This window comes from Lycium barbarum, chromosome 4 (assembly GCF_019175385.1).
Source record: "Lycium barbarum isolate Lr01 chromosome 4, ASM1917538v2, whole genome shotgun sequence".
Taxonomy (NCBI): Eukaryota; Viridiplantae; Streptophyta; class Magnoliopsida; order Solanales; family Solanaceae; genus Lycium; species Lycium barbarum.
In genome coordinates, this window is record NC_083340.1 from 139,284,594 (window position 1) to 139,356,682 (window position 72,089).

The window sequence follows — 72,089 nt, forward strand, 5'->3', positions numbered from 1 at the left end:
CTATAGCTGTATTTTAATATATATTTTTTGTTAGATTTAATTAATTACTTTATTATTTTTCATATTTTATGGTATAATATTTTTGTTAATATTATTTTTTTTAAAATATTAAGATTACTAAAAAGTACTCAAAGGCATTTTTGATAACTATCACATTTTTACATTATCAAATCAGAATAAAATAAATGCACATTACTAATTAAACTCAACTAGAACTATTAACAAGTTCAATTGAAATTTTCAACTCTTATTCTAAATTAAGGGTGAAAGATAACTTGTAGTACAAAAGAAGAGAAGAACAAGAGGAAAAATAACATTATGGGAAAAAATAAAAAGAATAATGTAAATGAATAAAAATGTAAACAAAATAAAAATAAAAATAAAAGTTTGAAGGAGTGAGAGGGTAGAAAGCCTGATACTTTCTAAACAAAAGTTTAAATTTGGATCTCGCTAGTGGAGAGACACTTTTTTTTAAATTTTAGGCATCGGTAGTCCCTCACAGTTACTCGTGAGTCCGTCTTTGTGTTAACAACGCTTAGTTTAGCTATCTTATTTTCTGGAATATTTTCTAAGATTTGATTTATATTTTTTAAGATAAATAAATTTGCATATATGGCAATAACAGAATAGCAAGAAACTTACTTTTTTTTTTTCAATCTGTAGTATTCAAATTAAAAAATGTAACTCTACTTAATTTATGTATTATCTAGATCGAATACTTAATTTTAAACAAAACGATGAGTCTTTTTTATGTTTTTTCCTCTATTTCTTCTTAAAATTTTGAGTTGTTAATCTTGTTGCAAAACTTTAAGCTTTGGTGAGTGATAGACTTGCCAACATTTGAAGTGCGAAAGAAAAAATAATCATAATGTTCTAATTTGGCTATCTGATGCTTTGCTAGTTGAATTACATATTTAAATTCATTTTTCAAGACATGTTCAATATTTTTGTAAATATATTAAATTAATTTTTGTTTTGATAAATTATTTTATACGTATTCAGTAGATTTTGTAATACACATATAATGAAAGAATTGTTGTGTTGCGGCAAATAATCCTTCTTTATACAAATTCTCGAATAAAGTTTTTACGCAAAACTTCAATTGGCGAGATGTGATATTGACCAAAACTATATATTAACTTCTGCCCGAATTTATAGTTAAACTCTAGTTCCGCTTTTTGCCAAGAAAATATTGGTGGAGTAATAATTGTTTTCCTTGACGGGAGGGCTAGAAGTAATTTTGAACGACGAAAATAATAATAATATAATTAATCATTTTTTCATAATTTTTTAATATAATTCTTTTAATATTAGTTAGTCTTACAAGATAATTATTACCGTCATAATTAATAAAGGAAATAAAATAAATTGCAAACAAACATTGGGATATAACATTTTAAAGTATACTTTTTTTTCTTCCATTATGTATGCCAAAAAAATCTAGTAAAAGTTCGTAGAATGTTTATAAAGTATCTGATTTCGTTATAAAATTATATAAAATTTTGGACCATTCATGTTTTCATATTACCTCCAATTATTTTAATAATGATGATTTTTCTTTTATTACAGTTGGCGAAAAGGATCAAGCAAGAAGAACATTCAACACATTATGTTATTTGAAAATTTTCTATTTATTTCTCCTTGAAATTTTCAAGTTGAAATCTACAAAATATTTTGACTTGAATAAGCATAAGTTAGTGTATTTAATAATGTGTTTTGGAGGGAAAATTGTTGGTAGCAAAACTTATAGAAGTAAAGGTTATGGTGGTCTTTTTATAGGTGTGGCCAAATTTGAAAATTAGTGTGGTAGTTAGTTCTCTCTCTCTCTCTCTCTCTCTCTATATATATATATATATATATATATATTAAAAGTGAGAAGAATCTAAGGCCAAAGTTGAATTACTAAAATGTCATTAAAAAAATTGAAAGACCATTTTATCCTTTCATTGAAAAATTAATTATACGTATGCATATTTTGGTACTAAAACGTAAATGTGCCTTTCAATAAATGATAAAGTAAATAGTAAACTGTAAAAGATGAATCCATCCATTGCATACGTGGGAACATGTTCCAAAAGGTAATGCTTTTATTTTTCAATGAGCTATTCTACTTGTTTTGTACTTAGTCTTGGAAAGAATTTGGTGTGTTTTAAAGTGAAGCAGATGGAGAGCCATTGGACAGATCCTCCTTGGACATTATTGTGGTATGAATTTTTCCAAGGGTGAATTTTTACAAGCTTTGAATGACTCTCACAATGAAGAAAAACTTGACAAGATGGAAGTTTTGAGCCAAGATTGGCTAATGAATCAAGCTCAACAACTTCAAGCCTATGGGGATCACCGTGAAGGCATTTCACGGATGATGGAAGGATCTCTAAAAATTCATGTTGAGCAAAGTCAAGGAGTAGAGCTACTTGAAATTGCGATCCAAAAATTGGAGGCCGAATTGAATGCAAAGATTGAGGCATGTGATGCTCAATATCAAAGGGCCATGGATTGTAGTTTTGAGTTGGTTTCCAATGAAGAAGAGGTCAAGATTGATTTTCATGAGCTAATGGTAAATTGCCAGCCTACCAAACCAAAAATAGTGAATGATGCCGAAGTTGAAGAAATGATACTAGAGTTGCATAAAAATGTTCATACAATAATTTTTGAAGACTCTAGTTCATTTTTGGGTGAGGATGCCAAAAATGAAGTGAATTTGAAATTGAAGCGCATTGGACCACATTCCAACAATTTTTCAACATTGTGCTTGGTTGATGATATGCAAGTTGAACTAACCGAGCCTATGGAGAATTTTGGAGATGAAGAAGAAGCGTTTTCATTTTGAAGTTTGCTATGCCAAGAAGACAAAATGGCATGCCTCACTTAAGGGCCAAGAAGTGCAAAATGCGATACCCGAGAGTTGGCCTCTTTGCTTTTCTACCACCGCCCCATGAGCAACACCGGAATCTTGATTCAAAGTTGGGGCGCAAATTCATATCTTCCAAATGGAAGGAAAAGTGGTAAAGGTAACCGTCGTGCCGCGACGTTAAATCAAGCGCTTGGTGGGAGGTAACCCATCGTTTTAAAAGTTTTAAATCGTTTTTGAAATTTTATTTTTTAGAATAGTTTAGTTTATGGTTTTTGACTAATCTGCAAAGTTTCAGAATTTTTGGAGTTGTTTTGAGCATGTCGGATACCCGGACAGCCCCCAAAACCAGTAAAAGCTGCGATTGTTTTTTCTGGTGTCATAACCTGCGATTCGCAGGTCATACCTGCGAATCGCAGGTCGCGTCGCATGTGGTGACCGAGAAAAAAAAATTCTTTTTTTTTCTTTTTTCCTTTCTATTTTTATGTTTTGTTTTGATTATGTGCAGCGAGGACACTGCAATGTTTATAGTTGGGGGTGGTACGTGGTAGCACATTATATTTATATTTTGAAACTTGCTCAAAATTTTTGAAAATTTTGTTCTTTTGACATGTTGTGGATTAGTCCCTCTTATTATTTTATTCTCTTTGAGGAACAATATGAAAACTCTTGGCTTGTTTGGTACTAATAGAGTTAGTCTCTTGCATGTGAAATTGAAATGTGAATACCCCTCTAAATTGTTTTGTGAAAGTTAAAAAGCAAGGTGCATAGGAAAGAATGATCTTTGTGACAACTTTTTGGCTCATTTGGTGACTATTTACCTACTAGTTGTGTTTACTTTGGATTATGAGATATTGCACTAGTTGTTCTTGCTTGGGAAGTGAAATTGATCCATCTTGACTAGTTCATATGCCATGTGTGTGAGTGTTTGTTGAATAATTCTTGTGTTTACTTTTATCATCTAGAACTTGCCCGGTTAGTCGTTCAATGCTAATTTTGATTATGTTGGTTGGAGAGATGACCTTGGGCTATCTTTGTGATTTTTGAAAAAGCTTCTTTAGCCTTTCTAGCCTACCATTGCATAAATAATATCACTAGTAACCCCATTTGAGCCTACGACCTTTTCTTTTATTGCCACATTACAAACCTTTACCTTTTTTGATGAAAAGTCTCTCTTTTGAACCTTTCCCTCCTTGAACATGAAATTGTGAATTTGAGGCCAAAAGCCTAAGTTGGGGGTGTTAGTGTTGGTTGAGAGTCGTGAAGGTTGGTGTTGTGGAAAAGTCAAAAGAAAGGAAGAAAATTTGAAAAATACAAAAAGGTTGCAAACTCTTTGTGCAAAAAATAAATAAATAAATAAATAAATAATTTTTTTTTTTTTTGAATAATTGGGAAAACTAGTATGCAAAGGAAGGAGTGATGTTTTGAAATGAATAGGAAAGTGGACAAAAGGTACGTGTAGTGCTCAAGGAGAGCGTAGTCACTTGTATCCCACATACTTATTCTACCCTTCCCTAAGCCTACATTACAAGCTTAAAAAGTCCCTATGTGATCTCCAACTGAATGTTCTTGAGTTAGTGATGATTGAAAATAAGGGCAAGCTTATGGTGTGATATTTGTTAGCACTAGAATTTCTTTGTTGAGTGTGAGTGACTTTGTGTATTTATCCCTTGTGTTGTCGTTGTGAATATAGTGATTTTGAGACTTTCTTTCTTGTGAGGGCATATGGATTACGATAGATTGGTGATGTTGAAAAATCCAAAGTTGAGTCAACTGAGCATATTTAGTAAACTAGTGGTTTTGAGTCACTTATTGAGGCTTGAGTGTTGTTGCTTGATGGTTTTAAATCTCTATTGCATTCTTGAAATTGTATTTTGAAATGGGGGAGTTATTTGGTTGAAGCTTCACATGCTTGTAGCCTAAATGTAAATTAATTTCCTTCTTGAATGTTTCCAAAGGGATTAGCTAACCCTAGGACTCACCCATTTACTTAGATTGAGCTCGGAAGAGGAAATCTAGGTTGGGAAAGATTAATTAACAAGAATTTGGGTCATTAAACTCATCTAATAACTTGAGCTCGGAAGAGGATAGTTACTTGAGGTTAAATTGATGTGCCTAATATCACACTCTAAGGCTTGGAAAAGCTTAGAGTGAAATTCATTGATTTGGTTGGAAGACTTTCAATGAGATTTTAGATATCATTATCTATCAACACAAACCCGCTCTTAGTTGTAAAATCGTAAAATACGTTGGATCGTTACTTGAGTGTAATCTCCTATTATCCATGCTTGTGGCCATTGATCATTTTACTTGCTTTCTAGGCTAGTTTACATTTCCGCATTAGTTATAATTCTCTCAAAAACCCAAAATATTATCCATCGTTTGGCTTTAGCGTAGTTGGTGAAAGTTCCTTACTTTCTTAATCGCCTAGCATATTGTTCCCTGTGCGATCGACCCCGACTCATAGTTGGGTAAATATATTGCATACGACCGTGTACACTTTCTCTTTGAAGAGTGTATTTGGACGTTATCAACGACTTGCAGACTCCATGAGGACGGTAAGTTTTCTTCGCTTGTGCTTCTTCTTGGACTGTCTAAAGTCGTGATGGTAAACTCTACCACCTTCGGGTAGTTTTGTAGCACTCCGACACTATATCATGGTTATGTTCTTGTGAGGCTAATTAGTTATTGCCTCAATGAGACTTGGAAGTTATATATACTCATTATAGTCCATGTGTTGCTGATAACGTCCAAATCCACTCCTCAAAGATAAAGTATACACGGTCGTATGCAATATAATTTACCCAACTATGAGTCGGGGTCGATCCCACAGAGAACAATATGCTAGGCGATTAAGAAAGTAAGGAACTTTCACCAACTAAGCTAAAGCCAAACGATAGATAATATTTTGGTTTTTGGAGAAAATTATAACTAATGCAAAAATATAAACTAACCTAGAAAGCGAGTAAAATGATCAATGGCCACAAGCATGGATACAAAGGAAATTACACTCAAATAACGATCCAATGTATTTCACGATTTTACAACTAAGAGCGGGTTTATGTTAATAGATAATGATTTCTAAAATCTCATTGAAAGTCTTCCAACCAAATCAATGAATTTCACTCTAAGCTTTTCCAAGCCTTAGAGTGTGATATTGGGCACAATCAATTTAACATCAAGTAACTATCCTCTTCCGAGCTCAAGTTATTAGATGGGTTTAATTACCCAAATTCTTGTTAATTAATCTTTCCCAACTTAGATTTCCTCTTCCGAGCTCAATCTAAGTAAATGGGTGAGTCATAGGGTTAGCTAATCCCTTTGGAAACATTCAAGAACGAGATTAATTAAATTAACAAAGACCCACTTCAATAGCAATAAAAATCATTCAATACATAAGCATAACAAGAGTTTCAAACCAAACTTTAATCAAGAATATTTCCAAACTTTAATCAAGAATATTTTAATAAACAAGATTCAAGTAATGGAATAGAAAGCTACACACTTAGATAATCAATACAAAGCAAGGAATTGAAGAAATGAATTAAAGGTTTAAGAAATCCTCAACCAAATCTTCAAATCTTCAACCCCAAAGTGTGGTGTAGAAACCTAGTCTCCAAACTTGATGAAAAACTGTCAAAGATGAATATTACAAACCCTAAAAGAGTATTTATATCATTCCAAAAACGGGAACAAAATCTGGACAACAATACCCTCGTGCACAACATGCTAATCACATGTTGTGTCGTAGGTGCAACATGCTAGTCGCATGTTGTGCCAAAACCGTAGCAGGTTATGCCAATTTCTCTGTTACCATGTGCTGCACAACCTGCTACTCGCAGGTTCAACATGCTAATCGCAGGTTGTGCCAATTTCTCTGTCACCATGTGCTGCACCAAGTGCTACTCGCGGGTTCAACATGCTGCAGCATATGCTATTAGCAGATGCTGCCAGAAAGTGTAGATTGTTCTATTTTTGCTCTATTTTGGTCCGTTTTGCTCTCCGGGCATCTAATCCTACAAAACAACATAAATATACAAAAAAGTAACAACAAAAGTGCTTAAAGAGTCACAAAAGCTTAAGGAATTAGCATCGAATATCCCGTAATTTCACGACTCATCAACACCCCCAACTTAAAGCCTTTGCTTGTCCTCAAGCAAATCAAAACAAAAATCTCAATGAGGATCCACTTTTAAGCACAAAAACATGACTTTGGTTGGTACCAACAATTAGGCTACAAGCATGTGAAGCTTCAACAAAATAACTCCCTCATTTCAAAATACAATTTCACGAATGCAATAGAGATTTAAAACCATCAAGCAACAACACTCAAGCCTCAATAAGTGACTCAAAACCACTAGCTTACTAGATATGCTCAATTGACTCAACTTTGAATTTTTCTACATCACCAATCTATCGTAATCCATATGCCTTCACAAGAAACAAAGTCCCAAAATCACTATATTCACAACAACAACGCAAGGGACAAATACACAAAAGTCGCTCACACTCAACAAAGAAGTTCTAGTGCTAACAAATATCACACCATGAGCTTGCCTTTATTTTCGTTCATCACTAACTCAAAAACATTCGGTTGGAGATCACATAGGGACTTTTTAAGCTTGTAATGTAGGCTTAGGGAAGGGTAGGCTAAGTATTTGGGATACAAGTGACTACGCCCTCCTTGAACACTACACAATACCTTTTGTCCACTTTCCTCTTCATTTCAAAATATCACTCCTTCCTTTGCATACTAGTTTCCCCAATTATTCCACTTTTTTTTTTTTTGCACAAAAAGTTTGCAACCTTTTTGTATTTTTCAAATTTTCTTCCTTTCTTTTGACTTTTCCACAACACCAACCTTCACCACTCTCCAACAACACTAACACCCCCAACTTAGGCTTTTGGCCTCAAATTCACAATTTCATGTTCAAGGAGGGAAAGGTTCAAAACAGAGACTTCTCATAAAAAAGGGTAAAGGCTTGTAATGTGGCAATCAAAGAAAAGGTCCTAGGCTCAAATGGGGTTACTAGCGATATTTTTTATGCAATGGTAGGCTAGAAAGGCTAAAGAGGATTTTTCAAAAATCACAAAGATAGCCCAAGGTCATCTCTCCAACCAACATAATCAAAATTAGCATTGAACGACTAACCGGGCAAGTTCTAGATGATAAAAGTAAACACAAGAATTATTCAACAAACACTCACCACACATGGCATATGAACTAGTCAAGATGGATCAATTCCACTTCCTAAGCAAGAACAACTAGTGCAATATCTCATAATCCCAAATAAAACTCATCTAGTAGGTAAAGAGTCACAAAATGAGCGAAAAATTTATCACAAAATCATTCCTTCTATGCATCTTGGTTCTCTTTTCACTTAAAATTCCACTTGGAGGGGCATGCTCAATTAAACGCTTCACATGCAAGAGACTAATTCTATTAGTACCAAACAAGCCAAGAGTTTCCACAATTTTTCCTCAAAGGAGCACCTACACCTAAACTACAAGACTAATGAAAGAAGCTAATAAAGAAAATAAAATAATAAAAGTGACTAATCCACAACACGCCAACAAAACAAAATCTTCAAAAGTTTGAGCAAGTTCCATTTGCAACAACGTCTATCCACAGCCACACCAACAGTCACAAAACAAACCCGGCAAGGGCACACAATAGACATATATAAGACAAAAGCCCGGCAAGGGCACAATTTATGCATAACCAAAATAAAATGTGCTACCACATGCCACCCCCAACTACAAACATTGCAGTGTCCTCTCTGCACATAATCAAAACAAAACATAAAATAGTTTGATGGCAATTAAATTTTATTTTTTTTAGCAATTGCGACTTGCAGGCATGACCTGCGACTCGCAGACATGACATGCGGTTCGCAGGTGATGTCAACTGATTTTTTTTTTACTGTCAGTACCTGCGACTCGCAGGCATGACCTGCGATTCGCATGTGATGTCACCTGAAACCATCTGTGGCTGCTCTGAAAACTCGACCTGCTCAAAACAACTCCAAAAATTCTAAAACTTTGTGGATTAGTCAAAAATAATCTACTAAGTTATTCTAAAAACGAAAATTTCAAAAACGATTTAAGATTTTAAAAACGATGGGTTGCCTCCCACCAAACGCTTAAGTTAACGTCGCGGCACGACAATTACCAACTTTACCGCTTTTCTCTCCATTTGGAGCTTATGAATTGGGCACCCAACTTGGACTCAAGTTTGTGACCACGAGCGGTGGGGGGTGGTAAGTAGATGAACAAGCCAAACGTTAATTTTTTCATTTTGCACTTCTTGGCTTTCAAATGAGGAATGTCATTTTGCCTTCTTACTCTTTCGAATTGCAAGATGTAAGGCACTTGTCTTTCTTCTTCACCATCCAACATGGATGTATGTGGCTCAATTCCCATATCACCATACAAATCCAATGTTGAAAAATGCTTGGAGTGAGACTTCAACCTCCCAATTTGCAAATTTTTCCGGATTTTGACATTCTCATTTTCCCCCAAACTAGAGTCAACTTTCGCCATTTTTCTCAAGACAACTGTTGACTCTAATTTCTTTTCTTCTTTGGCATCTCTAATGAAAATGGATTCGTTTGGAGGATTTTCAATTCTTGATTCCTCTTTTTCATGATTGGCCTCCAACATGGGCATTCTTTCCTCATATTGAGCATTTGAGAATTCTTCTTGATTTTTTTCAAATGCCCACGGAAGATTTTTGTATTCATTCATCAAGCCATTTTGGAGACTAGTTTCCAAGTACTCCTCCAAGGCTTTTTGCTTTTCATTTCCTCCTTCAAGTAGGCATTCCATCATGAGCTTGAACTCTCCATTTTGTCCATTCTCAACTTCTTCCACGTCCATTTCCCTATCATTGTCACAACAAAAAGTAGAATCGTCATAGTGGGGGTTCGGGGAAGGGAAGGACACATAAGCACAATTAGCCCAATGGCCATTTTGACTACCACATCTATCACATATGCTCCACTCATGGGTTCGAGATTGTGCGCACAATCCTCCCCCGGGAGACTTTAAACAATTTTGCCAAGAGTGGGGTCCTCCACAATAGGGACAAGGGTCATCAAAGTATGAACAACTTCTATCCGACCCATTTTTATGGAATGATGCCATTTTTTTTTTAATTTTTTTTTATATATATAAGAATCAAATAAAACAATGAAACAACAACACAAATATTCACAAGTTTGGACCAAAGCAAGCAAGCTTAAGATCCCAAACTAACCTAAATACGCCAAATTGTTCCCCGGCAGCGGCGCCATTTTTTATAACGTCCAAATCCACTCCTCAAAGAGAAAGTGTACACGGTCGTATGCAATATAATTTACCCAACTATGAGTCGGGGTCGATCCCACAGAGAACAATATGCTAGGCGATTAAGAAAGTAAGGAACTTTCACCAACTAAGCTAAAGCCAAACGATAGATAATATTTTGGTTTTTGGAGAAAATTATAACTAATGCAAAAATATAAACTAACCTAGAAAGCGAGTAAAATGATCAATGGCCACAAGCATGGATACAAAGGAAATTACACTCAAGTAACGATCCAATGTATATCACGATTTTACAACTAAGAGCGGGTTTATGTTAATAGATAATGATTTCTAAAATCTCATTGAAAGTCTTCTAACCAAATCAATGAATTTCACTCTAAGCTTTTCCAAGCCTTAGAGTGTGATATTGGGCACAATCAATTTAACCTCAAGTAACTATCCTCTTCTGAGCTCAAGTTATTAGATGGGTTCAATGACCCAAATTCTTGTTAATTAATCTTTCCCAACTTAGATTTCCTCTTCCGAGCTCAATCTAAGTAAATGGGTGAGTCCTAGGGTTAGCTAATCCCTTTGGAAACATTCAAGAAGGAAATTAATTAAATCAACAAAGACCCACTTCAATAGCAATAAAAATCATTCAATACATAAGCATAACAAGAGTTTCAAACCAAACTTTAATCAAGAATATTTTCATAAACAAGATTCAAGTAATGGAATAGAAAGCTACACACTTAGATAATCAATACAAAGCAAGGAATTGAAGAAATGAATTAAAGGTTTAAGAAATGCTCAACCAAATCTTCAAATCTTCAACCCCAAAGTGTGGTGTAGAAACCTAGTCTCCAAACTTGATGAAAAACTGCCAAAGATGAATATTACAAACCCTAAAAGAATATTTATATCATTCCAAAAACGGGAACAAAATCTGGACAACAATACCCTCGTGCACAACATGCTAATCGCATGTTGTGTCGCAGGTGCAACATGCTAGTCGCATGTTGTGCCAAAACCGTAGCAGGTTGTGCCAATTTCTCTGTCACCATGTGCTGCACAACCTGCTACTCGCAGGTTCAACATGCTAATCGCAGGTTGTGCCAAAGCCGTAGCAGGTTGTGCCAATTTCTCTGTCACCATGTGCTGCACCAAGTGCTACTCGCGGGTTCAACATGCTGCAGCATGTGCTATTAGCAGATGCTGCCAGAAAGTGTAGATTGTTCTATTTTTGCTTTATTTTGGTCTGTTTTGCTCCGTTATGCTCTCCGGGCATCTAATCCTACAAAACAACATAAATACACAAAAAAGTAACAACAAAAGTGCTTAAAGAGTCACAAAAGCTTAAGGAATTAGCATCGAATATCCCGTAATTTCACGACTCATCAGTTGCACGAATCGAATTCGAGGATGAATTCTTTCCAAGAGAGAGAGGATGATATAGTTCGAGTAGCCATGATGATGATGATCCATAGAGCCATGTTGATGATGATCTATATATGCCATGATAATGCGGTCGAGGATGATGATGATGCAATTTCGAGGACGAAATCCTTCCAAGAAGGGAAGGATGATGCAAGCCTAACTGGCCATCATACATTCCAGCCGTCCGGCCCGGGTTCTACACGACATCCATCTAGGCTTTGGAGAAGGAGTCTTCATTTCAGGATCTGTGTACACTTCCGAGCCCAGGAGAAGAGCCCATAATCACTTTATGATAGCCCATGGTCTAGCCTTAAGTGGACATGAATATGGCTTATACTTAGGCTAAGTTTCATTTGCTTTACAAGCCATGTAGGTTATTTCTTAAAAGCCGTAGTGGCTATGTTTTAAAGACCAGTGTGTGGGTTTTATATATAAGCTACACTTAGACTCATTTTAGAAAAGACTGCTTATGATATATGAATGAAACCCTTATCTTGTTTAAGACTGATTTGTAACTATTTGGTGGAATCCAAATTATACAACTCCCGTTTGATCATTCAATTTGCAAGGGATTTTATTCTCTTGAGGATTGTTTCATAAGGTAGGCGCTTTTGATCCATTTGGAAGGTAACTAGGACTAGTTCTTTTAGTTATTGTCCAATTGTTTATCAATTGTGTCTTTGTTTTCTATCTTGTCGTTATTTTCTTGCATTAGGTCAGGTTGGGAGTTGGGGGTAGTGGATGTGAGGTGGTCCGGGGGTGACATGAATAGGGGTGGGTTGTTGGGGATAGAGAGAAGATAACAGTTCGAAATGCCACATATCAAACTTATTTTTCTATTTTTATTAAAAATATCATTTTTAAGAAACTTTTTTCTTAAAATATATTTTTCAAAATATTGGCACCTCAAATGGTCTTGTCAATGGTTTTTGGTCATACCAACGGGCTACTTTGCTCCCATTCAATTCATTCATTTGTTTCTTTTGAAATGACCCTTTCTCAATAACTAGCAATACATGCCCGTGCGATGCACCGACCGAACATGTCTATTCACTTTAATTAGCCAGTTTTTAAGATTAGTATTTTGAAAATAACTTTTAAAAACATTCTAATTGTTATTATATATAGCAACATATACAAAATGTATTTGATGTACCATCACTTTAGTTATAATTAAAAAATGGAGTTTAAAAATTAAAAACATATGATGGAACTAAGTCTTTGAGATGGAAAGAGTCCGACTTTTTTCTCATTGTCATGACAATGAAAGTTGTTCATCGATGTGAAAAAGAAAATTAGTAAGAATATGAGGGAAAATTAATATTTTGATTCTAGATTTTTTCTTTTTTAAATTCTTTAATATCTTATATGTATGCTAACAGGTTGATATCCATTTCAATTAACTAATTGTTCAGATCCAAACGTAAGAACCATTGTTTTATATATTGGATTTTTTAAAAGCAAAACTAATAAAAAGAATTGTTAGAAATAAATCAAAACTAGAAAGATATATGTTATATCGTAAATCACCAAATTTTAATTCAAAAAAAAGATATAAAGTAATAAATTTTATAAACGTAAAGAAACAATAATCAGAGAATGCAAAGGAGAGTAAAATAAGTAAAATATTGACAAAGAAGGAAAACGGGGATAAAAATCACTCCCTCCTTTCACTTCTACTTGTCCACGTTAACATATCAAGAAAAAGAAATTTTTCTTCTTCTTATTTTACCCTTCAGATTAATTACTCATATTCAAATCATTTTCTGAGGCTATTTAGACTATACACCAATAAATACGGATATTATGATAAAATATATACTTCATTTATTAATTCTTAAAGAACGTGAAAAGTCAAAAGTGGACAAGTGAAAGTGCAGGGAGGGAATAAATATGTGTATGAGAATTAAAATTGAAGTGTATATGTGTATACATGAGAAGGGAATAAATACTCAGTACTATGACATATGTCCAAGTGGGATAAAAAAGTAGTTGGTTAAAGTATACAATTTATATAACTTTTGGTACAAATTTGCATTGCTATTGTTCGTCCATTCTTCAAGTTTAAAGTATTGACAAAAAAGAAAAACAAGGATAAAATTCACTCCTTCTGTTTACTTTTACTTGTCCACGTTAACATATCAAGAGAAAGAAATTTTTGTTCCTATTTATTTATTTTACCCTTCACATTAATTACTCATTTTCAAATCATTTCGAAGGCTATTGAGACTTATACCAATAAATATGAATATTATGGTAAAATATATACTCCTTCCGTCCCATATTACTTGTCAGTTTCTCTTTTGCACGCCTCTTAAGAAATCATAAATAAAAAATATTTTTTACTATCTTAGCCCTATCTCTCTCCAATAAATACATTCAAAATTGACTATTTTCAAGAACATTTATTACTAAGGGTAAGATGGGAAAGATTTAATTAATTTTATCTTGATTTTGTAAAAGTAGTTAGTTAAATTGTACAATTTATATATCTTGTGGTACAAATTTGTATTGTCGTATTAGGCCTCTCTTCACACTTATATAATATAAAACTAGATGGACACTTTAGATTATAGTGTATCTATATATATGTACTTGTGTTTGGGTAATGATAATATATATATTTTATATTACTAATAAACATAATATTAATCTTGTATATATATATATATATATTATGATCAAAACATGATTAATATAACATTGTAGTTTGTGCTCTGTATCCAAAACTTTATTATATTAGTGTTTGCTACGAATACAAAGTTGGCAAAAATTTATTAATACTTTTTAAAAGAGAAAACTTGTTTAAAAAAAAATTATTTTCCTCTCTTTGAGATAAAACAATAGCAATATTCAAGCATCAATTGATACTTCAAATTTTAATTCGATTAATTTAAAGGTGTAAAATATTCTATTGTTAATGTATGTAGATTGGACTTAAACAATACTTATTATTTTTTATCAAATTTTGATTTGGATAATTCTAATTCAAATTATTAAATTAATTTTACATGTTTAAAATGAAATAAAGTAGAAATTTGATTTTCTATTTAAACGAAGAACTACTATTTTTTAATTTTTGGTAAATATTCTTGGTTTAGCTCATTTTACTTGTCATGTTGTCTTTTCCACGGTTTTTTATGGAAACGTCAATTAGAATTAGAATTTGACTAATTTACCTTATCAATTATTTGATCTCCATTTAATATTATTTTTTCTTTTACGACATTAATCTCTTTTCACATTTATTAGAGTAAGAAAAAAATGAAAAAGTAATTAAATTCTATCTTATTTTAAAATATAAATATTTTAAGTATATTTATTTTAGTAAACATAACAAATAAATGACATGGCGGAATAGCAAATACAACAGTTAAATATCTAGATTAGATCTCATGCTAATATAAGAAAAGAAAGGAAATTATATGGTTTGGTTACTTAACTTTTTGAAGAAAAGCAATAATATGAGGAACATGTTTTTTGCTGTACAATAATTTTATTTGCTCCCACTAATGGGTTGATACGCATGTGACAATGAATCCACCGTTATTGACTTAATGTGGATACTTTGGGAATTACATGAATATTGTATTTTTTAATATGGGGTCTATTTTTATTTTTTACATGAGTTTGGAGATGGTGGGGTCCACTTTTTTTTAAAAAAAATATTGCTTGGTGTTTTTGGTATGGAGCACATCTTTTTTTTTATTATTTTTTTTTAAAGAGTGACTGACAACAAAGAATGGGTAAACCCATGCTTACACCCATGCTGCGCACGGGTCCAACACTTTGGATTATAGTGTATTATCACTTTGGGTAGTGATAACATATATATTTTATATTGCAAAGAAAGGAAATTGTATGGTTTGGCTACTTAACCTTTTGAAGAAAAGCAATAATATGGGGTCATATACACACACACACACACACACACACTATGTTCAAAACACGGTTAATATAAGAAAAGAAAGAAAATTGTATGGTTTGGCTACTTAACCTTTTGAAGAAAAGCAATAATATGGGGTCTATGTTTTTTGTTGTACAATAATTTCATTTGCTCCTACTAATGGGTTGATACGCATGTGGCAATGAATCCACCATTATTGACTTAATGGGGATACTTTGGGAATTACATGAATATTGTTTGATTTTTTAGTATGGGGTACACGTTTTTTTTTTTTACATTGCTTGTTTTAATATGGGATCCACCTTTTTTTTTTTTTATATGGGGTCCACTTTTTTTTTCATGAGTTTGGAGATGGTGGGGTCCACTTTTTTTCCTTTTGTTTTTTAATATTGATTGGTGTTTTTAGTATGGGACCCACCTTGTTTTTTTAAAGGGAGACAGACGACGAAGCATGGGTATAAACCCATGCTTCTATATAGCAGTAAAGTAAAGTAATAATGTTGAGTACTTCATTTATGAACAAGTGAAAGTGCAGGAAGGGAATAAATATGTGTATGAGAATTAAAATTGAAGTGTATATGTGTATACATGAGAAGGGAATAAATACTCAGTATTATGACATATGTCCAAGTGGGATAAAAAAGTAGTTGGTTAAAGTATACAATTTATATAACTTTTGGTACAAATTTGCATTGCTACTGTTCGTCCATTCTTCAAGTTTAAAGTATTGACAAAAAAGAAAAACGGGGATAAAATTCACTCCATCTGTTTACTTTTACTTGTCCACGTTAACATATCAAGAGAAAGAAATTTTTGTGCTTATTTATTTATAAATTTTTGTTCTTATTTATTTATTTATTTATTTATTTTACCTTTCACATTAATTACTCATTTTCAAATCATTTCGAAGGCTATTCAGACTTATACCAATAAATATGAATATTATGGTAAAATATATACTCCTTCCGTCCCATATTACTTGTCAGTTTTCCTTTTGCACGCCCCTTAAGAAATCATAAATAAAAGATATTTTTTACTATCTTAGCCCTATCTCTCTCCAAAATATTATCTATCGTTTGGCTTTAGCTTAGTTGGTGAAAGTTCCTTACTTTCTTAATCGCCTAGCATATTGTTCCCTGTGGGATCGACCCCGACTCATAGTTGGGTAAATATATTGCATACGACCGTGTACACTTTCTCTTTGAGGAGTGTATTTGGACGTTATCAATGGCCTATCCCAACACTTTAGATTATAGTGTATCTATATGTATGTACTTATGTTTGGGTAGTGATAATATATATACACGATTAATATAACATTGTAGTTTGTATTAAAACACAATTAATATAACATTGTAGTTTGTGCTCTGTATCCAAAAATTTTTTACTATCTTAGCCCTAAAGAGAGGCTTAGGGCAACAAAACATTGGCATCTTTTGCCATTTTGCAAGCTTGGAGTCTAGGGTTCATCTACACCACATTTTGGGGTTGAAGATTTGAAGATTTGGTTGAGCATTTCTTAAACCTTTAATTCATTTCTTCAATCTCTTGCTTTGTATTGTATATCTAAGTGTGTAATGTTTATTTTCTTCACTTGAATCTTGTTTATGGAAATATTCTAGGATTAAAGTGTTGGATGAAACTCTTGTTTTGCTTATGTATTGAATGATTTTTATTGCTATTGAAGTGGGTCTTTGTTGATTTAATTAATCTCGTTCTTGAATGTTTCCAAAGGGATTAGCTAAGCCTGGGACTCACCCATTTACTTAGATTGAGCTTGGAAGAGGAAATCTAGGTTGGGAAAGATTAATTAACAAGAATTTGGGTCATTAAACTCATCTAATAACTTGAGCTCGGAAGAGGATAGTTACTTGAGGTTAAATTGATTGTGCATAATATCACACTCTAAGGCTTGGAAAAGCTTAGAGTGAAATTCATTAATTTGGTTGGAAGACTTTCAATGAGATTTTAGAAATCATTATCTGTTGACATAAACTCGTTCTTAGTTGTAAAATCGTGAAATACATTGGATCGTTACTTGAGTGTAATTTCCTTTGTATCCAAACTTGTGGCCATTGATCATTTTACTCGCTTTCTAGGTTAGTTTATATTTTTGCACTAGTTATAATCTTTTCCAAAAACCCAAAATATCATTTATCGTTTGGCTTTAGCTTAGTTGGTGAAAGTTCCTTACTTTCTTAATCGCCTAGCATATTGTTCCCTGTGGGATCGACCCCGACTCATAGTTGGGTAAATATATTGCATACGACCGTGTACACTTTCTCTTTGAGGAGTATCTTTGGACGTTATCAAAAATGGCGCCGCTGCCGGGGAACAATTTGGCGTATTTGGGTTAGTTTGGGATTTAAGCTAACTTGCTTTGGTCCAAACTTTCTTTGCTTAAAAAAAAAAAAAAAAAAAAAAAACCAGTTTGTGCTAAACTGCACAGTTTCTGCAGAACTGTCCAGTTTTTGCTTCTGCAGAACTGTCCAGTTTTTGCAGAACTGTCCAGTTTTCTTCTGCAAAACTGTCCAGTTTTTGTTTTATTAAAAAAAAAAAAAAAACAATGGCATCATATAATGAAAATTGGCCGGATGGTAGTTATGCCTACTTTGATGACCCTTGTCTTTATTGTGGAGGACCACACTCATGGCAAAATTGTTTGAATTCTCCCGGGGGCGAATTGTGCGCACAATGCCAAACCCATGAGTGGAGTATATGTGATAGGTGTGGTGGTCAAAATGGTCATTAGGATAATTGTGATTATTTGTCCTTCCCTTCCCCGAACCCCCACTATGACTATTCTAGTTTTGATTTTGATGATAGTAGGGATATGGAAATGGAAGAAGCCTCAAATGCTCAAAATGAGAGGATAATGCTCATGTTAGAGACCATCCTTGAAAAAGTTGAAAAACAGGACTTAGCGGTTAAGGACTTGAGGCAACCACTTGATGACTTGAGGCAAGCAATTAATTGCAATGACAAAGCTATTCACACCTTGGAGGATCAAATGAAATTATTGGCTCAGATTCATAATGCTCAACAACTTGAGGATGTTGAAAGTAGACAAGAAAGTGGTCAAAACATGAATTTCTCCAAGGGTGGATTTTTACAAGCTTTGAATGACCCTCAACTTGAAGAAAGTCTTGACAAAGTGGAAGTTGTGAGCCAAAATTGGCTTATGACTCAAGCTCAACAACTTGGAGCCTATGGAGATCATCGTGAAGGCATTTCAAGGATGATGGAAGATTTTTTAAAAATCCATGTTGAGCAAAGTCAAGAGTTGAAGGAACTTGAAATTGCTATCCGTGACTTGAAAGCCGAATTGAATGCAAAAGTTGAGGTATGCAATACTCAACATCAAATAGTCATGGATAGTAGTTTTAAGTTAGTTTCCAATGAAAAAGTGGTTAACATTGATTTTTAAGAGCTAATGATGAATTGCCAACCGACCAATCCAAAAATAATGCAAGATGCCAAGATTGAAAAAATGATACTAGAGTTGCATAAAAAAGTTCATGAAATGGTTTTTGAAGACTCTAGTTCATTTTTGGGTGAGGATGTCAAAAATGAAGCGAATTTGAAAATGGAGCGCCTTAGACCACATTCCAACCATTTTTCAACATTATGCTTGGTTAGTGAAATGGAAGTTGAACTAACCGAGCCTATGGAGAATTTTGGAGATGAAGAAGAAAGTGTTTTCATTTTGAAGTTTGTTATGTCAAGAAGACAAAATGGCATGCCTCACTTAAGGGCGACACCCGAGAGTTGGCCTCCTTATTTTTCTACCACCGCCCCATGAGCGTCATCATGATCTTGATTCAAAGTTGGGGCGCAAATTCATATCTTCCAAATGGAAGGAAAAGTGGTAAAGGTAACCGTCGTGCAGCGACGTTAAATCAAGCGCTTGGTGGGAGGTAACCCGTCGTTTTAAAAGTTTTAAATCTTTTTTGAAATTTTATTTTTTAGAATAGTTTAGTTTATGGTTTTTGACTAATCTGCAAAGTTTCAGAAATTTTGGAGTTATTTTGAGCATATCGGATACCCGGACAGCCCCCAAAACCAGTAAAAACTGCAAAAAAATGTTTTCTGGTGTCATAACATGCGATTCGCATGTCATACATGCGAATCGCATGTCTCGTCGCATGTCATGACAGAGAACAAAAAAAAAATATCGATGACATCACATGCGACTCGCATGTCGCGTCGCATGTGGTGACAGCGAGTAAAAAAAAATCCTTTCTATTTTTATGTTTTATTTTGATTATGTGCAGCGAGGACGCTGCAATGTTTACAGTTGGGGGTGGCACGTGGTAGCGCATTATATTTTGAAACTTGCTCAAAATTTCTGAAACTTTTGTTCTTTTGACATGTTGTGGATTAGTCACTCTTATTATTTTATTTTCTTTGAGGAAAAATGTGGAAACTCTTGGCTTGTTTGGTACTAATAGAGTTAGTCTCTTGCATGTGAAATTGAAATGTGAATACCCCTCCAAATTGTTTTGTGAAAGTTAAAAAGCAAGGTGCATAGGAAAGAATGATCTTTGTGACAACTTTTTGGCTCATTTTGTGACTCTTTACCTACTAGTGTGTTGACTTTGGATTATGAGCTATTGCACTAGTTGTTCTTGCTTGGGAAGTGAAATTGATCCATCTTGACTAGTTCATATGCCATGTGTGTGAGTGTTTGTTGAATAAATCTTGTGTTTACTTTTATCATCTAGAACTTGCCCGGTTAGTCGTTCAATGCTAATTTTGATTATGTTGGTTGGAGAGATGACCTTGGGCTATCTTTGTGAAAAAAAAACCTCTTTAGCCTTTCTAGCCTACCATTGCATAAACAATATCGCTAGTAACCCCAATTGAGCGCATGACCTTTTCTTTGATTGCCACATTACAAGCCTTTACCCTTTTTTGATGAAAAGTCTTTTTTTTTTAACCTTTCCCTCCTTGAACATGAAATTATGAATTTGAGGCCAAAAGCCTAAGTTGGGGGTGTTAGTGTTGCTTGAGAGTGGTGAAGGTTGGTGTTGTGAAAAAGTCAAAAGAAAGGAAGAAAATTTGAAAAATACAAAAAGGTTACAAACTTTTTGTGCAAAAAAAATGTATCTTTGTAAAAAAAAAAAAAAAAAAAAAAAAAAAATATTGGCAGGTGACATCACCTGCGACTCGCAGGTCAGACCTGCGATTCGCATGTGGGGTTGCAGGTCGTGTCAGTGAGAAAAAAAAAATTTGTTCTATTTTTATGTTTTGTTTTGATTATGTGCAGCGAGGACACTGCAACATTTATAGTTGGGGGTGGCATGTGCTAGCACATTATATTTTGGAACTTACAAAGGAAGTTGGAATAATTGGGGAAACTAGTATGCAAAGGAAGGAGTGTTGTTTTGAAATGAAGAGGAAAGTGGACGAAAGGTTTTGTGTAGTGTTCAAGGAGGGCGTAGTCACTTGTATCCCAAATACTTATCCTACCCTTCCCTAAGCCTACATTACAAGCTTAAAAAGTCCCTATGTGATCTCCAACTGAATGTTCTTGAGTTAGTGATGATTGAAAATAAGGGCAAGCTTATGGTGTGATATTTGTTAGCACTAGAAATTCTTTGTTGAGTGTGAGTGACTTTGTGTATTTGTCCCTTGTGTTGTTGTTGTGAATACAGTGATTTTGGGATTTTCTTTCTTGTGAGGGCATATGGATTACGATAGATTGGTGATGTTGAAAAATCCAAAGTTGAGTCAACTGAGCATATCTAGTAAGCTAGTAGTTTTGAGTCACTTATTGAAACTTGAGTGTTGTTGCTTGATAGTTTTAAATCTCTATTGCATTCTTGAAATTGTATTTTGAAATGAGGGAGTTATTTGGTTGAAGCTTCACATGCTTGTAGCCTAATTGTTGGTACCAACCAAAGTCATGTTTTTGTGCTTAAAGTGGTTCCTCATTGAGATTTTTGTTTTGATTTGCTTGAGGACAAGCAAAGACTTTAAGTTGGGGATAGTTGATGAGTCGTGACATTACGCGATATTCGATGCTAATTCCTTAAGTTTTTGTGACTCTTTAAGCACTTTTGTTGTTACTTTTTGTGTGTTTTATGTTGTTTCGTAGGAAAAGATGCCCGAAGAGCATAACGGAGCAAAATGGACTAAAATGGAGCAAAATAGAGCAAAACATACGAAGATAGAAGAAGCGTGACCTGCGAGTCTGATAAGTTGATTTTATATGATTTAGAAGTGATCAAAAGAAACCAAGTGAAAATAAAGTCAAAAAGAGGCCAAATGGGACAGTTTTGCAAAACTGTCAAAAGTGGACAGTTTTGCAAAAACGGGACAGATTTGCAATTCCGAAAATCAGTGGCTATTTTGTTCTAATTTTGATTAGGGAAATTGTGGGACTATAAAAGGAACATAAGAGGCAAAACATTGTCATCTTTGGTCATTTTGCAAGTTTTGGAGGCTAGGGTTTCACCTACACAATTGGAGGAGAAGATTGGAGCACTTTAATGAGATAATTCTTAAACCTTTCTTCAATTCCTTGTTTTGTATTGAATATTTTAGTGTGTAGTATTTCATTTCTATACTTGAACCTTGTTTATGGAAGTAGACATTGTTAAAGTTTGGATTGAAACTCTTGTTTTGCTTATGTATTGAATGATTCTTATTGCTATTGAAGTGGGTCTTTGTTGATTTAATTAATCTCGTTCTTGAATGTTTCCAAAGGGATTAGCTAACCCTAGGACTCACCCATTTACTTAGATTGAGCTTGGAAAAGGAAATCTAGGTTGGAAAGATTAATTAACAAGAATTTGGGTCATTAAACTCATCTAATAACTTGAGCTCGGAAGAGGATAGTTACTTGAGGTTAAATTGATTGTGCCTAATATCACACTCTAAGGCTTGGAAAAGCTTAGAGTGAAATTCATTGATTTGGTTGGAAGACTTTCAATGAGATTTTAGAAATCATTATCTATTGACATAAACCCGTTCTTAGTTGTAAAATCGTGAAATACATTGGATCGTTACTTGAGTGTAATCTCCTATTATCCATGCTTGTGGCCATTGATCATTTTACTCGCTTTCTAGGTAATTTTACATTTCCGCATTAGTTATAATTCTCAAACAAAAACCAAAATACCATTTATCGTTTGGCTTTAGCTTAGTTGGTGAAAGTTCCTTACTTTCTTAATCGCCTAGCATATTGTTCCCTGTGGGATCGACCTCGACTCATAGTTGGGTAAATATATTGCATACGACCGTGTACACTTTCTCTTTGAGGAGTGTATTTGGACGTTATCAATGGCCTATCCCAACACTTTAGATTATAGTGTATCTATATGTATGTACTTATGTTTGGGTAGTGATAATATATATACACGATTAATATAACATTGTAGTTTGTATTAAAACACGATTAATATAATATTGTAGTTTGTGCTCTGTATCCAAAACTTTATTATATTAGTGCTTGCTACGAATACAAAGTTGGCAAAATTTTATTAATACTTTTTAAAAGAGAAAACTTGTTTAAAAGAAAACTATTTTCCTCTCTTTGAGATAAAACAATAGCAATATTTAAGCATCAGTTGATACTTTGAATTTTAATTCGATTAATTTAAAGGTGTAAAATATTCTATTGTTAATGTATGTAGATTGGACCTAAACAATACTTATTATTTTTTATCAAATTTCGATTTGGATAATTCTAATTCAAATTATTAAATTAATTTTACATGTTTAAAATGAAATAAAGTATAAATTTGATTTTCTATTTAAACGAAGAACTACTATTTTTTAATTTTTGGTAAATATTCTTGGTTTAGCTCATTTTACTTATCATGTTGTCTTTTGCACGATTTTTTATGAAAATGTCAATTAGAATTAGAATTTAACTAATTTACCTTATTAATTATTTGATCCCCATTTAATATTATTTTTTCTTTTATGACATTAATCTCTTTTCACATTTATTAGAGTAAGAAAAAAATGAAAAAGTAATTAAATTCTATCTTATTTTAAAATATAAATATTTTAAGTATATTTATTTTAGTAAACATAACAAATAAATGACATGGCGGAATAGCAAATACAACAGTTAAATATCTAAATTAGATCTCAGGCTAATAAGAAAAGAAAGTAAATTATATGGTTTGGTTACTTAACTTTTTGAAGAAAAGCAATAATATGAGGTCCATGTTTTTTGCTGTACAATAATTTTATTTGCTCCCACTAATGGGTTGATACGCATGTGACAATGAATCCACCGTTATTGACTTAATGTGGATACTTTGGGAATTACATGAATATTTTTTTTTTTTAATATGGGGTTTATTTTTATTTTTTTACATGAGTTTCGAGATGGTGGGGTCCACTTTTAAAAAACAATATTGCTTGGTGTTTTTGGTAGGGGGACCATCTTATTTTTTTTAATTTTTTTTTTTAAGAGTGACTGACGACGAAGCATGGGTAAACCCATGCTTACACCCGTGCACTTTGGAGTATAGTGTATTAGCACTTTGGGTAGTGATAATATATATATTTTATATTGCAAAGAAAGGAAATTGTATGGTTTGGCTACTTAACTTTTTGAAAGAAAAAAAAGCAATAATATGGGGTCATATATATATATATATACACACACACACACACACTATGTTCAAAACACGATTAATATAAGAAAAGAAAGGAAATTGTATGGTTTGGCTACTTAACCTTTTGAAGAAAAACAATAATATGGGGTCGATGTTTTTTGCTAACAATAATTTCATTTGCTCCTACTAATGGATTGATACGCATGTGGCAATGAATCCACCATTATTGACTTAATGGGGATACTTTGGGAATTACATGAATATTGTTTGATTTTTTAATATGGGGTGCAGGTTTTTTTTTTTTACATTGCTTGTTTTAATATGGGATCCACTTTTTTTTTTTTTGATATTGCTTTTTTTTTTAATATGGGGTCAACTTTTTTTATAAGTTTGGAGATGGTGGGGTCCACTTTTTTCCCTTTTTTTAATAGTGATTGGTGTTTTTAGTATGGGGCCCACCTTTTGTTTTTAAAGGGAGACGGACGACAAAGCATGGGTATAAACCCATGCTTCTATATAGTAGTAAAGTAAAGTAATAATGTTGAGTACTTCATTTATGAACAAGTAAAAGTGCATGGAGGAAATAAACATGTGTTAGAGAATTAAAATTGAAGTGCATACGTGTATACATGAGGAGAGAATAAATATTCAGTATTATGACATATGTCCATGTGGGATAAAAAAATAATTTAGTTATGTGGCCAAGTGATATGAGACGGAGGGAGTACTTCATTTATTAGTTCTTAAAGAACTTGAAAAGTCAAAAGTCAACAAGTATAAGTGCACGGAGGAAATAAATGTGTCGGAGAATTAAATTTGAAGTGCATACGTGTATACATGAGGAGATAAATATTCAGTACTATGACATATGTCCACGTGGAATAAAAAAGTAATTGGTTAAACTGTAAAATTTATGGCCAAGTAATATGGGATAGAGAGGATAAGATGGGAAAAATTTAATTAATTTTATCTTGATTTTGTAAATGAACAAGTAATTTGGACATATTTTGTCACGCCCCAAAACCCCACCCTAGACGTGACCGGCATCCGACGTCATGAACAACATCGGAAGAACCTAAACCGTGCAATAATGACACTTGAACCCGCCAGGTTCAATATTCGCCTCCAACAGTTTATAAAATAAGTATAACAAATCATGAATATATGAATTAAATCAGCGGAAGTCTTTATTCATCCAATACTTATTCAAACGTAATAACGTGCCCGAGAGTTAATCAATAACTCAACAACTACCCACAAGAACGTATACTATGGAGCTCCTAAGATAAAGGAATAGTAGTTTGACTCATTGGGACGCAGCCCGGAAAACTAATAATGAACAAACAAATAAATAGGGTGTCCCACGAATGAACGTGTGGGCTCACCAAATCAGCAGCAACAGTAAGTCCTTCCTAAGCTCCTGAAGTGTTAAGAACCTGCTCTTCTCCGTTACCTAACATACCATAAAAAACAACAATGGTATGCCTGAGTACTTCGTACTCAGTGAGTGTCTAAGGGGCAATAGTTACAACAAGATATGATGAATAAAATTAATAAAATGATATTAATGAAAATCACGATTCAAACCCAGGAATAACGCAAGTCAACAACATTAAAGAGTCATGAAAGAATCCAACAACGAAAGACATATTAACTTAACTCCTTACCATTTACCATGTCAAGCATTTCACTTACGAATTCAATATCACCACAAGCCACTCACAGGCAAACTAATCAATCAATCGATACTCCGGGATAGGAAACCACGGAGGCTAATCGTCCTCTGGACTAGCACAGCAATAGATACTCGGGGATAGGAAGCAACGGAGGCTAATCGTCCTCTGGACTAGCACAGCCATAGATACTCCGGTCTAGGAAGATACGGAGGCTAATCGTCCTCTGGACTAGCACAACAATAGATACTCCGGGCTAGGAAGCAACGGAGGCTAATCGTCCTCTGGACTATCACAACCATAGATACTCCAGTCTAGGAAGATACGAAGGCTAATCGTCCTCTGGACTAGCACAACAATAGATACTCCGCGCTAGAAAGCAACGGAGGTCAATCATCCTCTGGACTGACACACCTCGCCCATACAGGCCCAAACACAAACAAAATACGAATCATGTCATATTACCAAATTATCAATCATGGCTTAGAGCCGAATCTCACTTCTCAAGTCATCATCTCAAAATTGAGGCATTTCAAGTCATAACCGATTTAGAATCTTACTCAAATCTCTTATTCAATTTCAAGTTCAAGAAACCCATTCAACAACAAAACAAGGTTAAGGTCCAACCGAATAAGTTCAATCATCCAATAATGGAAAAAACGAGTTTCACAAAGTAGTATGGTTCATATAAGGTTCGATGCGGGCTTGACCCTACACACGCATGACCTTGTCTAAAAGAAATCATCTTTAATTCCAGAATAAGTTCCACCAAACAAGAGTTATAACTTATACAAACAATCAAGGAAGGATTCTCAAGTACAATTCATGCTTTCACAATTTAAACGTACTTCACAAGTAGACGTAGTGGAAAAGATGAGTTTTGAAATATAGACATACAAATCACCTTTATATTCAAAAAGGATTTTATTTTTAAAGAGTCATACATTAGGGTTTTGTATGAGAAGTTCACCCTTTTTATTCAATAAAGAACTTTTGAGAAAAAGACATATATCCATAATAAGGTTTTTAAAAGAGAGACATACATTAGGGTTTTGTATGAGAAGTTCACCCTTTTTATTCAATAAAGAACTTTCAAGAAAAGAAGTCATGCATTCCAAAATAAGATTTTCAAAAGAGACATACATTAGGGTTTTGTATGAGAAGTTCACCCTTTTTATTCAATAAAGAACTTTTGAGAAAAATACATATATCCATAATAAGATTTTTAAAAGAGAGACATACATTAGGGTTTTGTATGAGAAGTTCACCCTTTTTATTCAATAAAGAACTTTCAAGAAAAGAAGTCATGAATTCCAAAATAAGATTTTCAAAAGATACATACCTTAATTTTTTAAACAAGGTTTAACAAATCACTTTTCTAATGAAGAATACCCAAACCCTAGCTTGAATCACTTTGGTAAGAATTATGTTGCAAACCCTAGGTTTTGATCACACAAATCATGTTAAGAATCATGGGTTTGATGTTAGAATGATTTAGTAATGTTAAAGATGCCCTTACCTTTGATTTGAAGACTTGGGGGAATGATTTTCGTCCTTAGGGTTGTTTAGGAAGTGGAGGAATAAGCAAAACAAGGGTCTTATTTATATTTTTCTGGTGAAAACGGGACAAAGGACGCCTCTGAAGGACGGACCGTCCTTTGTGTTACGGACTGTCCTTTGGACCGTCCCTTAGTGGGAATTTTCAGAGAGTTCTGGAAATTTTTGGGACGTTACGGCTCCACATTACGGCCCGTAACACGTGTTACGGTTCGTAACGTCTCACCGTAACACAGACCAATTTTCCAGCGAAGACAGGCTTCAATAAAACGGGCATAACTTTTTGTATGTAGCTTTGTTTGGGCTGGGCGACCTACCGTTGGAAGGATATTTCAAAGATCTATAACTTTCATCAAGGAAGTTTTTCCAAATTCGCAACATATTTTCATGAAAATCTCCCAGAAGACAGACCTACCAAAACTTAGGCGAATTTAAGAGCCCTTAAGAACTTCACTAGTTGGTTTGACTTCAAAACGACCATCCTCCACCCGAATTCATCAAGAGTGGGTTCATATAGATAAAATATCATTTTAACACTAGATTTTTACAAATTCACACCTAGTTCAAGTTTACGGGGTGTTACATATTTTTATTTTATTATATATAAGTGTGAAGAGAGGACTAACACAACAATATATAAGTAAAAGTGCATGGAGAAAATAAATATGTGTCGAAGAATTAAAATTTAAGTACATACGTGTATACATGAGGAGAGAATAATGACATATGTCCACGTGGGATAAAAAAGTAGTTTAGTAATGTGGCCAAGTAATATGGGATAGAGGGAGTACTTCATTTATTAATTCTTAAACAACTTGAAAAGTCAAAAGTCAACAAGTATAAGTGCACGAAGAAAATAAATGTGTCGGAGAATTAAATTTGAAGTGCTTTCGTGTATACATGAGAAGAGATAAATATTCAGTATTATGACATATGTCCAAATGAGATAAAAAAGTTCTTGGTTAAACTGTACAATTTATATAACTTGTGGTACAAATTTGTATTGCTGTGTTAGTCCTCTCTTCACACTTATGTGAAGAAAGGACTAACACTACAATATATAAGTAAAAGTGCACGGAGAAAATAAATATATCTCGAAAAATTAAAATTTAAGTACATACGTGTATACATGAGGAGAGAATAATGACATATGTCCACGTGGGATAAAAAAGTAGTTTAGTAATGTGGCCAAGTAATATGAGACAGAGGGAGTACTTCATTATTAATTCTTAAAGAACTTGAAAAGTTAAAAGTCAACAAGTATAAGTGCACGGAGAAATAAATGTGTTAGAGAATTAAATTTGAAGTGCATTCGTGTATACATGAGAAGAGATAAATATTTAGAATTATGACATATGTCCATGTGAGATAAAAAAGTAGTTAGTTAAACTGTACAATTTATATAGCTTGTAGTACAAATTTGTATTGCCGTGTTAGTCATCTCTTCACACTTATATATATATATACTAGCAAACTATGCCCGTGCAATACACGGGGCCCAACATGATTAATTTGGTTACTCAATTTAATTAGTCTTTATGGTTTGTATATTTTGCAAAGGATACCGCGATTCTCCTTAGTGAGTCTCCATATTTTTTTTCTTTTCATCTTATTTCCCCCCTTAATTTCTCAATTGTTGTTAAAATTTGTCTCATTTTGGTTATGTCCGCCTCTTTTTATATTTAGTAAGTTGACAATTCAAATATCCTACATGTCAAGTTTATAATCACAAGATTCAAAGGATATCTTATTATATTATACACATTTTTAATTTAGAATCACAATATAGTCTATTTTTATTTCTTAAACTCCGTGTCTAGTCAAACATAGACACTTAAATTGAGACAGAGGGAGTATATGCCGAATGAAGGAAATGAAAGGACAATTGAGACACTGAGGACACGTGGGGACTTAAAAAGTAACACCAAGAGGTAGTATTAATGTTAAACTTCTGAAATGTACACATGTTAGTGCTGGCTTAGAGTACAATTTCAGTTGCTTTTTGTATAACTTATTGGTGTTGTGTTCATCCACTTGGGCGTTTGTTGTTAAAAAATAAAAATAAAATTGTCTTATTTTGGTTATGTACGCCTCTTTTTATATTTAGTAAGTTGACAATTCAAATATCCTACATGTTAAATTTATAATCACAAGATTCAAAGGATATTTTATTATATTATACCCATTTTTAATTTAGAATCACAAGATTTGAAAGTCTATCTTTATTTCTTAAACTCCATGTCTAGTCAAACATAGACACTTAAATTGAGACAGAGAAAGTATATACCAAATGAAGGGAATGAAAGGACAGTTAAGACACTGCAGACTTGTGGGGACTTAAAAAGTAAACACACAAGAGGCAAAATTAATGTTCAACTTCTCAACTGAAAACGCGAATTAAAAAACTGATTTTTCTTTTAAAAAATTTATTTTTAAAACCCGTTTTTAAAAAAAAAAAAACTGAAAACGCGAATTAAAAAACTGAATTTTCTTTAAAAAAATAAATTTAAAACCCTTTTTTTAAAAAAATTGAATTTTTTTTTTTTTTAAAACCCATATGTTTTTTTAAAAAAAAAAAAAAACAAAACTGAAAACATGATTTTTTTTTTAAAATATGGAAAAATGGATTTGTTAAAAATATGGAAAGCTTGATTATTTTTTTCTAAAATGTCTTAAAAGATCTTGATTTTCATGATTTCATTTTCTTAGGACACTTTTATTTTTCAAATAAAATCCGGAAAAAAGTGTTTTTCTTGTCAAAATTTGAAAAAAAAAACTGATTTTTTATAAAATTTTGAAAAAATTAATTATTTTTTAAAATGTGGAAAACTAGATTTATATTCATATTTTAAGAAAATACAGATTTTTAAGAAAAAAATTAAGTTTTCCCGTTTTTTATGTTTCTCACTCTCTTAAGGAGAGTGAAACACACTCTCCTTGCCACGTCAGCATTTAGGGGGTAAAATATTACGATTTTAAATAGTTTAGGGGGGTGATAGGACCAAAAATTAGGTAAGGTGTGTCGTAGCAAAAACGCTACTAGGTGAGGGGGGTAATGATGCCTTATCCCAAAAATAAACATATATTTTTTAGTAATGTTGCCAAGTGATATGGGACGAAGGAGGTACTTCATTTATTAATTTTTAAAGAACGTGAAAAGTCAAAAGTGAACAAGTAAAAGTGCACGGAGGAAATAAATATGTGTCGGAGAATTAAAATTGAAGTGCATACGTGTATACATGAGAAGAGAATAAATATTCAGTACTATGACATATATCAACATGGGATTTATTAATTCTTAAAGAACGTGAAAAGTCAAAAGTGAATAAATAAAAGTGTACGGAGGATATAAATTTGTGTAGTTGAATTAAAATTGAACTGCATACGTCTATACATGAGAAGAGAATAAATATTCAGCAAGAACGTGAAAAGTCAAAAGTGAACAAGTAAAAGTGCACGGAGTAAATAAATGTGTCGGAGAATTAAAATTGAGGTGCATACGTTGTTGACACCCAATTTTGGCTCGACGTGTTTAAAATTAACGTTTTGGGGGGCCCTGATTCGTTAAAGAGTGCAAAATACATTTTTTTTTACATATTTTTTACATTTTTGACAATTTATTGATGATTATCCTTATTTTAGGAATTTTATCAATTTATTGTCATTTTTTCAAGAATCATTATTTTGCACATGTACTGCGTAATACTACCATTTTTTATGCAATTAATAATTGTTTCTTAATTTTTATAGCAATACATGTTTATATCTTACACATTAATATTTTTTTTACTTATGTTATTATTTATTTATGTATTAATTAACTATATTTTAGTACAGTCTGACAGTGCAGAGAAAATTGGAGCAATTAATTTTTAAACGCAGAGTAAAATTCGATCAAGTCAAGGTCTCATCATCTTTTTAAAAAAAAAGATACATTTGAAATGATGGGTTGGAAACAAGAAGGTATGGCTTTTGGACAATACATCACACCACTTTGTTTTATAAAAGAATAGAGGGGGTATTCATATTCGAGACAACACACACAAGCACATATTAGATCTTTCTTTTTTCTCTCTCCTAACAAACCCTAAACACTTCATTTTTTCTCTACTCCCTCTCCTCACTTCTCTCTCAAACAGCCGCCCACGTCCCTACATCGCCCATCTCCCTCTCTTCTCCGCCATTTCGCCGCCGCCGGATTTGATCACCGGACGGACAGAGACAACAAACCACAACCCGCAGCCACACAGCCTACTGCTTCCTTTTAACCTTTTCCCGTTCGTCTTCTTCGCTGCTCCGGCGAGGAGCTCCTAGCTCCGGTGAACCGAAGCAGCCAGCAACTATGACGTCCTTCTACTCTACCCCTCCCTTCTTTTTACTTTTTCTGTTGTTTCCCGGAACTCGGGCGACACCATTGGTTGCTCCAAGAGCGTGCGGATCTGGCCGGAGGAGTTTGAACTCCGGCACATTCTTTTTCTTTCTCTGTTTTCTCCATAGCTGGTCAAGATTTTGTGTTTGTGGCATTGTTATGGTGACGTCGTGCAAGCAACGCCAGTGACCAGCCGCCAACGACGCCACTCTGTTTTTTCTTCTTCTTCTTCTTCGCCGGCCCACTTCCGACGAACGACCATTTAGCTCTTTTTTTGTGTGTTAGTTATGTGTGTGCATTAATTGGCTTGTCTGCACTTTACATGTAGACTATAACACTTAGCATGTTATATAATGGTTGCTACTAAGTACACGTGGAGTACAGATGTGGATGAAGGTTATGCAGGTGTGATGACTACACAAATGATGTATATATGTGCACTGATGTTTAGATATGTTGTGTTTAGATATGGTTAATAGCAGGTAGTGTTGTGTTTTATTAGTTAATACAAAGTGTAGTAGTGTTGTTTGTAATGGTATGGCAGCTGTTATACATGGCGCACTTTATTGTTTTTGCTCCATTCTCACTGCACTGCTGCTCCTCCGCTTCACGATTTTAGATGGTATTTTTGTTTACATTAATTTGATAGTCTCATGTTGGTTTTGTGCCCGGAAAATACTACTCCGGTGGCCATTGGTATTGTGTTTAATCTTTCTCGGCCGACTAGCTACGAGCTCGGTGCCGGGAATGTTGTTGACATTGTTCTTCCTTTTATCGCATTTAGTTAAATTCATTTGGGCGAATACTAAACCCAAATGGCCGATGAAGAAATTTCCGTCGATTTCCAAGGCCTTTCATGTACAAAGACGGGTTTTTATTTTAAGTTTACTCATTACTTTTTTAATTCATCCGATAATTATTTATTCTCTTACTAACATTTTTATTAAGTCTCATGCAGGCATCCAGAGTTACTTTTGAAGATGACACTCAAAAGAAGTTCAAATAGCTTCTTAAATCTTTGTTTATATATTTTTTTTTACATTCTTAAATTATGCAAGCATAAAATATAGTGAAACTTTACTTTTTAGGGTGCAGGTTGGTGGTATTTATTTATGATCTGCTTATGTGATTTAAATTTTATGTGTTTTAGACAAATTAACATTAGACAGTTATTATTTTTCGTAGCTAATATTCTTATAGTTATCACGTTTCGCTAGAGTTTTAATTTAGTAGCTTAGCACACTTAAGTAAATAAATAGGGTGATTTGCCTCAATATTTAGGTTTTAAAATGTACTCTCATAATTAATTGATTAGGTGTACATACTTAGCTAGTTAAATTAGTTAACTCACCTTGCGTGCAGAATAATTTCATGTTCATTCCTTATACCTTTTCACATACTCAAGCTCTTAAGTTGCATATAACCTTTTTAAATAATTGTTTATATCATATATGTTTAAATCTGTTTTTTTTCATTCAAAAGCAAATCGTTCATTGTTAAGTAAATACCTTTATAATATATTCATTTAAAGCTAAAATGTTTAGTCACTGTAATTGAGCACTTTATTTACTTGTAAATTATCACGTAATGCGTATTTTTATACATATGTAAATACTTACACCTTTTACTACATAAACATTCATGTTAATTATTCTTAGTCTAAATCCTATTAATTTTTGTAAATAATAATCAAGCCTTTTACACATCCCTCGTATAGTTAAATTGGTCCAGCCGGGAATCACATTTGTGGATTCTGAAGGATGCCTAACACCTTCCCTTCGGAATAATTTGAACACTTACCTAGAATCTCATTTATTTTCGTAGACCATGTTAAGCTGCATATATTAATAATTTATAGGTACCCTAGTATACCTTAAATGCTAGGTGGCGACTCTGTACATAATTAATTATTTTAGAGTCCCATAAGTTGTGTTTTGTTTAGCCTTTGGTAAAAATAGGGTGCAACATACGTTATACATGAGAAGGGAATAAATATTAAGTACTATGACATACGTCCACGTGAGATAAAAAAATAGTTGGGTAAAGTGCATAAGTCATATAGCTTATGGTACAAACATTCATTGTATGTATAATTTGTAAAGCTTTTAGTACAAGTATTTGATGCTATGTAGGTCCTTCTTAGAGGCTTATATATAATAGAAATATATATATATATATATATATATATATAGAGAGAGAGAGAGAGAGAGAGGGGATCTTACTGGCCATAATGACGTGTAGAGTTGTTGTTGTATAAAAAAACATATCAATATTTTGGTGCTATTTATTAGAATGTTCCAAACACGTGTGCCTAGGAAAGTAGCGCATCGGTGCATGGTGTGGTCCTAAAAATAAAAAGCGACTTTGATTAATCTTGCTGTGTTTGACCCACGCCCCTCGGCCTCTATTTCATTTATGATAAGGCCAAATATATTTAATTTTAATTATTTTAGATATATATTTTTTATTTTTATTAGTACATATTTACAAATTAGCATGATTATTATTGTCTCATCATTTAATTACCAAGAGTACATATTATATTAAGCTTGTATATTACTTTTTATTTAAGGGTACTATACTTCTAAAAATAGTTCCAATATAACATATTTTCTACATAAAGGGACTAAAAAGCATACATTTGAACTTATTGACTGGTACATGTGTTGAGTTACATATCAGATGAATCACAATTAAAATTTATCAATACTGAAGGGACTAAAAATGATGCTATTTAACTAAAAGATTAGAAATAACGTAAAATGATTGAAGATCATGCAAAAAGGACTGAAATTCATCCATGTATGATTGAACTTCATGTAAAAATAGATGAGTTCAGTTATGAATGGTTGAAATTCAGGCATCTAATTTCCATTGCCAATAATTCTACGGTTTCAAGCAAAAATGTTAAAAGTTTTCTGCCAAATTTCAAATACATATTTTTTACAATTTTAATCACGAATGCTTAAAGTTGATTCTGAAGCAACTAAACTTTTAATCACGAATACTCCTTTCATTCACTTTTATTTATCCGCTATACTAAAAATATATTTTCACTTTACTTGTCACTTTTAGCATATCAATAGAAAAAACATACTATATTTTTTTCTTCATCTTTTATCCTTAGCATTACTTATTCGCCAAATTATTTTTCAAGATCTAAGACTAAATATCAATTAATATGGATATTGTGATAAAATACCGATCTCAAAATTTTTTATTTTAAAGAATGTGTAAAGTCAAAATTGGACAAGTAGAAGTGAACAGAGGAGGTGACATTTTATCACTTTTGGTTATGAATTAAATGCATTTTTTTTTGTGCGAAATGCCCTTCAAAAGCACTTGTCTTTAATTTTTACCCCTCAAATTGGTGGTCTTTAATTTTTGCTCTTCGCTAAAAACTCCTTAGTTCCGGGTTCAAACCCCCGCTAAGACAATTTTTTAAAAAAATAAAAAATAGCAAGGTCGAGTTTGGATTCCCCAGACAGAGTTTTGCCTCAAACTTTACCTGATCAGGCAGAGTTTTGCTACCTTCAGGCAAAGTGAATCTCTCCCTTAAGACAGAGTTTTGCCTTATACCTGAAGGCAAAACTCCGCCTTAAGGTAGAAGTTTGCATTAAGGCAATTGCGAAGCGATTTTTTTTTATTGAGCCTAAGTTTGAACCCATAACCTCGGGATGTTAGGAGAAGAGCAAAAATTAAAGATCAGTGCCTTTGAAGGACTATCGTGCAAATGACCCAATTAAACGGAGGACCCTAAAATCGGATATTCGTGCACTTCGTCCTGTCCAGACCGGTCAAGGCCCACGAGGCCCAAACTAAACTTATCTGGTCTATAACAATATCAAATAATCCCTTTTTCCATTTCTCAATTTTAAATTTCTTCTAGGGAAAAGGGTCAAATATGCCCCTCTACTTTATTTTATTAGTTAAATATACCTTTCGTTAGTGAAAGTTGACAAAAATACCCTTGCCGTCTTCAAACTTCACACTTATGCCCCTATTTGGATGGAAATGCCCAAATACTCTCAAATTACTCAATTTCACAAAAATTATTCACTTTTTTTGTTGACCCGCCCTGCCCGACCCGCCTATCATCATCATCAAGCTCTAGCTTCATCTTCTTCCGTGGAGAAAAAAAGAAAAAAGCAAGAACACACCCAAATGATAAAATTTCAAAACTCACCTCAAATTTCATCTTGCCAATACTTGGAGTCAGGGTAATACTTTTATAATAGACTAAGGGTGTGTTCGGTATGGAGAAAAACATTTTCCAGAAAATGTTTTCCAATTTTCTCATGTTCGTTTGGTCAAAAATTTTGGAAAACATATTCCTCAAAATTAGAGAAAATGACTTCCCTAATAAAAGTAGGGAAAACAAGTTCACAAGTTCATTCCACCAACCACCCTACCACCACTCAACCCAATCCCAACCACTCCCAACCCCCCACCCACCCTATCACCCCACCACCCACCCCGCCCAAAAATAATTTTTTTTTGGAAAAAAAGTTTTGACATTATTTTTATTTTTTGCACCCCCACGCAAACCTAGCACCCTACCCCCCCCCCCCCCCCCGGGCAAAAAAAAAGTTTTGGCTTTTTTTTTTGCACCCCGCACCCCCACCCAAACCCCGCACTCTACCCCTCCCCCCAGCAAAAAAATTTTTTTTCCACCCCCCCCCCCCCCCCCCCCCCGCAAAAAAAATTAATATTTTTTTTGGAAAAAAGTTTTAATATTTGTTTTGGTTTTTTGCACCCCACCCCTCCCCCCCTCCTCCAAGAAAAACTGAAAAACAGTTGACAATTATAAAAATTGAATGTTTGCGTGGTTAAAAATTAAAATTTTTGGAAGGAGTGATGTGGGTTTTTTTTTGGGGGGGGGGGGTGGTGAAAAGATTTTTTTTTGGGGTAAGGGGTGTCTGGGGGTGTAGACACTCGCAAAATACAATAAAAAACTTCAAAAAAAAAATGTTGGGGTTGGGGAGGGGGGTGTTGGTGTGGTATGGGTTCCACGCAAGGGGAGGGGGGTGATGGGGGATGTCGTCGTGTAGAAAATTTAGAATTTTTTTTTAAAAACTTCAAAAAAAATGTTGTGGGAGGGGGTGGGTGGGTGGGGGTATGGTGCGATGGGAGGGGTGAGTGTATGGGTTACGGGAGTGGTTGGGGGTGGGGGTGCAAAAAACAAAAAAAATAATAATAATGGAGGGGGTGTGGGGGCATAGGGGTGGGTGAGTAGGAGTGGGGTGTGGGTGGAGGTGGGGGTATGGGATTGGGTTGGAGTTGGTGAGGGTTAGGGTGGGGGTGCAAAAAACAAAAACAAAAAAAAAAAATCAAAAGAAAATTTTTTTTGGAGGGGGGTGGGGGCGTAGATGGGTGGGTGGGGTTGGGGTTGGGGGTATGGGGTTGGGTTGGAGTTGGTGAGACTTGGATGAGTATTTTCCGGAAAACGTTTTCTATCAACCAAAAGAACATGAGAAAATAAATAAGAAATTCACTTATTTTCCACTACCCAAACGAACATGAGAAAATAAGTGGAAATTCACTTATTTTCTAGAAAAACATTTTCCTTGGAAAACATTTTCCTCGGAAAACATTTTCCTCCATACCGAACACACCCTAACTGACATTAACATTTGAGTTTTCTCTTGGGTACCTGCATTTCCATATTAATCATGTTGGTCCTTGGCAGGTTACAATTTTCAAAGGTCTGCTTAGCCAACACTAATGGGTCCAATATCACTTTTGACATCATTTGCATCTATGTTTTCAATTGAAATGCCTTCTGATACCATTGGCTACAATTTCTTTGCAGATGATGTTTGAAGAAAGTGTGCGGGTTAAGCATTTCGGTATTCAGAGGAAGCCTTTACCTCTAGAACCATCCGTACTTTTGCGGGAAGCAAATCGCAGAAGAGCTTCTATTTCTGCTGGGAATGTGTTTGAAATGTTTGATGGACATCCAAATGCAATTTGAGTGAATTGCAGGAGCATATAAAGCTTAATAGACTGTTTTAGTTGATTAGTCAAAGACATCTTCAAGGTTTAATTATAGGGATGCATAGACAAAGACTATGGTATACATAAGAGTGTCAATGTCTTTTATTTGCTCAAGAATTATCTCCTGGATACATCATTTAGAGAAAGCAGGGCACATAAAAAGGGATGACTGGTCTATGTCGTTTTCATGGATTTCTTACCAATCATTTGACTACAGGATGTTTTCGTACCATATGGCCGCACCAAGATTTAGAGTTGAATTTAAAGATTGAAATTTGAGGTGAGTTTTGAAATTTTTTCATTTAGGTTGCTTTTTTCTTTTCTTTTTTTTTCTTCATGGAAAAGGATAAGCTAGAGCTTGATGATGATAGGCGGGTCGGGCGGGGCGGGTCAATAAAAAAAAGTAAATAATTTTTTTTGAAATTGAGTCATTTGAGAGGATTTGAGGATTTCCATCCAAATAGGGGCATCAGTATGAACTTCGAAGACGGCGGGGGTATTTTTATTAACTTTCACTAACGGAGGATATATTTAACTAATAAAATAAAGTAGGGGGTATATTTGACCATTTTCCCTTTCTTCTATCTTCTCTTTCAAATAAAATTCCAGTTCTAACACTTCTTCGCACTCTTTATATTACTCTTTTCTTGTGAATTAAACAAGCTGATTTTTCTCATATACAACAGCAATAGCGGAACCCAAAGTCAAATACGATCGTCAGCTCAGGTGAATTCTTCAGTATACTCTATCTTGATTGAAATGTTTTTTTGTATAATTGATTAACGAAGGGAATTGCTTGTACTTTTTTTTTTTTTGAATATTTTTACATGTGTAAGGTGTTAGTACGGTATAATTGAGACGCTTCTTGAATAGCCGAAGTCATAATTCTCTATTATATGAATATATCTAAGTCGAACAAACCATGATCACTGATTTGCCATACTGCAAAAATACGAAAACCGAACTTAAATATACAAAATTAATTTAATATGATAATGATATAATATTTTTAAAAAACAAAAATCGAAATTTACCTAACCGAAATTTCTAAAACATATATGACTTAAATGGAGGACCCTAAATTAGCTATCGATGCACTTCGTCCTGTCCAGACCCAATAAAGGCCCACGAGGCCCAATTTAAACTAACCCGGTCCATCACAATGTCAAATAAATAAATTCCCTTTTTCCCATTTTCTAAATTTAAAGTTGTTTTATTCTTCTCTTTCAAAAAAAATCCCAGTTCTAACACTTACTTACTTCACGCACTCTTTTCTTACGTATAAAATAAGCTGAGTAATGGCAGAACCCAAAGTTAAATACGATCGTCAACTCAGGTGAATTCTTCACTATACTTTTTTTCCTTTTTTTTTTTCTTTATGATCTCTATACACATATATTCTGAAATTTGACCGTCATTACTAGTCCATATAACTGAACTTGTAGCTCTTATATTCTTGCAAATAATATCAAAAGTCGTAGCAGAAATGAGTAAACGCCTCTCTTATGTTATGTAAGTGATATAGATTGATTATGTACGGAGTTTAAGAAAGAAAGCAAAGACTTTTGAAACTTATTATTTAAAACAAGTCATTGATATGTGTGTGACTGTAAATCATTTCATTAAGGGGTAAAAGAGGAAGTTTTAAGTTAAATTATTTCAAAATATAGAAATGTATCATTCGTTTTGGGACAGACTAAAAAGGAAAGTGTATAACATAAATTGGGACAGAGCGAGTATTTATAAATATAGAAATGTATCATTTTTTTTGAGATAAATTAAATAGGAAAGTGTATCACATAAATAGGGATAGAGGGAGTATTTCTAAATATAGAAATGTATCATTCTTTTTGGGACAAATTTAAAAGGAAAGTACAACAACAACAACCCAGTAAAATCCCATCAGGTGAGATATCAGGAGGGTAGAGTGTATGCAGACCTTACCTCTACCCTATGACAGGTAGAGTGGCTGTTACCAATAGACCCCCGACACAAGGAGAGAAGAAAGGAGAGATGAAAAAGCATCATCAGTAATAATAAACAGTAATAATAGGCAGTAATAACAACAAAATAATAAGATAACCGAGTGAAAGAAACAATCTGATAGTACTAGGGATCTAACAATAAGACAAAACAAAGATACTACTACTCCTAGTACGGGACGAGACTAAAAAGGAAAGTGTATCACATAAATTGGGACAGAGGGAGTAACAGTATGGAATTTGTGTGTTATGGCAAAGTTTGGTTTCTCTTAAGTTTTAAGAGGTGAACCAAGTCTCATATTTAAGTGGAGAAAGGCATGGGATGAGCGAGCCAGGATTTTCATTAAGCGTATTCAAAATGTTAGAAAATAAAGATACGAACAAGCCAAGGGGATTCAACATTTATTATACATATAATAAAAATGATTTTAATTTTATGTATACAGTGTAATTTTTCAGCAAAGGGGTGAACCCCTTGCGGTACTCTAGCTCCGTCCATTAAAAATATTTGGTTCTCATTGCACCTTACTTGGCCAAAGTTGAATGACCTGTAAATTCTGGAAAAGATTAATTCATTTCCATTTGTAATTTCAGTTGTGTGTAGCCTTCAAATAGCTCGCCGTTGTATGTGTCCAGATACGTGTGTTGCTTTTATCCGTGCCTCTTTTTGAATTGGAAAAGTCCAATCAGGAATGATTTAGAGATGTTCATTGCTATCCTAATCTCTGAGTTAGTCTGGAATTAGAGACAATGTTGTTTCTTGGTTCTGGATGACTATTGTAAATTTTCTCGGAATGCCTTATTTGATATCTCATGCAACATTGATACTTTCGTCACAGACTCTACTTATTGGCCCAAGCTAAATTGATCAATTTATGAATTTCAAACACATATGTGACTATAATGTTCACAAATTTCAGATAATACTTACACACAGGCAGAGACAGAGAAAAGTTTTATATCATATGGCTATCATGGGTATTCATGGGTGTTTGCAGATTCCAATTTGAAATACACCATTCCCGCATTGACATGTTTGACAATAATGAAGCTGTTTTGCAGGATATGGGGTGAGCAAGGACAAGCTGCGCTGGAGAAAGCCAGTATCTGCTTACTTAACTGTGGTCCAACTGGTTCTGAAACTTTGAAAAATCTTGTTCTTGGTGGGGTTGGAAGCATCACTGTTGTTGATGGTTCTAAGGTTGAAGTGGGCGATCTTGGAAATAATTTTATGGGTATGTTACGTGGTTGTGCGTATGCATCTACAGTTTTAAAAAGCCTTGGCTTCTCCCATATTCTTATTTTTCTCTTGTATTTCTGATAGTTGATGAATCAAGTGTTGGACAGTCGAAGGCACAGTGTGTGTGTGCATTTCTTCAAGAGTTAAATGATGCTGTTAAAGCCAAGTTTATAGAAGAACATCCGGAGGAACTAATTGAGACGAATCCATCATTCTTTTCTCAGTTTACCTTGGTCATAGCTACACAGGTGTGGAGACGCGAATTATCTTGTACTCTTCATAAAAACATTTGATCTTGGCATGATCCTGCATTCCCACTTTTCTTAACTCAGTTTTTGTTATCATTAAAACCCCCATATCCCTGCCTCCATGCTACACAGTAGATAAAAGTGTGTGTGATTCCTCCAGTCATAAAACTAAGGAGAATACATAAATAGTCAAGCATGAAACTGTATATGTGTGTGTGTATATGGATGTAATTACTATACACACACCCAACTGTATCATTTTTTCTATATTTATTTTGAGAGAACTTTACTTACAGATTCATGCTTGATTATTTATGTATTCTGCCTTATTTTTATGACTGGAGGCATTACATACACTTTTATCTGCTGTGTAGCATGTCAAAATTTGAAGAGTCTCTATGCCTCTTGACTTGTAGTGTACGAGCTACAATCATCAACACGCTTCTTATCTATTGTGTAGAATGTAGATTGGTAAGTGTCTCTCAGAACTATGTTGAATAAATGATAATTGTCTTTTATCTCATTCTCTAAAGAGGTTGATTTGAAAGAGCAAACAATTAGTTTTAGCATCTGCATAATTATGAGTAGCAGCTTATCCACTCTTTGGGGAAGATAGACGGCAATAATAATAAAAATAAATAAATAGAAAAGAACCAAAAAGGTTCAAACAAAAGAACAATCTGTTCCTTTTCCATTTGGGTCAGCTGATTATTTACATGCATAATTTGGCTAATTGTCTATCAGCAGATAGCAGCACAATGGAATTTCTGACAGTTTCGTTTTATGCTCTGTCTGTTCTATTTCAGCTGGTTGAAGATTCCATGGTGAAATTGGATAGAATCTGTCGGGAGGAAAATATTATTTTAATAGTTGCACGATCATATGGCCTCATGGGTCTTGTCAGGATCAGTGTGAAGGTAATATTAATGCTGCTTTGTTGCTATTTCCGGACCGATGTAACTGTGAAATCCCGTATTTATAGAGAACTGTGGGTCCAGACCAGTTAGTACCATTGGCATGGATTTCTTGTGAGGATCTATTTTGATTGTAATATGAGGAACTATTCTTGTAGAAATAGAAAACCATGAAGCGATAGCCACAGAGTGAAACAATGAATGAGCAAAGAAGTTACAATGAGTTTGTTTGATAGAGCTCTTACCGAATGCGATATCATTTGTGTGTTAATAAAAAAGTTCCTCTTCTATCTGCAGGAACATACAGTAATTGAATCAAAGCCTGACCATTTTCTAGATGACCTACGGCTTAATAACCCATGGCCAGAACTGCGGAGGTTGGGTGCTTTCCTCTGTGCTTGATATTTTACAATTCTACAATGAGTCTTTTCCTAGTATGCATATATCTGCTGAGGATTAAGGATTTGGTAATGGTAGAAACTGTAAGATTTGTGAAACATCTCTGCTAGGAGTGGTGCATATAAGTAACAGTAACACAAACTTTGCAAGCTTGGTAAGTTGTTTATGGGTATCAATAATTTTTTTTAAGGCATCTCTTGGTGTAAAGCCGTACCTGTGATGCATTTAGATATAGCTTTGATGGGGATTGGGATTTCACTGATGTGAGCGTCTTTCTGCTGGGATGCGTCCTGCCTTTAGAGCTTTCACCCTTTCTCCTGTTTAACAAGTTCAGTTTCCTCATCAAAAGGAGGAAAATGGATAAAGAAAGGGGCTGATTTTCATACTTATGACAACAGGTTTGCAGAGACAGTTGATTTAAACACAACTGATGCTGTAGAGCATAAACACGTGCCATATATTATTTTGCTTGTTAAGATGGCAGAGGAATGGGCAAATACTCATGGTGGAAAGCTTCCTTCTACCAGAGAAGAGAAAAAGCAATTCAAGGTTGAAAAATATATTTTCAAATGCTTCTTCAGTTTCATCCTTAGTCGTTCCATTTTGGTTCATCTATGGTGATTTGGTCAATTTATTAATTGCCTTAGGATTTGATTAAATCCAAGATGATCATGATGGATGAAGAAAACTATAAAGAAGCCATGGAAGCATCTTTCAAGCTCTTTTCTCCACAAGGGATTAGTAAGTATATATGTGAATTGTGTGCTGTATCAGAAACTCATACTAGTTTTTTCCATCTTGTCTAATAATATTTAGGATCCCTAATATTTATATTTTGTCGAGTCTTTGGGATGGATTCTTAATGGTTCAAACCTTGTTTTTTTTTTTTTTTTTTTTTTTTATTGGTTCAAACCTTGTTTTTTGTGGAGTGCTTAGTCTGGGTAGCGGTTTCTTTTGAACATCATTGCACCTGCATTAAGAACAAGAACTCTCATCATTCCATCTATTAACATCCATAACTGAAATGTCTTCATATGTTGCTTTAAGCAACCTTCAACTTGATGTTCTTGGCACCATCTTAACGCAGCTTCCATGAGATCTCGAAAACTTCATAGTAAAATAAGATTAATTCGAATATTTTCTTCTGTGGGATCTCTAAAATCTGTAGGAAGCTGCATCGAGTTGCCTGCAACATCAAGTTGAGGGTTGCCGAATAACCATTTGAAAATTTCAGTAGATGATGAATTTTCGTTCTTATATGTCAAAAACTCCCAATTTCTAGGGAGCTGCTTCACATCTTTCATCTTCTTTTTAAATAATTGGGATATTTATCTTTGCCTATTGACTGAAGATATTCACCTAATTGTGTGTGCAAGTGTTTGTGTGTAAATCTAGAGTTGCATGTGATATTTGGCAGCAGTTTATTCAGTTATCTGGCTTCTTTCTCGAAAATTGAATAAGTTTCTTGCTTTGCTTTGTTTTCAAAATATTACTTGTCCGTTTCTGGTTGTCTTTTTATTTAGTCAATCAGAATGATTGCCAATAGTTCTCAAGATTGTTGAGGTAAGGACATCTTCAGTTTACTGAGAAACATGCTTTTGGTGTATTGTCAATGCGGCATTTTACATAATCAGTTACTATGTTACTAAATTTGAAAATAAACCTCCTGTCTCTCTACTTAAGGAGGCTTTTCTACGACTCAAAAAGAAAAAATGGGGAGGCTTTGCTAAACACCAATATAAAGGATGTGCTTAGATTTGGCTGCATGGAGATATTTTATGAATACATAATGGTTTTTATGCATTCATCATCTCGTTTCTCTTTATTGCTAACTAGAGGACTAATTAGGCTAACATGCAGTTGCAATTTTATATGCCTTGACGGACATTTTAGTCTTAACTTTTTTTTTCTTCTATTGATTGGTTAAATTGCTTAAATGCAAGAGGATAACTCTGCAGTAAAAGTCTTTGGATTGATAAATATCCTATGGAATAAGTGGGTCTAGAGTTGGGTTAAAGACTTTCTTTACTGAACTTGGAAGGGTATCATAGTAACTGTAGATCTTAGTTCATCAAACAAAAAAAATACTCATGGAGTAAAGAATTCTTTCTAGAAACTTGATACTATATTGGTGTCAATTTTTTTGAGGAAGATATTGGTGTCAGTTTAGTTATGTGGAATCTTAATTTGGAACAGGGACGATGAGATTGGAAATATATAATTGACTTTTCTCTTTCGTATACTAGGCCCAAACTTACAGAAGATTATCGATGACAGTTGTACAGAAGTTGATTCCAATTCATCTGATTTTTGGGTGATGGTAGCAGCCCTGAAGGTACTTGCAGTTTCTTGAAAAAGAACACACGCAGGAAGGAAGTTGGGAAACAATTTCTGGAATTATTGCAGCTTTGTTAGTTGACTTAACCTAATTAAAAGAAGAAATAACGAGTTGTTAGGTCCACTAAAACATGATTTTACATTGTTGATGTTTTGTTATTCTTGCTCATTTCTTTAGCTCTAAATAACAAATAGACATCTTAATTAGTCCATACATTTGGATTTGATGGCTTTTTAGTTGATTGTAAAGGTTGCTTGTACATGTTTTAGTTTCTTCCTTTAGATCTTCCTTGTGTGCCTTCTCCTGTCAAAAGAGCAAGGGGGCAGGGGATGGAGGGAAAAGCCTCTGCCAAGTTCTTCATCTGAGTAATGCGGCAACAAGCTATAGGCCTAAGGCTTGGCTTTTTCCTCTATAGTGCAATGGTCTCTCCGATCGGTGTGTCTTTGTTGCTACTCCCCATTTGCACAAGAAAATTTGAGTTACTAGGTGGATTAGACTAGTGTAGTTTAATTTGGGAGCTAATTTGAGATTGGATGAACGATAATCTTCCCTATGTTCATTTCATTCTTTTAATTGTTTTATATGCTAATTTCAATATGCATTATTCTTTTAGTATCCACAGGAAACTAGCACGTTGTCCTTTTCATCTTGGTTCAAACATTTGTTCCTTTTTCCTTTTTGGCAAATACATTTTCGTTAGTATCCCTTATCAAACAACCTGCTTTAAGTTCCCTAGATTGATATTTCTTTGCATTGGTAGAAGTTGGTGATCATATGATGTATTTTCTTGCACTCTAGGAGTTCATAGCGAGTGAAGGTGGTGGGGAGACACCTCTTGAGGGGTCGATACCAGATATGACATCATCAACTGAGTTAGTGGTTTAAGTTTCTTCGCAACAAATTAAATTTTTATTGAGATGTAATGGGAGTTTGCTTATTGATGCTTGGACTGTTGACTCTATTGCAGATTGTACGTAAACCTGCAAAAGACCTACCAAGCCAAGGCCGAGGCTGATTTTCTTGTTATGGAGCAAAGGGTCAAAAATTTAATTAAGAAAATCAGTAGGGATCCAGCCAGCATCTCGAAGGCGAATATAAAGAGCTTTTGTAAAAATGCAAGGAAGCTTGCTGTAAGGGCATTTCGTCTTTTCTGTTTCTTTAGTTTGAATGTTCATTCATCTAAAATTACCTCTTTGTGCTACTTGAATCTTCTTCCTGTTTGACAAATTTGAAACGCATTGTATTTCTTGCTATAGAAACCATACACTCTCTTGGTGTCATTTTATGCGTCTTAGTTTGATTTAGCACGCGGTTTAAGAATGTAAAAAGGAAATTTTGTGGTCTTTAAACTAAATGTGTACAACATTACCGAAATATCCTTTGAATTTTGTGGTTTTAAAGATGCCACGTGAGGGAGTGGCATTAAGGGTAAAGGCATATTGGAAATAAAAACTAATATATAGAAAAAATGGAATTCTTTTTGAAATAGGAGACACATAAATTGAAACAGAGGGATTGTCTATCTGTTTGACCCTGATTAAAGGGACTCCTCTGCTTTTAAGCTTGATGTTAGCACTAGTTGTAAGCAAACTCCATTTAACATTTGATGTCATTATTTCTGGCTGGATGTTTAAGTTTTTTGCCATTGAAACTTTCTCTTTCGATTATGTTTAGGTTTGCAGATATCGGCTCATTGAGGATGAGTTCAACTCTCCTGTCCAACCAGAGTTACAGAAGTATCTGACAGATGAGGAGCATGGGTATGTAATTGCTTACTGTAGGAATATGGATTGACATGGTCGAATGACCTCGAGTTGGAAACATTATCTGTGATATAGATTGAAGTGCAAGGGCTTTTTGGGATAATTTAAACTCTTCGAACCGACATGATCCTTTCATGATACGTTGATTTTTTGTGATACCAAATAACAGGACTTTGCAAGAAGCCAACTCTCTTAAAGTACTTCCTGAAAAGTAAGTCTATCCTAGCTAAAGCCCCCTACCATTTCATGGTGGATATTCTTTTTCTAAATCCTTTTCCCAAGGGCTTCTAGTGAAGTCACATATGAACTTCCAGATTTTGAAAAATAGATTTCAAAGATATAATTTAGGTTATTAAGACCTTTTCTGTTGAACTAGGAGTATTTCAAGTTCTTTTAATGAAGGATCTCTCTTTTTAAGGTGTCTGCGTGCTTGACTTGATGAAGGCACTATTTAGTCTACATGTCTCTATGTTATCAGCTAACCAGGTTTTGATTGAAAACTACTAACTTTGCAAGTGATGCTCACCTTTTGTTGAACAAGACAAGTGGAGCGTAATGGTAAATAAGAAGTGATGGATTAAATCCTAGTGATGCTAAACAAAGTGTTAGTGGCAGCTTGGTTGGGATAATAGAAGTATTGCTTTGGGAATGAGAAGTTTGTGACTCATACAGCATAAATCTTTTTGATTAGATAGCTACATTTTGTTAACCAATCATTAAGATGGAGTTGCTTCTGGAAATTTACTTGGTTTTGTTTTTTGTGGTTCCCTTACACTTTGTCTTAAATGTCTTTTGAAGATTGTGTATTTTCTAGTTCTTTCAGTAATCATGCGGATAGTGCACCTGTGTGCCATTTCTTAATATTTGCAATGCCATCTTGTACAGAGGAAATGTAAATAGATGGTTAATTGGGAAAAAGGAAAAGAAAAGAAAAGAGGAAGTACTTAAATATTTCTTATGATAGACCTGGAACTGCAGCCATTTAGTCATTCAGAAGGTTTGACGGGAAACAGCACTAAGCGGCGTAATATTGTCCAAGCTTGGGCGAATTGCTTTTCACGATGTAGGTGAAAATAGGATGTGTATGCAGAGAAACACTGGCTAGAATTATAGTATTTAATGCTGAGTGGAAGCTGGTTTTTTGTGTTTAACATTTACTGTCTGATGTATCTCTGAGTTCTCTTTCCATCAGCAGACCACCTTTGGCATGTAAATGTAAGGGGGTAAATAAACCAATGCGAAGAGAAAAATGAAGCTGCAGGAGAGTTTAAAAATGAAGCTGCAGGAGAGTTTGACTTGTTCATTTAGTTAGACATTCTTAAAGACAGCAGCTATTCTATACTCTGAATGGTGCTCAAAATTTTCTTTTTGCTGAACTGCTTATATTTTTGCATTTGAATTCATACGTTGGTTGTTGGTCTTTCAAACAATAGTTATTTTGCATAAATAGTCTTTCATTGGGGAGCTTTTGTATCTTCCTTTTTATGGCAGTACTGCTGTGGGTCTTTATATTCTTCTTCGAGCAGCTGACCGGTTTGCTGCAAACTATAACAAATTTCCTGGCCAATTTGATGGGTAAGGGCTGATGCTTTCTCGTCCAAACTCACATTTTTTTGGGGGAAAGTTATTTCATGGCCGTCTGACCTTAAGAATTTCTTGGTAGTGAAATGGATGAGGATATATCCCGGTTGAAAACTACAGCTGTTGGCCTACTCAATGACCTTGGTTGCAATGGCTCCGCCTTATCGGAAGACCTTATTAATGAGATGTGCCGGTATGGTGCTTCGGAGCTTCATGCTGTAGCTGCCTTTGTTGGAGGAGTCGCATCACAAGAAGTGATCAAGGTTTGTGTCTCCTTCATTTTTTTATTCAAAACTTCTACTTTTTTGCTGGATATACGGCCATGTTTGATCGGAGTGATAATCTGAGGTCTATTATGTTGTGTGTTCATTGCAGCTCATCACTAGACAATTCATTCCCATGTCTGGGACTTTCATCTTTAATGGAATTGATCACAAGTCTCAGCTGTTGTTGCTGTAGTCTCTGTATTTGCAGGCATGTCTTTTCATTCACCTTTGCACCGTATTCTTAGGTTCAGTTGGACTGATAGTATTTGCTTTCACTCCCCTTGCCAGATTGCATTTCTTATGGACCATGTGAAGAGGAAATTTGTCGTACTTCCTTGATTAGTAGGAAATTTAGGATCAGTGTAAGAGATTTAACAAGAGAGTACCGTTTCTACATTTGTACACAAACAAGGCCCGCGGCTTTGGTCTAGTAGTAACAGTGTAATGCGTGATGTGTGGTTTAGATGTTCGTCACGAGTTTGAACTTGCGGCGGACCAAAATGATAGCTTAGCTGTCCTTGAAACAGATATATGGTAATCAATTGATTGGGGGTTCTTTTATTTTGACAAATAGACGAATGCAGTCTCTTATGAGTTGTTTTTTGGGCCTCGATCGTCTCTTTCTTCATTTTCTGTGTCATTCTCAAGGCTAAGATAATAGAAAGCCCTTGACGGGCTAAATCACGTTGTACTAATATCAAGGTGATGTTTACAGACATATTTAAAACTTGGTAAGAAGATTATGTCGGGTTCCATTTAATAAATTGTCTATGCTACCTGAAAATGTATTTAAAGGTTAGTGTGGTTCTCGTAAGTACCCCTCCATTCTTAATCATGAATTTTGGGTATTGAAAACGAGTCACCTTTGATATAGCGCTTTACTCCTAAAGCGGGACTTTCTGGCGCATATATGAATTAGTCGGCTCCCAAAATAGATACTCCACTAGAAGTCGGGCAGGAAACAAAAGAAATGAAGATAATCCTTGCACTTTATGCCGAATCTATGAGGACAGAGTTAGATACATTGGTTTCAACGAATGACCTAACTTAATGGTCAATGAAGTGAATGAAATTCATAGGATGCTAGGTGTTCTTTTCCTATAATTCTATTTGTCAAGCTTAGCGAGCAAAGTTACTCGGTGTCCATATTGATGAGAGGTAATAGATACCATGTGAGATATTTTGAGGTGAACGCAAGTCGTCTTTAACAATATGGTCATAAAAGAAATATATCCATATGGTATATCACATGAGAGCTTCCCGCTTAAGGTCCAAATTCAACAAAAAAACACCATTGATAGTTTGTTCACAACAAGAATTTGCAAGATTTCTTCTTCAATTATGATTTTCTTCGACCACCGTTTAACATCTTTTTAACTATAAAAATACTACTATGATTTATCATGCTCTATATGAAGCATTCAAGTATGTAATTTTATAATAAAAATGTGAGGAATTGATGTCTCAGTTAACATTGAAATCAGACGAAGCTTTCAAGAATCAGACTAAGCTTTCAAGTTATGTATTTCATCTCGTTTTTCTTATCTGCAGGCTGCAATTTGATCCAACTAATTCGTCATTTTCTCCTTTTAATACCATGTCGTATATGATTCCTGGCTGTATATTCTAGAAATAGATAGACATCCAAAAAAGTATAATTTTTTTTATTCACGCTTGGTGTTTACATCAATCTATTAATTACATGACATGTGATTTTTACATAAATTGTTATCCTTTCACTATAGTTAATTAATGCACATTGTCACGTCAACTTTTATCTAGAGAAGCAAATCTATGATTTGAAGCTTAGGATTTTTATAGTGACCTCAAGTTAATGTTTAATAGAGTTTAAGTATCAGGTTACTCAAAAAATATTTAAGATATGTCTTCTTAAAATACAAGATTTGTAATATTGAAAATCAGACACATTACCTGCTATAATCTGTATAGATGGCCTGAGGGGGTAAAAAGATTGGGATAATTTCAATAATATACATCTTACATCTACGTAGCCATATTTTTTAATTACATCCGCATAGCCAATTTATGTTTGCAACAATGTTTATATACACTTACACATGCTAGGCAACATTATACATTTACTGTAGACAATGTATCAACCTTGTATAAAAGTGTATAATAATGTATAAAAAGGTCATTTCGGATAATATTAAAAATATGGGCCATTTTGGGTAAATATTTCTCCAAATAGACATAAAGTGTTAATTATCCCCCAAAAAAATAATTTAAACTGTCGGCTCTGGCTTTAACACTATATGATAAGTTAATTAAGTTAGTGGTAAACATTGAGGGTGAATAATGTTTTTTCCCTGTTCAGTCACCAAGATCTATCACATGATTCCTGGTGACCACCTCGAACCTGAGATTGGACCACATCTAATATTGTTGATTCATCTACTTGCACCAAACAGATAATTGGTCTCTAAGTAATTCTACAATTCCATTTAAAACCATGTTTAGCAAGTCTTTACAGATTAATCAACTAAAAATGGTTTAATCAACGACAAAACACTGAAGATTTACAACTTTACCAATCTATCTATCTTACGAATATAGTGAAAGATCAGTCCCCATTTCAAGAGTATGATTGTATTTTTAACTTTCTACGAAAGAGTTTAAGTATGTACTATCCACTAGCGTCGTAAAAATGTTTGTACAAATAAGTAACGTGTTATAGCAGGTTAAATTACATATACATTGAAATAGTTTATTATATTCTTAGTTTGTATAACTTAAATTCTTTAAAAAAATATTATGGGAAAATGCTATCACCCCCAATCCAATTATTCTCTCAAAGAAAAAGAGAAGAAGAGAGGAAAACAGGAAGAATAAAGAATCAAATGCAAAGGAGTTGTCCAGACTTTTAATATTCTAGATTTGAAACAATATACACTATTCATTTCTTCTTTCACCCCACTTTGCTGAAAATGCGTACTGAAGAAATTCTTATGCGAAAAAATATTCTTCCTCTCATCAGCCATAAATCAACAATACATAGGTTGGTGTAATTAGCTTGCTATGTCACAAGATCAAATATCAATTGACATATTTGTAATTAGCAACGAACAAATATTATACCTAAACAATAAAATCAGTTGTTAATCCTATTTAGCAACAAATTATCATAATTATTTTTTTAGCTACGAGACGAAGTTTGTCTCTAATTTTAGTTTTGTCGTTGTTGTGACTGCTAACTTTTTTCACCTTTCTGATAATTATTAGTTATTTTTTGGCTTTATTCTCCTCTTGTTTATGTGAAGAGATTTCATGTGCTTTTTTCTACTTTTCCCTAATCATGTCTCTATCTAATTCCATGCATGTACAACTCTCATGAGCAACACGACAACTCACGTGCAATAGTACTTTATGTCTACGCATAATGATGGAGTTAGAATTTTCATTAAGTGAGTTTAAAATATATAAAAATGAAAAATTTAACATAAAATTTAAAAATAATTTTAATCATATATATATATATATATATATATATATAAAATGTAACTTTTTAACGAAAAAAGAAGAAAAAAGGTTTAATCTAAGATCAAACTGCTTACGCTCCCCAGCTCTACCCCGACTACACTCATTCCCCACCAGTGTTCTGTCTTTTTCCCAAAGCATCTATCCTTTTATTATAAAGTAAAAGTATATCCTTCCCTAAGCCTGGCAATGGGTCCGGTTTGACCCGTTCAAACCGGTAACCGATTTACCGGTGATTTATTACCGGTCCGGTTTTGGATTTTTGGGACTGGTTAACCGGTAACCGGAACTGGACCGGTTAAAACAGGTCAAAAAATAATAATTTAAACTTGTAATACATATAACTCAAACATATATAAGTATATATAGTATACATTAAACCTGTCAACCGGTCCGGTTTAACCGGTAACCGGACCGATAAAACCGGAACCGGAACCTGTAGAACCGGTTAACCAGTTCCGGTTAACCGTTTATTTATTACCGGTCCGGTTCTGATTTTTTTGAAACCGGAACCGGACCGGTTAAATTAAAAAAAAAAAATAGTCGTTGCGGCCCAACACTTATGGACGTTATTGGACCATTGGCAACGGTCCATTTGCAAAAATGGCCGTTGCCAAACGGCCATAAATTAATTCCCCCCTCCCCCAACCCCCCAAACTTTTTTTTTAACACTTTAACCCATTCCCCAACCCTATATAAACTCTTCTTCATTTTCATTTTAATCCACACCAATTCACTCTTCTCTTTCTCTCAAGTCTCAAATCTCAATCTCTCAATTATAGTTACTTTGCAATAATTAGCCACTTTAAATTTCTCTCAAATAAATATTATAGTCTTATTCTAGTTTCAATTATTAATTTTACAATTATAATATTGTTGGTGGAGTTGGTGATTTTGCAACAATCCGAAGTAGCTTTGGTGGATTTGCAATTCAAGCCGCCTTCACTTTGTTGGAAATTAATCCGGCAAATTGGTACCTTCGTTCCAACTCTATCTTTATTTTTCTCAATTTAATTTATGCAATTTAATTCTAGCAATTTAATTTGTTGTAATTTATTTGATTGTGATTTAAATTAATTCTATTTAATAATGTCAAAGAGATTAAGACGTGGTGCCGGTAGTAGTAGTGGTATTGTTAGGGGTGGGCTTAATGAGGAAACATTTGTGGAAGAAACACCTAATTTAGGTATTGATGTTGGTGGAAATAATCCACTTTTAGATCATGAGACAATGCAACAACATTTTACTGACACTTTTAATGAAGATGATGATGATGAAACACAACCTCCCGAAAATCCCATAGGAGATACATGTCCTGCACAATCACATACACAAGACAAACCACCTAGAACTCGTAAGCCAACAGCTAAAGTTTGGAAATTTATGACTAAGAATAGGGAAAACCAATCAGCTACATGTACCATTTGTGGACAAGTATTTAGTTTTAAGCAAGGAACTGGTAAGGATGGTAGAACGGGTACACTAAATGGTCATATGAGAACCAAACATATGGATGTTTGGGGAGGGCAAACGGGTTCAAATGTGGGGGGTATTCAAATGACGATAGACCCACGAACCGGTAGAAATTTTAAGTATGACAAGAAAAAAGAGCGTGTAGAAATAGCTAAAATGGTAGCTTATGATTGTTTACCGTTTTCTTTTCCCTCGGGTTTGGGGTTTGTTACTTACATTCAACGTTGTTATAATCCGTTATTTGAGGGTATTCCTAGAAGTACTTGTAGAGCCGATGTTATAGATTTGTTTAAAAAATATAGATTATATTTGCGCCATGTATTTAATTCTTTAAATTGTAATGTTTGTCTTACCGCTGATTTGGGTCTTAGTCTTAACAAGTTAGATTTTTTTGCTATTACATGTCATTGGGTTGATGACAACTGGGTTATGCAAAAAAGAATTATAGCTTTTTTATATGATGAAGGAAAAGGTCGTCACGATGGATTTTCTTTAGCGGATTCAATGTCTACTATTATGAGATTTTTTAACATTTATAGAAAAACACTTTGTATTGCTTTAGATAATGCTTCTAATAATACAAAGGCGATAGGTCTTATAAAAAGAGAACTAAACCCTCCGCTAAGAAATATTTTTCATGTAAGATGTAGTTGTCACATTTTAAACTTAATTGTTAAAGATGGTCTTGTGCATTTTGAAGATTCTGTTCAAAAAGTTAGAGATGCGGTTGCGTTTCTTTTTTGTAATGCTAATAGGGGAAGAATTAGAGATTTTAAGAATGTTTGTGTGGAAAATAACCTTAGTCCTAGGAAAATTCAAGTAGAAATTGAGACTAGGTGGAACTACACTTACATTATGCTACAACAAGCATATGAGTATAGGATTCCCATACAACAAGTTCACAACAAATATAATACTGATAGTGATGATTGGTTAAATTTTTTCGCATTGGGAAGATGTTAAAGAATGTGTTGAACTCTTAGAAATTTTTTATAATGCAACTTTTGCTTTTTCTAGACAATTCTATCTCACGGTAACCGAAATTTTAGCCTACTTAGCGGAAATAGCTAGAGTTTTACAAGAGTATAAATATAAATCCGGTTATCAAGTGGCTATTTTTGAAATGATAATCAAATTTAAGAAGTATTTTTTCCCATCCCAACTTTATTTATATTGGGTTCTCTTTTAAATCCTTGTTTAAAAGTGTCTTATACTAAAAATTTGGTTAGTCAAATTTATACATTTTTAGAAATTGAAGAGGGAGTTCAACCATCTTTAGCTGAAGCCGAACTCGCTATTGATGATGAGTTTAGAAATTTTTTTACTCATTATTCTAGTTTGGAAGAACGTGCTACACCCGTTGCTCCACGCCGTACTACTTCTCAGAGTAGCAAAAAGGGCTTGTCGGGTTTAAAAGTTTTACATTCACAGCCAACTTCTTCTTGTACTGCAAAGTTTGATGAATATAACTTTTATTTGATGCAGCCAAATGTAGATATCAAGGAATTTGATGACTTGGACGTCTTAGCATGGTGGAAGAAGTACAAGGCAAGCTATCTAGTACTTTCAAGAATGACTCGAGATATCCTTACGGTTCAAGTATCAACCGTGGCTTCGGAGAGCGCATTTAGCCAAGGAAGACAACAAATTGGAGACCATAGACATTCATTATCCGGCTTTAGCTTGCAAGTACTAGTGTGCATTCGCGATTGGATAAGATCGGAGCGACGCAACCAAAACTTAGAAGCGGAGGAAGGCGAAGAGGAAGAAATTGAAGATTTGATAGCTAGTGGACCGGACCAAATGGAAGACTTTGAAGATATTTCCATGACCGAATATGATGTGGGGGAAATTAACGAAATGGTTCAAAATTGGTGATTTTATTATTCTACTATTTCTGTACAACTCATGTATTATTTGCAAGTTAAAAAACACTACAACTTACAAATAAATGTTATCCAAGAATGAATAAAATATATGACTCATTGAGCTTTCTTCTATTTACTTGTGTTCATATTAAAAATAAAAACTAGAAAGTTATATACTTGAAAAATAACTAAAATATATTAAGAATATACTTATAATGTATAGTATACTATAAGTATAACTTAAACATATATATATATATATATATATATATATATATATATATTAAGTTATACATATATATAAGTTATATATAACTTAAACATATTTATATATATTAAGTTATATAACCTAAGTATATTGATACATATATCATATATATATATATATTAAGTTATACATATATATAAGTTATACTTAAACATATTTATATATATTAAGTTATAATATATAAGTTATAAGTATATATAGTATACTTACACACACATATATATAATATATATATATAAGTATATATAGTATATAACTTAAACATATATAGTATATAAGTAAAGTTTAAATATTTACTGACTAACAAGCTAACAGCAAGTCAGCAATACAGAATATACGTGTATACATATATATATTAAGTTATATGCTTAAGTTATATATATATATATATATATATATATATATATATAAGTTATATAACCTAAGTATATTGATATATATATACGTATATTCTTACTATATAACCCGATTAACGGGTTTAGTATACATATAACTTAAACATATATATATATATATATATATATATATATATATATATATATATATATATATATATATATAAGTTATAACTATATATAGTATACATATAAATTAAACATATATATATGTTTAAGTTATAACTATATATAGTATACATATAAATTAAACATATATATATGTTTAAGTTATATAAGTATATATAGTATGCATATAACTTAAGTTATAATGCATGTAAAACTTAAACATATATAAGTATATATAGTATACATATAACTTAAACATATATATTTATTTAAGTTATAATACATATAAGTTAAGTTTTTTCTGTTAGTTAAGTTATTTATAAGTTAAGTTTTTTCTAAGTTTGTAAATTTCTATATATATATGTATGTTTAAGTTATATATATATAACTTAAACATATATATATATAAGTTATAACTATATATAGTATAAATATAAATTAAACATATATATTTATTTAAGTTATAATGCATATAAAACTTAAACATATATAAGTATATATAGCATACATATAACTTAAACATATGTATTTATTTAAGTTATAATACATATAAGTTAAGTTTTTTCTGTTAGTTAAGTTATTTATAAGTTAAGTTTTTTCTAAGTTTGTAAATTTTTATTTTATAATTTAAGTATATTGATATTATAAGTATATTCTTAGTATATTTTAGGTATATGTAGTATAACTCAAGCGTATAACTTAATATATACATATACATACATATATATATATATATATATATATATATATATATATATATATATATATATATATATATATATATATATACACATATATGTTGTTAGTTAGTAAATATATAAAATTTACTTATAAACTTATATAACATATATAAATATACTTACAATATACTAATAAATACTATAATATATATACTATACAAAAATTAAAAAAAAAGGTTTATTTTAATATTTGGACCGGCCGGTTCCGGTTTCCATTTTTGGAACCGGTGACCGGTTCCAGTTTTTAGACCGAAAACCGACCGGTTTAATAACCGGTCACCGGGTTTGACCGGTCCAAACCGGTTGCCAGGCTTCAATTATTACCTTCCCCATAAAATTACATGAAATGTTCTTGAGATCAGAGATGTGAGTAGTATATATAGTATAGTACTAATACACTAAGGGGTCGTTTGGTTTAAGGTATAAGCTGGGTTATCCCAACACTAATTTTTATACCATGTTTGGTATAAGGTATAAATTAGTGCTGGGATAAATTTATACCGTGTACCAAACATGGTATAAAAATTAGTGTTGGGATAACCCAGCTTATACCTTCTTAAGCCACTTATACTGGGATTATTTTATACCATCTTTTAGATGGTATAAAATAATCCCAATAGATGGAATAAATTAGTCCCGGGATTATAATCCCGGGACTAATGAGTCCTTAAACCAAACGACCCCTAAGGTTATTTATCTTTCTCCTATAGGTCCCATTTTATGCGACTACCCAGTTCGATCGATTGAACGTGATATTTGAAAACAGTAAAGAAAATTCTTGATATATAATCCACTTGCTGCCGTTATTTTTTTCTGCTTTCCAGCCTGTTTTGGTAATGCGTTGCAGTGGCGGATTTAGAATTCTCACGGGGATTTGAACTTGAAACTTTAAGGTAAATTTTGAACCCCGTTAACCAATGAGCCAACCTCTACACTTGTGTTTATGGGGTTCAAAACCTATATATGTACATAAAAATAAAAAAAAATTACCTTATATATATAGTATAATTTTTTGCCGAGGGGATTCGGGTGAACACCCTCACCCCCTCCTAGATCCGCCCCTGATACTGGGTATATGATTGTTGTATTCTTGATATATAAGCTAAATATTTACTTTTTCCTTCCAAGATATGATATTAGCTTTTTAGTTTATTTAAAAAAGGATGATACATTTTTATATTATTTTTCATTTTAATTACTTTTAATGAGATGATTAATAACCACATGATATTTCTACGACTTGTTTTAGATTATACAAGTTTCAAAAAGATTACTTTTTTTAATTAAATTTTGTTCACGGTCAAACACCATCACATATAGGATGGAGGCAGTAGCGGAGACACTGTGTAAATACATAAAAAGATTTTTTTTATGTATATATACTATGTGTTGAATCGCCTTAATTTCGTTGTAGATCTACTTTTTTATATCTTGGCACCCTTAGTAAAAATTCAAGTTCCGTCACTGGATGGAGGAAGTATAAAGTATCAAAATATCCTTTAAAGTGAATGCTAATCAGAATCCCACGTATCTTTTCATTTTCTCTATCTATAAAATGTTGAGCTTTAGTTTCCAACTAGTCATGCCATCAAGGGTAAATTGAGGATACATGCTATGATCAAACAGTTCTTAAAAGAGAAAGGTGTTACTCTTTTACAAATTAAAAAGGATAGGATATATGTCATGATATAAATGTTAGGGTTTGTCTCGAATTTCCTATTTTATTTGGATTCTATCATAATAATGTTTTACTTCTAAAAGGATTTCTTGATAGATTTTTTTTTTTTTTTTTTTTTTTTTTTTTTTTATGAAAAAAAGGACTCTACCATATTTACCTCTTTTCTTGAAGGAGAAGTTTTAGACTTCTATAAATAGAAGATCTTTCTTCTCATACAATAACACAATAGCATCTATAATGTAGTCAATTAAAGAGTCTCATTTAAGGTGAGATTATTCTCTCAATAGTTTTTAATCTTCTTTTATATTAGTTTTCTCATATGTAGGCCAATTGCGTAGTAGAATATTATGTTCGTTTAACATACCTCTATTTGTCATCTGATTTATTGTCGCTCAAGATTTGTAAATTATTAGATTCCGTATGGCGCCCCGATTATTTCAATCTCAACAATAAGATGGGACGATAGAGAGAATATCAATCTTTTATAGTTGCTGCACCCTGTTAATAAATACACTTATAAGTCTTAATCATAAGAGTATATTTATCAAAATATCATTTATCTTCCTCTTAAATGTCTCACATATTTAACATTACAATAATTGAAATAATCATAGTTAACTTAGAGAAAAAGTAATAATGCTTTATGTTTTTCTAAATATAAAATATTTTAGAAGAAATTTAATCTGTCAAAATGACAAAATATTTGAGACCAGATGGAGTATGTAAATACATGCATTTGAACATATTCCACTTGAAATTTGAAAGGGAAGAATTTTTTGAAACTAGAGAAAGATAATACACACACACACACACATATATATATATATATATATATATATATATATATATATATATATATATATATATAATATATGGAAGGTTTATTTTTAACAAGTACAACAGGAGGATTAGTTTAAGCCATGGATAATTTAATTCTTTTGCTGACATCTGAGGACTCTCGGATTTATTCTACTCGACCAATATAATCTCCTGTTCCTTGCTGCCCAAAAATCAATGTTTCAAATAATTCATAGACTAAAATTCAATGCCCCATTTGATGTAAACGAAAATAAAATAAAAAAAGTAACTTGTCACTAGGGGTGTTCATGGTTCGGTTTGGGTCGGTTATTGATTAAAACCATAACCAAACCAATTTAGTCGATTTTTAAATGTCTAAAACCATAACCAAACCAAATAAAATAATAACCACCGGTTTGGTTATTGTCGGTTTGGTTCGATTTTTCGATTTATGACTAGCAGCCATGAGACTTATTAGTAAAACATTAAAAAGTTGAAAAAGACATGTCTTTTTTTTTTTTTTTGTTCAAACGATAACTTTTATTTATAGTTTAAGGTGGAACATACATCATAGAAACACTTTCACTATTAGTGATAGTGTAGTACTCAAGTTACCCAAAATTACTAAACTATTACATATAGAGCTAAAAACTAACTTAGTAGTGGCTGCACTATTTTTGTCATCTTAATACACATACATGGAAATAAAGTAGAGCATAGGAGTTTTTAGTTGTTGTTACAAACATACATAATAATTAAACATAAAGACTACCTAAAATTAAAATGAAAATATATGAAATAAAAAAACTTTGTGTAATGATCACAAACTTTGAGGCAATACTTTCATTTTTGCCCTCAATTCTCCCATTTTATTAAAAAAACTTTGTGTAATGATCCAAACTTTATATGTTTTTCTACCATTATCCCCAAGGCTAGGGTCTCAATTACAAGGAGTTATTCTTTTCTGCTTTCTAGGAGGATTACCCACGGAAGAAGTATTAGGGCATTACCATGTGCTTGAGTTGCAGCAAATGCTAATGTTACTGAAGTATCTTCTATAATTTCCAAATCTACAACCTCTGTCCTTTTCATAAGAAAAGCATTAGAAGTTTAGGACCCATTCAGACAAGAAAAAAGAAAGGTATAAATTTGAAAAAAGAAGAAGAAACAACCTAAAATCAAATGGCTGACAAAGAAAGGCTAAAAATTTAAGTTAAAGACATTAGACTCTAACGTGAGCTTCTGTCAGTAGGTTTACACTTAACACTTAAAAGAGTTAAAAGACTTAAAGACATGAGCTTGGACATATTCTTAAAACATGGGCCTTAAACAATCATGTGAAATAAGTAGATCAAAAATCAAATTAATGATTAAAAGGTATAAAATATTTATAATTATTTATGAAAAACTAATATTATACATATAAATAATCATAAAATTTATGTATATAATTTATCGGTTTGGTTCGGTTATTTTTTAATAGAACCATAACCAAACCAAATATAATCGGTTTTTAAAATTTAAAACCAAATCAAACCAAATGTCGATTTTTTTAATCGATTTGGTTAAATTTTCGGTTTGGTTTTGGTTTTAACCAAAACTGTGAACAAGCCTACTTGTCACTAACATTTAGGAGATGTCAGACGAGTCAAAAAAACATGTACCTAAAAGGCTTTTTAGAAGATGTATAATTTTAACTTTAATCATTTTAGATCCAAAATTAACCACAGGATTAATGGAGAACATTCCTTAATATGCATTGTTATCTCTATTTCACTCTATAGAGCCTCAATTTATTCTCTATAGGAAGAAAGGGGAAATAGTAATAGCATATTAATGGGATTGTTAATAAATAGCTTATTAAGAGCCTGTTTGGATGGGCTTATGCCTATAAGCTGAAAATAGCTTATAAGCTAAAAAATATAAGCTTGGGTAGTCTAACTTATTTTTTTTGGCTTATAAGCTATTTTCAGCTTATAAGCTGCTTTAGATAAGCTAAGTCAAATGGGTCAAATTATTTTTTTAAGCTTATTTTAAGCACAAAATGACTTTAAGCTGACTAGCCAAACACTCAAAAAAACTGAAAATAGCTTATAAGTAACTTATAAGCCGATCCAAACGGGCTCTAAATTGATTAACATAGTGAGATAATGGGAGTGGTCTAATCACACATGCAAAATAATTAAAGGGTAGTTTCTTTTTCCCAAAGAACTGAAAAATGAAGAGAAAAAGAAAAGTTCCAAAAAGTGAACACTTAATAAGCCACACGTATATAGCCCTTTTTTGGGCATGAGCATAGTGCAATAGATAATTTAGGCCCTATTACGAAACTACAATTATTAGGTTGTGTAATTATTTAGTCAAATAATTACATAATATACTAGTAATTATATAATCCAATGTCATGTAGTTGTAATTGTAATTTGATCTTCTCTTAGTAGGTGTTTGGCCATAGAAACTAAAATTTTTTTCACTTTTTTTTGGAATTTTGGAGTTGGAGTTGGAGTTGTGTTTGACCATAATTTTTGCAAATAGTTTTTTTTTTTTTTGTTGAAATGTACTTTTTCAACAAGTTTTGGTTGTGAAAAACAAGTTTTTCTTGTTTTTCAAATTCAAAATACAACTTCAAGTTGTATTTGGAGTTTTCATGGCCAAATGCTAATTTTTGAAAAAAAATGAAAAACAATTCTGAAAAAAAGTGAATAATTCTTATGGCCAAACGGGGTCCTATTTTAGCGAATTTAAAAAATTAAATAAGATGAACATGAAATAAAATTTAATGTGTGACAAATACAGGTGTATATAAGAAATAATAAAAATAGAAAAAGAAATAATTTGAAAAGTCAAATGCACTTACACTATATAATTACTACCAATTTCTTACCTCTCATTGAGAATTAGAAAATGTAATTGCTCCTCTAAGTTATATTCAATTTCATGTTGTTCAAGTCATTATTTGATCAAATAAATATATCAAGTTGTGTAATTACGTTCAAATTCAATTATAAGGTGGCTTTATTTTACATACAAGTCCTATAGAAAAAATAACTAATAGGTCCCTCAAATTCATATTCTCATTCCATGGTGGAGAAGTGACAGGCTCCACAATAAGAACAATTAATTGTCCCCCTTTATTACAACAGCCAAAACTTGTTTTTTCTTTCTTTTATATTAAGGTCAGCATATAAATCACTAATATATAGTATGGTCTACTGTGATGCTGTCTTTATTACCCTTCTTACGTCTAAAAACAAGACAGCACTTGGTTAATTTATACATTTGCAAATAAATAGAACCGATTTTGACAACTTTGTTTATCAGGATTCATTACTTTTTTTATATTTAAAAATTGATGTAACCAGCTAGTAGGAGAGAGGGACTATTTTCTTATTTCGATGTGAAGCTTCTCCACCCATAAGAAATTATTACTTATTGTTGTATGACTAGAATGTCACATGTTCTTACCGTGAAAACAACTTTGGTGATAATTTAGTTGGATCTAGTTCACCAGATTTTACGTATAGCAGAATTTTAGTGCGCCAAGCTATCGAAATAGTATTACAATTCATGTAAACATAGAAGAGGTCTGTCACTTTCACCGTAATGTTCTTGGCTACCAGCAGGACCACGTGTCACTCACTCTTATTTTGGTATCTGTAAAAATAAAAGAAAAACTCAGTGCGGTTACCAACTCTTCTTAATCATTTAATGGGTTGCTTCACTATGTTCAATGCTTTGTTCAGTTCAGTTTTTGTGTGCTTCCAACATCTCACAATCAATGAATATAAAGGGCCATAATAGTTTAATTATTGAGAAATATACTATAATAATAAGTCTAATGATAGAAACCTTAGTGTTTATTAATGTTGGCTTAATGTCTCTATCAGAATAGGTAGTTTGTGTTTCTTTTCGTTAAAAAGGAATATTTAAGACTTTAAAATTTATAAATGACGACAAAGCTCTATGGCCATATTTTTCATCAAAGAACACTTACAAATTTAAAACTGTAATAACAAGTTGAAAATAAAAATAGTACTAGTATTTCTTTCGTAACATATTAAAAGGCTCCCGCTTTTTTGCGACACTTTTCGCTTTTAAATTTCAATTTTAACAACATTTTGAAGCTGAATCTGACTAGATCAACTTATTGTCAATTGAGTTCAAGTGAAGTCTTTTCCTACTAAGAGAACTTCAAACTATGTTCAAGTGAAATGCATGTTCAAATAGAATTTCAATTTCAATTTTTTTTTAAACTTATTTTGACCAAATCTTTTGAGCCGAGGGTCTATCGTAAACAACCTCTTTACCTCACAAAGGTAGGGGTAAGATCTGCATACATTTCCATATCCCGCTTGTGAAATTACACTGGTTATGTTTGTTGTTGTTGTTTTTATGTCCAAACGCCTAAATATGCACCATAGTGATAAAAGTAAATATAAATGTATGTTAATGTGTGAAAAAGAACAGTTTTAAAAAAAAAAAAATCACCAAAGGCTAGTGTCGATGAATGGAATTCCTCCAACCCTAACTAGAAGTTTCGGGTTCGAGTATTGAGAATGGAAAAATCTCCAATCAGATCTTAAAAACGATTTTCCGTTCATAAGCCTTATGTTGGCCGGATTTTATTAGCCGGACTAATAAATTCAGGATACCAGATAATTAAGAAAATAATTTTTTGGAAAAGGAAGTAAGATCTACAAAAAATTTCAATAGAATAGAGATATATAACTGACAACATCTAAAGCAGAATAAAATAAACATAGTTCCCTAATCTTGCACCCAAGGGTGTGATCCAATGCTTTATAAAATGAAATGAGAAGCATGAGATTTTAATAGTTCACATGTCCAGACCTTAATGGGTAGAAGTATATGATACATCTGTACCTCATGAAATTGGTCGAGATGTGTGTAACGCGAACACCACGAGTATAAAAAGAAGTTCCCTAATCTTGATTGTCACTTTCTCCACCTAAAACAATTACTGCTTAGTTAATCTGTATGGAGTGCTAAATAGAGTACAATTTAAGCTAAATATGAAAGTACCAAACACACACACTTACACTGTAGTATGAGATGAAATTTTCCATTCTGACAGAGACCAAAGCTTATAATCTCCTTACACATGTCAAGATGTTATGGATTCCCTTGAACTTTTCTCTCTCTTCTGATTACCCAATCACTTAAAAGCAACTGTCAGGCATATATTCTGAGCTAGAAATTTTAATTTATAAATTTTGAATAAATTATTTATACATAATATATGAATTATAATACATTTATAAGATTTGAACTAAAGTTATTGAATTTTACTATCTTTGCTCTTGATATTCACCATTCAAGTAGGCATTTATGTAAGCCACTGTAGGAAAAAACTGGTACAGTTTCTCATGATTCATGAACCAAATTTCATTATAGGAGAAAGGTCCTCAATCTTGATAAGGACAGTTTGGTAAATTTGGTACATGTAATAGCTGTGATGTTCATTGTCTTCACCCCTTAATAAGCTAAATATACCTTCTTACTATAAACTGCATATCTTCCTCAGCGTTTGTTCCTAGGACTCACTTTTGCTGTAAGAATTATAGCTTTCTTGGTTTGTGGATGTTTTGATTTGGCCCGATATTGCTTTGGAGCTGGACTAATGATGACTCTCGCTGTGTAAGGCCCGGCCCATTGAAGGGAAGTGCTCCCTAAATTTTTTTTTTCATATACCGGGGCGGGAACACGAGACTTCTGATTGAGGGTGTCTTTGAATTTGGTTGGTATTTGCTTTGGAGCCCGTCGTGCTGTGCAAAGCCCGGCCCGTATAAGGAAAGGTTGTTGGTTTTATTTGTTCAGTTTATGCATATTGGTTTTTTTTGTTAAAAAGGTTGTTGGTTGATCCACTGAAGAATTAAGTGTATTGAAAAATGACTTTCAAGAACAGAGGAGTAACAGAAAGGCCTTCAAGAAGTGTAGTTTCTAAAAAATGGACGCTTTTTCTTTGTCTTGGGAGTTTTTGTGCTGGAATGATCTTCACAAACAGGTAAAGTTATTCACCTTTTTTTAAAGAAAGAGTAAATTTTGAAGAATCTTGTTTGATTTCTTACACTTTAGGTGCTGGTCATTTGTATTTTACTACTATTATTTGACTCTTCTGTTTGACTATGCTAGATTTTAGTTGATTCAGGTTCAACTATCTTTTGAATGATGTTACTTTACATTTTATAATTTGGTCCTTACTATATCTCTTTTGAGCAACTCATTTGTGGCTGCTGCAATCTGGAGTAACTGAAAGATCATATTTTCTTTCTTTTTATATGTTCAAGAATAGTACAATCTATTGACATGATTCCACAGTGAGCAAGTACCCAATTTTTTTTAAGGATTTTTAAAATGGAAAAATGAATGTATTGACATAGGATTTTTAAAATTGTTTTACACTATCAGTATATTTTAATGTTGTAGCAGGTAACCTGTCTTATTTTCCAGTTTCTAATCCTACTTATTATCAGTGGTTACCTGTTATATGATCTGATAGTGTAAAAATTATTTTAGCTCTAGTTTACAAATATCACAAAGAATGATCATATTTTGGACATCTATTCATGAATTATAATTTGACAATAATGCAAGCATATATTAATTGCAGAATGTGGATTATTTCTGAAACAAAAAGTGGAATTACAAGAACAACTACAGTTGAAGCTGAAAGATTGAAGTTAGTTTCAGAAGGTTGCATTACAAAATTTGTGAGTATTCTAATTCTATGTAAATAAAAAATCATCTCCAAACAAAAGCTCATATTCTTTTTAATTCCCTTAAAACCAAACATCTTTACTCTAATCTTTTTTGTTTAGTTGCAGCAGAAAGATATAAAACTGGTATCTAAAGATATTTTTGGGAAAGTTACTAACACACATCATGCTATTCAGTGAGTTTTTCTCAATCATCTTTCGCTTTCTTTTCCATTTAATTCGTACTTTTTAACTTCCTCCGTCCCTGAAAGAGTTTGACTGGATACGAAGTTTAAGACAAAAATGAGGACTTTAAAACTTATGGTCTAAAATAAGCCATAGAAATTTCTGTGGCTATAAATCATTTCATCAAGAATAAAATTGGAAGTTTGAAGTTAAATTGTTACTAAATATAGAAAGGTGTTATTCTTGTTGGGACAGACTAAAAAGGAATGAAATGTCACATAAACTAGGACGGAGGAAGTAATAAGTTATGACAGAAACTTTGCATTGGATATGATAGAGATGGCGTAAATGCTGATGAATAACTGCATATCTTATACAGGACAATAGATAAAACAATTTCAAATTTGGAGATGGAGTTGGCTGCAGCAAAAGCAGCACAAGAGTCGATTCTTAGTGGGGTTCCAATATCAGAAAGGATCGAAAAGGGCGAATTACGAAGAAAAAGAAAATATTTTATGGTGGTAGGAATAAATACCGCGTTTAGTAGCAGAAAAAGAAGGGATTCAATTCGTGCTACATGGATGCCACAAGGTTCTTTTGACCGTGCCTATTCCTTATTCCCCCCTAGTTTGTTTTTAAGGGATTTTTTCATTTTTGGCCCGTTGGCCGAAATTAATTACGGGCGCTAGCCAAAATGTACAAAATGCACACTGATTATGTATATAATACAGTATGTAAATTTGAATATACAATATGTATATTCTATGTATATTTGTACTTTATATACATCACATATACATCTGCCCTCTCATGCTGAGCATTTGCTTTGTCTGATATTTGACATTGTTGATTTAACATGGTGAAACAGGTGAAAAACGAAGGAAGCTGGAAGAAGAGAAAGGAGTAATCATTCGCTTCGTCATTGGCCATGGGTGGGTGATTTTGCTTCTGATAAACATTTTCAATTGCACAAATCATTTATATCTGTGTATTTTGCTTCTGTTCAGTTAACTGGACCTTGTCTTGAAAGTGGAAATTTTTCATATAGCTAGGATATTTTTATTACTTTAGTCAAATTTTGTTGGTATGATGAAATTATATGCACAAATATTCTAATTCTACCTCAAACTTTGCCAATATTTCTCAAAGTTTGGAATAAAATCATGCTGGACTCTCTGATGAAATTAAACTAAATATAAATAGGAGAAAAGGAAAATAATTTGGATCTGGGAACTTTTCTCCAAGATTTAAAATATCCACAAACAAACATGCTATCTCCTTCTTAGCTCTATGTTGCTCGGATCCTCCAATCCATACTCGTTGCAGATCCTCCAAAAATGCATAGCTTTTGAGTTGGCATTCCTGGAGGATCCGACACGACTGAGAGGACATTGTGTGTAATCTTGTGTTAGATTCATAAGCAACGTAAACTTTTAATGTGCTGTCTAATTATAAGCTGTAAACTCATCGTGCAGTGCCACGTTAGGGGGGATATTAGACAGAGCTATTGAAGCTGAGGACAAAAAGCATGGTGATATCTTGCGCCTGGTAATACTTTTTCTCGTACTTACTGCAATCATTCACTTATGCTATACATAAAAGAGGATACATCACTCTGCTTCCTTTAACAGGATCATATTGAGGGTTATCTTGAATTGTCCGCCAAGACGAAGACTTATTTTGCCACAGCTGTTAACTTGTGGGATGCAGAGTATTACATTAAGGTTGATGATGATGTTCATGTCAATATAGGTAACCAAATTTTATCACAATTTCTCCACCTTAGCATATAAAGATTTTAAGACTTGTTACTGCATATGCAAGCTTATTTTTTTGTATTTCTGTTGCAGCTACACTAGGGGAAACATTAGCAAGGCATCGTAAGAAACCACGTATATATATCGGATGCATGAAATCTGGTCCTGTCCTTTCTCGGAAGTACGGACATTTACCTTTTTCTGTAAATTGAATATTGAAATTTCAATTTTTTTAAACATCTTATTGTTTTCAATTACAGGGGTGTAAGATATCATGAACCAGAATATTGGAAGTTCGGAGACAAGTATTTCCGTCATGCTACAGGACAAATATATGCCATTTCGAAAGATTTAGCCACTTACATATCAGAAAACCAGTTAAGTATCTTTTTCTTAATAATTCTAATAAAAGCATAGTAGTTCTTCTTTCCTATGTTGCTCGAATCCTCTAGTGCGTAGCTTTTGCAAGAGCCGACACACACTCGTCAGTATATTTGAAGAGTCCGAGCAACGTAGATTTTTTTTTTTTTTAACTCTATATAATCTTCTGATATTTGAAGGCATGTACTACATAAGTATACCAATGAGGATGTGTCACTGGGAGCTTGGTTTATTGGACTTGATGTGCAACATATAGATGATCGCCGATTGTGTTGTGGAACCCCACCTGGTAAAGTATCCTTTTTTCTGCATAACATAATTGTTAGTTACTTGTTGGATTTCTTGGGGACATTTCCCACTTTGCGATTTATATGAATTGATAACTTCTTTTGTATTGATTGGTTAAGATGTGACATCAGTATGAGCTTTCCTCCACCTTTCAAATGTTGGCTATGAAATGCTGGAAGTTTAACAGTAATGCTAAAAGTTGGAAAATTATTTTTGGGAAGTTTTCTTTGAGAACAAATTCAATTAGCCAGAGAAAATGGAGGCTTTTAACACACTGCTTCAAGTACTCTCAAAATTAGCCTTTATTGATAGGTTCTGGTGCAATATTTGTTCAACTGAAAAAACATCAGTACCTTCTCTTACATGTGGTGCGACCGGAGTTAATTTCACGTATGATCTCTACCTTTGAGTCATTGCATTTTTTGAGCAATTTACACATAATTCAGTTACTTTAATGTGATGAAAGTAGTTTCATGACCACAACTTTCACTACTAAAAAAAAAAAGGAATTAGCGACGGACAAATTCAATAGCTAAACAGAAAAATCCGTTGCTAATCCTATTTAGCCACTGATTATTAAAAAAACTCTTTTAGCTATGAGCAACATAGCGACGAAGCTGGTAGCTAATTCCAGATTTTTTCTTTGTAGCGGTAAAGTTCAGCAACCATATGTGAAATTAAATCGTGTGACTGTTGATGCCTGACCTTGCTTTTTAATGCTAGCAAAATGTTCTTAAAAAAGTAGTTAGTTTCATCTGTATGTACCTAATTTGATATAAATGAAAGTACTTGCTGCTGCAGATTGTGAGTGGAAGGCACAAGCAGGCAACATTTGTGTTGCATCGTTCGACTGGACCTGTAGTGGGATCTGCGGGTCTGTTTACCGTATAAAGGAGGTCCATCGCCGGTGTGGTGAGGGAGAGAATGCACTGTGGAAAGCAGCATTCTGAGGAGATTCATTAAAGGAAAATAGGTGAATAACTATGTCAAAATGCTACATTCTTTTACTTGGGAGTACATATTATATTATATATACGATCTAGAGGCGAATTCAGGATCTAGAATCAGCGGATTCAGAATAAGTGTGATCGTGTTATAATTATATATATTTCTCCTTTTGCATATGTATACATACTTTGAGCTGAAAAGCAGTCAGTTCAGTTGAACTCATAGAAGGCGCTCTAGATCTTCCTCTACACAAAGAGAGACGTGCCAGGAGAGAGACAAAGACTAAAAATAGATTTCAAAGCCTTAGATGTGGAGAAATCTTCTCCATTTTTGTAGAGAACAAAGGCAGCCATTGTTTACCGGATTCTAAAATCTTAATAAATGCAAGTCAGATTTGCACAATGTAGTGTCACATTGCATATCAGTCCAATAATGCAATTTGGAATGTTATGTTAGGGAGCTCAATAATTCATTTACGCTGTCAGTATATAGAAGTTCAAACACATAATAGAATAGGATTTGTTTGTTTACAATGTATCATCTTTCACTTTCTCTGTTGTTAAAGCTGATTCAAGTGGTTAGTGAAGCAATAAATTTTAGTGAATGATATTGCTTAGTTATTCACTCAAAGTAATATGCTAATATTCGGTGATATCTCAACTAATTCTTGATAGCTATAGTTTTGCACATATATGTCCGTCCCTTTCTAATTAAATTATAAGCTACTTCTGTCAAAGGAAAAAAATGATGACCTTTGACTAAAGGAAATAACTAATGCTATTTGGTTGTTGTATTCTCTTGTTTCTTTGCCTTTGCAGTTTGCTTAGTCAACAGGGTTCTAATACTCCCTCCATTCCAATTTACGATAACTATCTAAATCTGGAAACAATTTAATTTGAATTTCTCATTTACCCTTAGTAACAAGTTTTTAAAGCCACACAAATATTATGACATGTTTAAGAGAACAAATTTCAAAAGTCTTATAACTACATATGTTATGGCATGTTTAAAATCACATGTTTCATGATCATTTCTTTATTAAATTTTGAGTCTATCAAACTGCCACATAAAGTGAAAAGAAGGGAGTAATTAATTAGGAAAATGCAAATATGAAACATTTGAGGGACAAATTTTGTCAATAAACCTAAATAATTTTGCTCCAACCGTCTGTAAAAACAATGAAACTCTTAGAAGCTATATTGAGAATTTTTTTTTGAAAAAGAAATAGAGTGGCAAGAAAGAATAGCTAAAAAACAGAGGCTGCTTAAATTTCTTTAGGTTGTAGTGGGATTGAGACCTTAGCTATCAAACAGAATGCTGTCTATTTAAGAAAAACAGTACTACGTAATATTTTTGTCCTTTGATTTACATGGTTAGACTTAACTATCACAATTTATTCATATGTTCCTTTAAATATTTTGAATTGTTAATTTTTTGTGACTTATTGTACTTTTAATGTAGTTTTTAAATATATAAATTATTTTTGAATAACTTAAAGATTGTGTTATAATAAAGAAGTTGACTCTCCAAATCTGAATAACGTCACATAAATTGAGACGAAAAGAGTATTATTGCAGAAACGTCATAGAAAGAAGTGGCAGAGACATCCTTATACGAGGGGGGGGGGGGGTGTCTATTTGGTACCGCCACTTCTAAAACATATCACAATTCACAAATATATATGTACATAATATTTGAAAATTTAAAAACGATATAATGATAGACTGATACTCTTAAAAATAATAGAAAGTCAACATCAAATAGGGACAAGAAATAAAACCTTAGAACCTTTACAGCCCCAAACGCGAGTCTCAGATATAAGCTGATGAGTTGTTATAATAGACCGACACAGCTAACTAGTACAAATTCTTGTATACGCCAAGTTGCATGGACAATTTGTCTGCCAAGTGCATGGACAATTTAGATTGGGCAAACTGATATTAAAAAAAAAAAAAAAAGTTGAAAATCCCCCTCCTCAGCATTTTACTCCCAAGGTTAGCTTTGTGCTATAGCTTTTTGAATTGAAAAATTCACTATTTGAGAATTGGAAAAACCACCTTTTTCATATCTCTGAAATGAGAAATTTCCATGGATATTACCAGAAAGCCATTATTTCAATGAAAGGAAAAAGGGGCCAAATAGGAACTGTTGTGTAAGAATTAGAAGAGATATGTTTATAATTAGAGAGTCCAGCATACCATTTTGAAGGAGTTGGGTTTCGGCCAAGTTATATTACTATATAATATAAGAGCAAATGTGAGGACTTTTGCAGTCCTCATAATAATTTCCCAATTTTTTTAGAACTTTTTAATTAATTACTTTTAGGTCCTAATCTTATTTATTTAAGTTAATTTTTTTATTTTTTATTTTTAAGGTCTACTTTTCAAAAGTTATCGAACCTGGGAGCTTTTGTAGTCCTCACAATAATTTTCATTTTTTTTTTTTTAAAAATTAATTACTTTTAGGTCCTAATCTTATTTATTTAAGTAAATTTTTTTGTTTTTTGTTTTTAAGGTCTACTTTTCAAAAGCTATCTAACCTCCTACTTCATTTTTCATATTCTTTGATTTTCTGGTTGGTGCTCGATATCCGCATTTGA

At 33.1% G+C, this 72,089-nt stretch overlaps 2 protein-coding genes across 7 annotated transcripts; both read left to right on the forward strand.

Moving 5' to 3' along the window:
* The first annotated feature begins 38,843 nt into the window (after positions 1 to 38,843).
* Positions 38,844 to 49,001, forward strand: LOC132636646 (NEDD8-activating enzyme E1 regulatory subunit AXR1-like). 4 transcript variants are annotated; one of them, XM_060353604.1, is made up of 17 exons: positions 38,912 to 38,993; positions 40,560 to 40,617; positions 40,702 to 40,874; positions 40,964 to 41,127; positions 41,934 to 42,044; positions 42,339 to 42,418; positions 42,839 to 42,989; positions 43,088 to 43,181; positions 44,687 to 44,775; positions 45,577 to 45,650; positions 45,746 to 45,908; positions 46,453 to 46,538; positions 46,711 to 46,752; positions 48,033 to 48,116; positions 48,205 to 48,385; positions 48,498 to 48,596; positions 48,677 to 49,001. In XM_060353604.1, exons 3-16 carry the CDS (start codon positions 40,871 to 40,873, stop codon positions 48,579 to 48,581), a joined length of 1,407 nt encoding a protein of 468 aa, XP_060209587.1. In that variant the 5' UTR covers positions 38,912 to 38,993; positions 40,560 to 40,617; positions 40,702 to 40,870; the 3' UTR covers positions 48,582 to 48,596; positions 48,677 to 49,001. The 4 variants fall into 4 exon arrangements, with proteins under 4 accessions (XP_060209585.1, XP_060209586.1, XP_060209588.1 ...); XM_060353602.1 differs by lacking the exon at positions 40,560 to 40,617 and having other exon boundaries at positions 38,844 to 38,993; XM_060353605.1 differs by lacking the exon at positions 40,560 to 40,617 and having other exon boundaries at positions 38,862 to 38,993; positions 40,691 to 40,874.
* A 15,496-nt stretch (positions 49,002 to 64,497) lies between these two features.
* LOC132636647 (probable beta-1,3-galactosyltransferase 2) lies at positions 64,498 to 69,935 on the forward strand. 3 transcript variants are annotated; one of them, XM_060353608.1, is made up of 12 exons: positions 64,500 to 65,030; positions 65,141 to 65,239; positions 65,846 to 65,945; positions 66,054 to 66,127; positions 66,496 to 66,707; positions 66,985 to 67,048; positions 67,592 to 67,664; positions 67,748 to 67,868; positions 67,967 to 68,054; positions 68,134 to 68,250; positions 68,434 to 68,543; positions 69,344 to 69,935. In XM_060353608.1, exons 2-12 carry the CDS (start codon positions 65,223 to 65,225, stop codon positions 69,490 to 69,492), a joined length of 1,125 nt encoding a protein of 374 aa, XP_060209591.1. In that variant the 5' UTR covers positions 64,500 to 65,030; positions 65,141 to 65,222; the 3' UTR covers positions 69,493 to 69,935. The 3 variants fall into 3 exon arrangements, with proteins under 3 accessions (XP_060209590.1, XP_060209589.1, XP_060209591.1); XM_060353607.1 differs by having other exon boundaries at positions 64,498 to 65,239; positions 66,060 to 66,127; XM_060353606.1 differs by having other exon boundaries at positions 64,499 to 65,239.
* The last annotated feature ends 2,154 nt before the right edge of the window (positions 69,936 to 72,089 follow it).

Coding starts and splice junctions, on each gene's coding strand:
- LOC132636646 (XM_060353602.1), top strand. CDS start 38,956: ATGGCAGAACCCAAAGTTAAATACGATCGTCAACTCAG. Junction 46,753..48,032: donor CTTAAAGTACTTCCTGAAAA/GTAAGTCTATCC, acceptor TTTTTATGGCAG/TACTGCTGTGGGTCTTTATA. Junction 48,117..48,204: donor TTTCCTGGCCAATTTGATGG/GTAAGGGCTGAT, acceptor ATTTCTTGGTAG/TGAAATGGATGAGGATATAT.
- LOC132636647 (XM_060353606.1), top strand. CDS start 65,124: ATGACTTTCAAGAACAGAGGAGTAACAGAAAGGCCTTCAAGAAGTGTA. Junction 65,240..65,845: donor GGAATGATCTTCACAAACAG/GTAAAGTTATTC, acceptor TATTAATTGCAG/AATGTGGATTATTTCTGAAA. Junction 67,665..67,747: donor ATGGTGATATCTTGCGCCTG/GTAATACTTTTT, acceptor TTCCTTTAACAG/GATCATATTGAGGGTTATCT.